This window comes from Neoarius graeffei, chromosome 20 (genome assembly GCF_027579695.1).
Source record: "Neoarius graeffei isolate fNeoGra1 chromosome 20, fNeoGra1.pri, whole genome shotgun sequence".
In the NCBI taxonomy this organism is placed as follows: domain Eukaryota; kingdom Metazoa; phylum Chordata; class Actinopteri; order Siluriformes; family Ariidae; genus Neoarius; species Neoarius graeffei.
This window is the reverse complement of record NC_083588.1, coordinates 8,988,840-9,060,928: the sequence shown is the minus strand read 5'-3', so window position 1 is coordinate 9,060,928 and position 72,089 is coordinate 8,988,840. Positions and strand designations below refer to the sequence as shown.

Here is a 72,089-nt window from a genome sequence, read left to right as displayed (position 1 = left end):
AATGCAGACATGGGCAGGAGGGGAATTTATGTCCTCAAGCACAGATAATAATTATCACCCTAAATATAGTATCTAATCCTTGTTGCAAGTTTCTCTGTACAATTCCCTCTATTATTGATCTGGTATTGAAGTTGGTAAAGAACTTTCTGTTATGGAAAAGATTTGTTCCATTAAAAAGCCACACATTCTCCATTCAATGAATCTCCTCCTCATGATTTAAATAACTTTTAAATCCGTTGTCCTCCCATTATCAGTAGAAAAGCTAATACAAATGTGAGGGCTGGATATCGCTCTATTTATGTGGTCTGATGGTCTCTGCTAAACTTTGGAGAACAGAGAAGACCCCAGTACAAACAGCACACACCTTGTTCTCTCCATCTCCACTGCTCTTGCTGGCAGCTGCTTCCTGTGAGTGCTTGAACAAATTCATTCATTTACTACAATAACAATAAATGTGCAGCGTATATTGCGTGAGATATCACCATGTGTTTTCCTCCACAGATGTGCATGGTGAGGAACTGACTCAGCCTGCTTCCATGACAGTCCAGCCAGGCCAGAGTCTCTCCATCCACTGCAAGGTTTCATAGTCAGTCACGAGCAAAGGTATGTCATGGATGCGACAACCTGCAGGAAAAACTCTGGAGTGGATTGGACACATCTATAGTGGTGGGAGTCTATATTCCAATGAGAAACTAAAAACTAAGTTCAGCACCTCCAGAGACACTGCTACTAACACAATAACAATTCGAGGACAGAATCTGCAGACTGAAGACACAGCTGTGTATTATTGTGCTCGCTCTCCACAGTGAGACAAATAAACAACATCCCTGTACAAAAACACCTCATGCAGTGTCCATTGTAACAGAATGTCTTCATGGGGTTGCCTTGGGCTGAATTCCCCTTGAGCAAGGTGCCTAACCCCTAACTGCTCCCCGTGCACTGTAGTATGGCTGCCCACTGCTCTGGGTGTGTGTGCATGTGTTCACTGCTTCAGATGGGTTAAATGCAGAGGATGAATTTCACTGTGCTTGAGTGTGCATGTGACAAATAAAGGCTTCTTCTTCTTCTTCTTCTTCTGTTGAAAATGTCTTATAGATCCAAGTCAAACTAAAAAATAAATAATCCCACAAATTACAACAAAGTTCCATGTTAATTATTTTTTCAGTAGTTTGGAGCATAGATTTTAAACCCCTGTGTGACATCTCCATTATTGCTTCACATTCTGCACACTATTATAATCACATCACTAACAAGAACTTGTTGTACTATAGTATCATTCAGCAGCAATAATCACCTCAACCAATTAGAGTTTGTGTATCATGTGTGAAAAAGTGTGAGAGCATTTTGTCATGACTTTGAAGAGAAGTAGAATTTTTCCACGATCATGATCCCAATATCCTCAAGCATTGATAATAAGTATCATTCTAAATTCAGTATTTAATCCTTATTGCCTATATCACTGATCCTTGAATATTTGATTGAAATTATAGGATATGATGAAGAGGCTTCTGTTCCATGAAAAGCCACGCATTCTCCATCAGATGAATCTCCTCCCCATGTTTTAAATAAATTTATGTGGAGCATCCATGATACAAGTGTCTGTGTAAATTATTTTGAAATGAAAACATATTCGACCAAGCACTGTTCTGTCAACCTTGTAGCCGAAACTACTGTCAGAGCCGCTGTTCTAAAAATGTGAGAGTCTGCAACATCGTGCCCACCATACAGATCAGGAAGCTCCCTAACCAAAAGCCCTGGATAAACAATCAGGTATGACGCATGCTGCAAATGTTGATGCAAAATTTCCCCCCTTCCAACTACATATGGAAAAATATCAGCCTCGGTCACTGTGGGCTCTGGAGAATTTAGCACTGCTTTTAGTTCAACGATGTTCCTTCCATTTTTGCTGCTGCTGGCAGCTTCATCCTGTGAGTTTCACTTCAATCATGTACTCAGAGCTCAGAGCAAATTATTGGAGTTATAACATACTGTACAGACATTTCTGACTGAAATTGTGACGTCTCTTATTTTTTTCAGATGTGGACTGTGCAGTAGAACTCACTCAGGTCACCTCAGTGATGTTAAAGCCAGGAGATTCTTTAACCCTCAGCTGTAAAGTATCCGGCTACTCTGTTACTGACAACTGCTACGCCACGGCTTGGATCCGACAACCTGTGGGAAACAATCTGGAATGGATAAACGACATCTGGGGTGGTGGAGCAATTGGTTCTAAAGATTCTCTAAAAAACAAGTTCAGTATTTCTAAAGACGGCTCCAGCAGCACGGTAACTCTGAGAGGACAGAATCTGCAGACTGAAGACACAGCTGTGTATTACTACACTCGCAACACACACTGACGCTTCTGTTGAGGTGTCAATACAAAAACACATGCATGCTGTTGTCAAAAGTTTATCTCACATTTTCATCATCAGTGTTGAAGAACAAAGGAAACATTGAGACAAAAACTGAAATGTATGACTTTCCTCAATGCTGAGAAGAACATCTGGAAAAAGGAACATTACATGAAATCTCACTATTTTCTTTCTTATTTTTGAAATCTGTGTGAAACATCCACCATCCAAATCATGTGTCAGTTGTTCCTATGGAATGATAAACGATTACAATTTATAATTAATATTAACCTGTGTGTTGCCTTTCTATAGTAAACAGACCTGCAGTTTAATTAATTAATTGATTAATTAATCAACACCTTAATCAGATTCAAGAATTCAACATAACTGTGGTATCAGTGCATTTCATTCATCTTTCAGGATGTTTCTTTATTTTGCTCTTTAAATGACATCAGAGAAGCTTCATCACAGAGAGTGAAGAGCAAACTCCATCATAAAGACAGGGTGATAAATGACTTAATTTCCCACTGATACTGTATCTGACTGCTTTCGCTCTTTTAAACCATGCCAATACAAATGCTCCAATCTGGAATTCAGACTTCCTTCATTTGTATCGCCTCCCCATGGGAGGCCTTTTTACTGACAGCAAGAACATTTGAACCTTTTTCTTTAAAATTTCTCCTTCCAGTTCTGGATATGGGTGGCATGGTGGTGTAGTGGTTAGCGCTGTCGCCTCACAGTAAGAAGGTCCGGGTTTGAGCCCTGTGGCCGGCGAGGGCCTTTCTGTGCGGAGTTTGCATGTTCTCCCCGTGTCCGCGTGGGTTTCCTCCGGGTGCTCCGGTTTCCCCCACAGTCCAAAGACATGCAGGTTAGGTTAACTGGTGACTCTAAATTGACCGTAGGTGTGAATGTGAGTGTGAATGGTTGTCTGTGTCTATGTGTCAGCCCTGTGATGACCTGGCGACTTGTCCAGGGTGTACCCCGCCTTTCGCCCGTAGTCAGCTGGGATAGGCTCCAGCTTGCCTGCGACCCTGTAGAACAGGATAAAGCGGCTACAGATAATGAGATGAGATGAGACTTTTGTGCCTCTAGAGGGCAGTCTGTGCAAACTCAACCATCTCAACCTGTTGCTCTCTGCACATTCAGGCCATTTTTCTTCTCACATCCTGCTGTGAATCATGACCCTCAGATTAAACAGAATTACATCCAGCATATCAGCGACCTGTGCTTTGTTGATCAGTAGATAAGGCTCTTTGTCCTGGAGAACCTGTTTTCATGGTAAATTCATAAGGATTGAAATGAGGAAGTTGATCAATAGTCTAATTTTATACAAATAAACCCCTGTTTAAACTTTTCCGATGAAATGTGAATCTGTATGATGTTGCAATGTATAAAATCATATCCTTTTTTTTCCATTCAGAGACATTCGAATGGTTTAAAGGTTCTGTGGATGATTAAGGGTTCTCAGCTTCTAAAAATGGTTTTACTCTCAACTCTTTCTAACAGTGAAACATTCTATTGTCAGGTTCCACACAGAACCTTCTAATCATCCACTCATCTCTACACTGAGCAGCCTGTGGTTGTGGGTTTAATCCATCCATCGTGCTCATGGACACTCCCTATTCAAATAGAGTCGGGTATAAACAGCATGTTCTTGGCTCTTCTAGTTTCCAGTGAGCTGTGTGATAGATAACACTCCCATACACTTTAAATCTGGCTGAAGCAGAACTCAGAGAAGGATGATTTTAGGACAGTGTATTTTATTTGGACTCATTTCATGTAAGTTTCAGATTTTTCATGAGATTATTGGAAGGAAAAAGAGCCACTCTGTCTTGATAAACATTATAACATGACCGAGTTTTCTCTTCTCTTCCAGATTCTTATGGACAGTCCCTGACCTCCTCTGCTTCTGTGGTGAAGAGACCTGGAGAGTCAGTCACTCTGTCCTGTACTGTCTCCGGATTCTCAATGGGCAGCTACTACATGAACTGGATCCGTCAGAAACCAGGACAAGGACTGGAGTGGATCGGCTACATTGATACTGGCACTGGCACTGGATTCGCTCAGTCTCTGCAGGGCCAGTTCTCTATCACTAAAGACACCAATAAAAACATGCTGTACCTCCAAGTGAAGAGTCTGAAAGCTGAAGACACGGCTGTTTATTACTGTGCACGAGACTCACACTGACACAAAAGACTCCAGAGCTGTACAAAAACTAACACAAGCACATCCTCATGAGCTGTAAATATTCCCTCCGCAGGAAACTGAACCCCAGAGTCATTTTTTATGAACATCTTCATGAATATTCTGCTTTTCATTTTGCTTCAAGTCCTCTGAGTGGCGCTATTTCTCTACTTTGACAACATCTGCCCCACATGTTGAGGTGAAAATGACTGAGAGAAGACTGATGTCCAACAGTGTGTCTGGAAATATGTTTCATTTAAAAAAAAGAAAGAAAGAATTGTCAGAAAAGTCCAGTCTTGAGGTGTGCATCAGGAGGGGAATCAGCTCTAATAAAGTCTCAGGAGCATGTGGTCAGATATGAAGCTTGTGGGAGCCACAATAGACTAGAAACATGAACGTGGCAGGGTATTGGGAGCTCATGTGATGCTGCTTGACATGTTTTCTGCTTCATCCTTGTTCACATCACTGTGGTTTCAAGGACTAATGTGTTTATATTGTGGGAAAAAGAACGAACAGAATTTGTGAGCAAATATTATAAAATAAAAATAAATGCAGACATGGGCAGGAGGGGAATTTATGTCCTCAAGCACAGATAATAATTATCACCCTAAATATAGTATCTAATCCTTGTTGCAAGTTTCTCTGTACAATTCCCTCTATTATTGATCTGGTATTGAAGTTGGTAAAGAACTTTCTGTTATGGAAAAGATTTGTTCCATTAAAAAGCCACACATTCTCCATTCAATGAATCTCCTCCTCATGATTTAAATAACTTTTAAATCCGTTGTCCTCCCATCATCAGTAGAAAAGCTAATACAAATGTGAGGGCTGGATATCGCTCTATTTATGTGGTCTGATGGTCTCTTTTAAACTTTGGAGAACAGAGAAGACCCCAGGACAAACAACACACACCAAGTTTATTTGTACAGCGCTTTTAACAATAAACATTGTCGCAAAGCAGCTTTACAGAATTTGAACGACTTAAAACATGAGCTAATTTTATCCCTAATCTATCCCCAATGAGCAAGCCTGTGGCGACGGTGGCAAGGAAAAACTCCCTCAGACGACATGAGGAAGAAACCTTGAGAGGAACCAGACTCAAAAGGGAACCCATCCTCATTTGGGCAACAACAGACAGCCTGACTATAATATTAACAGTTTTAACAGATATAACCCTCAACTGTCCTCATGGGGCCGTCCTTCACAGGAGTGGGGCGATAAAACTCCGACCAGACACAGGGCACCAGGATGGATCAAGCAGGTCCGAGGGGCAGAAGAGGCCAGCATCTCAATCCCAGGATCAACATGTAACTCAGAGGGACAGATGGGGGGGGGGGGGGAAGAGAGAGAGAGAGAGAGAGAAAGAAAACACATTGTTAGGTATGCCCTAAAAATGACAAGTATTAAATCTGTGTGGTAGGCTCGCAGAGACGAGAGTCTTTACATCAGGCATAACACACAATGGCATGTTAATATGGTAAAAAATATATCATGACCTGCTCTGGCTGGATGCTTGATTGGGTGATGGGAGCACACTCCTCAGCAATGATGAGATGCAGATGGGATCCTTAGGCCTGGCCAAGACAATTCAGTTACATTTCACCGGGTCTGGGACATGCGACAGAATGTCTGACGGCCGATTCCCTGCAGGCTACGATAGCCAGTCGAGGTCCCCACCGTCTCCACCAAAAGATTTCCTCTTGACTCCATGTAACTCAGAGGGACAGATTTGGGGTGGGGGGGAGAGAAAGAAAACACAGGTGGTTAGGTATGCCCAATGTCACCTGAATAAGTAGGAACAGTATACATATTGCACCGAGTACAAGCAGGGACTCCGGCAACTAACTATGACAGCATAACTAAAAGGAGAGAGCCAGAAGGTAACACAGGCATGAGGGAGCCCCGGGACATAAAGCAGCCAGCCACTACACCGTCAACAAACTCGAGTGAGCAAGCGAGTGGGGACTGACAGCATCCATACATCCCAGTTTACCAAAACACTCTATGTCTGAGGACCCTCCAGATCTACTCCTTTACCTCATAAACACCATTAACAAAAGGCTTGACTAAACAGATATGTTTTCAGCCTAGACTTAAATGCTGAGACTGTGTCTGATTCCCGAACATTACTTGGAAGGCTGTTCCATAACAGTGGGGCTTTGTAAGAAAAGGCTCTGCCCCCTGATGTAGCCTTCACTATACGAGGTACCAGCAGATAGCCTGCACCTTTTGATCTAAGTAGGCGTGGCGGGTCATAGAGGAGCAGAAGTTCACTCAGGTACTGTGGTGCGAGACCATTTAGTGCTTTAAAGGTCAATAGTAGTATTTTATAATCAATACGAAATTTGATTGGGAGCCAATGCAGTGTGGATAAGACAGGCGTGATGTGGTCATATTTTCTAGTTCTAGTAAGGACTCTTGCTGCGGCATTTTGAACTAACTGGAGCTTGTTTATGCACTTATTGGAACATCCAGACAGTAAGGCATTACAATAATCCAACCTGGAGGTAACGAAAGCATGGACTAGTTTTTCTGCATCATGCAATGACATTAAATTTCTTATCTTTGCAATATTTCTGAGATGAAAGAAAGCTATCCGGGTGATGTTATCAATGTGAGTTTCGAATGAAAGACTGGGGTCAATAATCACTCCGAGGTCTTTTACTGCTGCACGTGAAGAAACAGAAAGGCCATCCAGAGTTACTGTGTAATCAGAAAACTTACTTCTAGCTGTATGTGGTCCTAGCACAAGTACTTCAGTCTTGTCAGAGTTAAGCAGAAGGAAATTTATAAGCATCCAGTGTCTAATGTCCTTAACACATTCCTCAATTTTATTAAGCTGGTGTCTCTCATCAGGTTTTGCAGAGACATACAACTGTGTGTCATCAGCATAACAGTGGAAACTAATACAATGTTTACGAATAATATCGCCCAGAGGTAACATATATAGAGAAAAAAGCAGTGGACCCAAGACAGAACCTTGTGGAACACCAAACTTTACCTCGGTACATCTAGAAATATCACCATTTATATCAACATACTGATAACGATCAGTTAGATAAGACCTGAGCCAGGAGAGGGCCATTCCCTTAACTCCCACAACATTTTCTAGTCTATCCAGAAGAATGGAATGATCAATGGTATCAAATGCTGCACTAAGGTCAAGCAACACAAGTAGCGAGACACAGCCCTGATCAGACGCCAACAGTAGGTCGTTTACTACTTTAACCAGTGCTGTCTCTGTGCTATGATGAGGTCTAAATCCTGACTGATACATTTCATGGATGTTATTCCTATGTAAATATGAGCATAACTGCTGTGCCACAGCTTTTTCAAGGATCTTGGAGATAAAGGGGAGGTTTGATATTGGCCGATAATTGGACAGCTGACAGGGATCAAGGTCAGGTTTTTTAATCAGGGGTTTGATAACTGCTAGTTTAAAGGATTTGGGTACATAGCCAATCATAAGAGAAGAATTTATTATTTTTAGAAGCGGTTCAATTACTCCAGGCATTATCTGTTTGAATAGATGTGTCGGTAAGGGATCTAGTACGCAAGTTGAGGCTTTTGATGTAGAGATTAATGAAAGTAATTCAGTTTCTTTTAGGGGAGTAAAACATTTTAACTGATGATCTGATACAGTTATATTGTTAACTACAAGGTCACTTTCATTGTCTAACCTTAAATTAGTAGTTTGAATTTTTTTGTCGGATATTCTCAATTTTGTCATTAAAAAAATTCATGAAGTCGTTGCTACTACATACTGCAGGTGTGCATGTGTTGATAGTGGACTTATTCCTGGTTAATTTTGCTACAGTATTAAATAGGAATCTAGGATTATTTTTGTTATCTTCTATTAGGGAGGAGAAATATGTTGATCTCGCAGCACTAAGAGCTTTTCTATACTTTAGGAAGCTCTCCTTCCAAGCTAATTTGAACACTACCAATTTTGTTTGACGCCATTTACGTTCCAATTTTCGAGTGGTCTGTTTTAATGTGCGAGTGTCATCATTATACCAGGGTGCTAATTTTTTGTCTCTGACCATTTTCCTTTTTAGAGGAGCTACATTATCTAAAGTATGGCGGAATGTTGACTCTCAGCATTCAGTTGCCTGATCAAGTTCTGCAGGGGCTGACAGTGACCCAATCAAAGTTGACAGCTCTGGGAGATCATTTATAAAGCTCTGTGCAGTAGTTGACGTGAAAGTACGTTTAATACAGTAGCGTGGTGAGGTGCATATATTATTACTCAGACATGTTTTGAATGAGATGAGACAATGATCTGAGATAACTTCAGACTGTGGAAGTATGACTATATTGTCTACGTTTAATCTGAATGTTAGTATTAGATCAAGGGTGTGACCACCATTATGGGTCGGTCCTATGACATTCTGCTTAATCCCGACTGAATCTAAGATGGACACAAACGCTGTTTTTAAAGGGTCTTCTGGGTTATCGAAGTGAATATTAAAATCTCCGACAACTAAAGCTTTGTCTAAGGAAATAACCAGATCTGAGATAAAATCTGCAAATTCAGAAAGAAACTCAGAATATGGCCCCGGGGGCCTGTAAATAATAAGCAATGGAATTAACTGGGTAGACTTATTTTTCGAGGCTACATACATTATATGAGTATGAAGAACTTCAAATGTATTACATTTATAACCAGGTTTGTGTGTTACACCTAGATAATCGTTATAAATAACCGCGACGCCTCCTCCTCTGCCAGTTAGACGAGGCTGGTGTATATAACTGTATCCAGGAGGACTCGCTTCATTTAATGCTATATATTCATTTGGCTTAATCCATGTTTCTGTTAAACACAGTACATTAAACTCCTGATCAGTAATGAGTTCATTAACCATTAGCGCTTTAGATGTAAGAGATCTAATATTTAATAGCCCCACCTTTAGATCAAAGGTGCTGGCAGCAGCTGTACAGTCAGTCTGATCTAATTTTATATTGATTAGGTTACTGGAACAAACTCTCTGAAAATTTCTACCTTTTTGTTGAGCTCGGGGAACAGACACAGTCTCGATGTAGTGGGCCCTGAGTGACGACTCTGTGCAGCTAGCAGACAGTTGGTTTAGCCTGTTCGTCTGCTCCCTGGCCTTGGCTCTGGATTGTCAGAAATTAACTAGGCCTGTTCTGAGACTATGACCTATGCTGCAGGAAATGAGAGCAGCACCTTCCCGAGTGGGATGGATACCGTCCCGCCCTAACAGGCCAGCAGTGCCCTCAAAATTAGCCCAATTATCTATAAAGCCCACACCTTGTTCTCTCCATCTCCACTGCTCCTGCTGGCAGCTGCTTCCTGTGAGTGCTTTATCAAATTCATTAATTTACTACAATGACAATTAATGTGCAGCGTATATTGCGTGAGATATCACCATGTGTTTTCCTCCACAGATGTGCATGGTGAGGAACTGACTCAGCCTGCTTCCATGACAGTCCAGCTAGGCCAGAGTCTCTCCATCCACTGCAAGGCTTCATAGTCAGTCACGAGCGAAGGTATGTCATGGATGCGACAACCTGCAGGAAAAACTCTGGAGTGGATTGGACACATCTATCGTGGTGGGAGTCTATATTCCAATGAGAAACTAAAAACTACGTTCAGCACCTCCAGAGACACTACTACTAACACAATAACAATTAGAGGACAGAATCTGCAGACTGAAGACATAGCTGTGTATTATTGCACTCGCTCTCCACAGTGAGACAAATAAACAACATCCCTGTACAAAAACACCTCATGCAGTGTCCATTGTAACAGAATGTCTTCATGGGGTGGCCTTGGGCTGAATTCCCCTTGAGCAAGGTGCCTAACCCCTAACTGCTCCCCGTGCATTGTAGTATGGCTGCCCACTGCTCTGTGTGTGTGTGTGTGTGTGTGTGTGTGTGTGTGTGTGTGTGTGTGTTCACAGCTTCAGATGGGTTAAATGCAGAGGATGAATTTCACTGTGCTTGAATGTGCATGTGACAAATAAAGGCTTATTCTTCTTCTTCTATTGAAAATGTGTTATAGATCCAAGTCAAACTAAAAAATAAATAATCCCACAAATTACAACAAAGTTCCATGTTAATTATTTTTTCAGTAGTTTGGAGCATAGATTTTAAACCCCTGTGTGACATCTTCATTATTGCTTCACATTCTGCACACTATTATAATCACATCACTAACAAGAAGTTGTTGTAGTATAGTATCATTCAGCAGCAATAATCACCTCAACCAATTAGAGTTTGTGTATCATGTGTGAAAAAGTGTGAGAGCATTTTGTCATGACTTTGAAGAGAAGTAGAATTTTTCCATGATCATGATCCCAATATCCTCAAGCATTGATAATAAGTATCATTCTAAATTCAGTATTTAATCCTTATTGCCTATATCACTGATCCTTGAATATTTGATTGAAATTATAGGATATGATAAAGAGGCTTCTGTTCCATGAAAAGCCACACATTCTCCATCAGATGAATCTCCTCCCCATGTTTTAAATACATTTATGTGGAGCATCCATGATACAAGTGTCTGTGTAAATTATTTTGAAATGAAAACATATTCGACCAAGCACTGTTCTGTCAACCTTGTAGCTGAAACTACTGTCAGAGCTGCTGTTCTAAAAATGTGAGAGTCTGCAACATCATGCCCACCATACAGATCAGGAAGTTCCCCAATCAAAAGCCCTGGATAAACAGTCAGGTATGACGCATGCTGCATGCTCACTCTCTTGCATTTCGATCAGGCAATGAAATGGAGTACAAAGCGGCAAAGTATGGACTGAGGAAAGCCATTACAGCGGCCAAGAGGCAGTACAGAGAGAAGCTGGACAGCTTCTATTCTACTGCTGACCCCGGGCGGATGTGGCATGGCCTGCAGCACTTCACAGGCTTCAGGACCACCACCAGCACCATCAGCTCCACACACAGCCTGCCGGATGACCTCAATACTTTCTACACCTGCTTTGAGACCTCCAGCTACAGCACAGAGAGGAGGCACACACACCTGCACCAACCCCCCCCCCCCCCCCCCACCATCAATAGTCTCATCAGGCCAGGTACACAAAGCTCTGGGGAAGATCAACCCCAGGAAGGCAGCAGGACCAGACAACATCCCTGGGCGGTCCCTCAAAGTATGTGCCAATGAGCTGGCTGATGTTTTCACCGCTATCTTCAACCTTTCCCTCAGCCAGAGCACCGTTCCCTCCTGCTTCAAGACCACAACCATCGTCGCTCTTCCCAAGAAGAGCCCACCCACCTGCCTGAATGATTACAGGCCGAAAGCACTCACTCCAATCATCTCAAAATTATTTGATTGAGTGGTACTGGCCCACATTCAAAGCAGTATACCAGACCCCCTGCAGTATGCCTACAGGCTCAACAGGTCCACCTCAGACGCCATCACTGCTGCCCTCCGTTATACCCGTTCCCACCTGGAAAACAAAGACTCCTACATCAGAAGACTCTTTGTTGACTACAGTTCTGCCTTCAACAGGGTCATCCCCACAAACTCACCCATAAACTGTCCACACTTGGTTTGCACCCCACCCTCAGTGACTGGCTCTGAGGTAAATAAGGAAAAAAAAAGGTAAATACATTACCTTTATTTTGTAATATACTGTTTTTTTTTTTCTTTTTATTTTGCACTATATTGGCTTAACTTTGTAAAATTTCTTCCACCTATTTATTGTTGTAATTTGCACTCATGGTGGACGGCAAACTAAGAATTTCATTGTGCAAGAGGACATGTTCCTTACTGTGCATATGACAATAAACACTTTGAAACACTTTGAAACTTGAATCAGTTGGTCACAGAGATACGCAAGTGTTTAGTTTTAAAACCCAAGTCTTCAAGGTCATGAGATGCATTTGATGCAAATTCTTCGCTGATGTCTCTTATATGAGGTTGGTGAGTGTGAGTGTGTGTGTGTGGTGAGGAGGACAGCAGCTGAACAGTTTAATTCACTTCAGTTTTATCCCAAACAATGATGCTCTCATCAGTGCTGCTGCTGCTCACAGCTGCATTCTGTAAGTCTCCATGTTGGCTGAATGAGTTTAGATTTCATACCTGGTTGGGCAAATGATTTGATGATGTTTTATTGTTGTTGTTCTCAGGTGGTGTTGGTGCTGTGGAGCTCACTCAGTCAGCCTCTGTGCTTGTGAAACCTGGAGAGTCGTTCTCCATCTCTTGTAAGACCTCAGAGTCGAGCTATTGTATTACCTGGATACGACAACCTGCTGGGAAAGCTCTTGAATGGCTGGGATATCTGTGTAGTGGTGGTAGCACGAATCTCAAAGATACAGTGAAGAGCAAGATCAGTTTCAGCCAGGACACATCCAGCAGAACAGTTTATTTAAGAGGACAAAACTCTCAGACCAAGGACATGGCTGTGTATTACTGTGCCAGAGACACACAGCACTACAGACTCCGTGCAGCCCTGTACAAAAACATCCCTGTTCATTTTCATCTCCCTGCAGTCCACTTGTCCCCAGGGACGCCTGGTATAAATGAGCTCGCAGGGCTCAGACCCCTCTGTATTTCAAAGACAAAGGGAAATCAACATTATATTTCATCTTTGGCCTCAACATTAAATAATTTCTTGTCCTGAGCTGGATATACAGTTAATCCATCATGAATAATCTGTCAATCCATTCCATTCCAATCCATAGTTAATGTGAAGGAGGTGAAGTGTGACTGCAGCATTCAGACTCTCCAAAGGCCAGGTGATATGAATATCACAGTTTATGATTTGAACATAATGTCTGTCTTTGGACATTGAAAGTTTGGCTTTAACAGCTTTAATGATGATCATATTCCAGTTCTTTAAACTGCTCTGATCAGTTGGAGGTAAATCTCCTCGTCTACAGATGTGATGGAGCTCAGAATTTGTGCCTCTTGTTGCTTGGAAAGTACAGTTAAGTCCATATATATTTGGACACTGACACAAATTTTGTTTTTTTACTTGTTTACTGAAACATATTCAAGTTATAGTTATATAATGGACATGGACATAAAGTCCAGACTTTCAGCTTTCATTTGAGGGTATCCACATTTAAATTGGATGAAGGGTTTAGGAGTTTCAGCTCCTTAAGGTGCCATTCCACCATTGGATGTATTCTTTGGCATAAAATGCAATATATTTTGACAACATATATAAATGGTATCACTAGATAGAGAAATCTTTTAGCTTCAAAATGATATACCGGTATCAAACATAATTTTTTGACAACGACAAGTATATTAATTTTGCGACCAAAGTCACCTACCCTTTTAATTTCCGCACGTGATGTCATCGGCAGGTTCCCCTGCTTGTGTACCACGTGACGTGTAATGTGGCACATATCAGCAATGGCGGATAGAACGCGATAAAAATTATACCAATAAATCTAGCTAACTGAAAGATTAACTCAAAATTTTTCGCAATTTTTTTGGCCCCCATATACGAGGAGAAATGACTCTCTCACTTTGGGGGTTTCCTGGTCTAAAAATAGACCGACACGTGGTACACAAGAAGGGGAACCTGCCGATGACATCACGTTTCACTACCGCGCGGAAATTAAAAGGGTCGGTGACTTTGGTTGCAAAATTAATATACTTGTCGTCAAAAAATTATGTTTGATATATCATTTTGAAGCTAAAAGATTTCTCTGTCTAGTCACGTTTTCATAAAATATATTGTATTTTATGCCAAAGAATACATCCAATGGTGGAATGGCACTTTAACATGTGCCACCTCATTTTTAAAGGGACCAAAAGTAATTGGACAATTGATTCAAAGGCTATTTCATGGGCAGGTGTGGGCAATTCCTTCGTTATGTCATTCTCAATTAAGCAGATAAAAGGCCTGGAATTGATTTGAGGTGTGGTGCTTGCATTTGGAAGATTTTGCTGTGAAGAAAACATACGGTCAAAGGAGCTCTCCATGCACGTGAAACAAGCCATCCTTAAGCTCCGAAAACAGAAAACAAACATCCGAGAAATTGCTACAATATTAGAAGTGGCAAAATCTACAGTTTGGTACATCCTGAGAAAGAAAGAAAGCACTGGTGAACTCATCAATGCAAAAAGACCTGGACGCCCACAGAAGACAACAGTGGTGGATGATTGCAGAATAATTTCCATGGTGAAGAGAAACCCCTTCACAACAGTCAACCAAGTGAACAACACTCACCAGGAGGTCGGCGTATCAATATCCAAATCTACCATAAAGAGAAGACTGCATGAAAGTAAATATAGAGGGTTCACTGCACAGTGCAAGCCACTCATAAGCCTCAAGAATAAAAAGGCTAGATTGGACTTTGCTAAAAAACATCTAAAAAAGCCAGCACAGTTCTGGAAGAACATTCTTTGGACAGATGAAACCAAGATCAACCTTTACCAGAATGATGGCAAGAAAAAAGTATGGCGAAGGCGTGGTACAGCTCATGATCCAAAGCATACCACATCATCTGTAAAACACGGCGGAGGCAGTGTGATGGCTTGGGCATGCATGGCTGCCAGTGGCACTGGGTCACTAGTGTTTATTGATGATGTGACACAGGACAGAAGCAGCCGGATGAATTCTGAGGTATTCAGAGACATACTGCGTGCTCAAATCCAGCCAAATGCAGCCAAACTGATTGGTCGGCGTTTCATAATACAGATGGACAATGACCCAAAACATAAAGCCAAAGCAACCCAGGAGTTTATTAAAGCAAAGAAGTGGAATATTCTTGAATGGCCAAGTCAGTCACTGATCTCAACCCAATTGAGCATGCATTTCACTTGTTAAAGACTAAACTTCAGACTGAAAGGCCCACAAACAAACAACAACTGAAAACCGCTGCAGTAAAGGCCTGGCAGAGCATTAAAAAGGAGGAAACACAGCATCTGGTGATGTCTATGAGTTCAAGACTTCAGGCAGTCATTGCCAACAAAGGGTTTTCAACCAAGTATTAGAAATGAACATTTTAATTACAATTATTTAATTTGTCCAATTACTTTTGAGCCCCTGAAATGAAGGGATTGTGTTTTTAAAAATGGTTTAGTTCCTCACATTTTTATGCAATCATTTTGTTCAACCCACTGAATTAAAGCTGAAAGTCTGAACTTCAACTGCATCTGAATTGTTTTGTTCAAAATTCATTGTGGTAATGTACAGAACCAAAATTAGAAAAATGTTGTCTCTGTCCAAATATTTATAGACCTAACTGTATGTTCACTTCACTCAGTGCACAATGACAAAATAATTTCACAAATTTAGCTGTTTAAATTCATGCTCTGAGTAACATCAGAATGATTTGTGTTCAGGAGTCCACAAGACAACAAATAACGCTGCTCATTAGTTGAGAACCAGCACCATTAGAATGAGGGGTTCAGTGATGTACTGCTCTTCTGGATCAATAAATGAAACTTCAAGATTTGACATTGCCATCATAAACATTAAAAAACAGAAACTAGGATCTTCATACACATGAGATTGATCTCTGTCTTCGTGCAGTTCTCAAGAGTGCATTCTGACCAGGGCTGATAATGATATAAAAGCTTGTTTTTCTCATTATTATTATTATTATTATTATCTCATCTCATCTCATTATCTCTAGCCGCTTTATCTTTCTACAGGGTCGCAGGCAAGCTGGAGCCTATCCCAGCTGACAACGGGCGAAAGGCGGGGTACACCCTGGACAAGTCGCCAGGTCATCACAGGGCTGACACATAGACACAGACAACCATTCACACTCACATTCACACCTACGGTCAATTTAGAGTCACCAGTTAACCTAACCTGCATGTCTTTGGACTGTGGGGGAAACCGGAGCACCCGGAGGAAACCCACGCGGACACGGGGAGAACATGCAAACTCCGCACAGAAAGGCCCTCGCCGGCCACGGGGCTCGAACCCAGGACCTTCTTGCTGTGAGGCGACAGCGCTAACCACTACACCACCGTGCCTATTATTATTATTATTTTGATGTATTATGGCAAAAATTCAGTTTATTTTTCACGACAACCAATATAAGAAGGGACAATTGCATTATTTATTTATTTATGAACCATTATTTTCAACAAAAAATCTTACTAGTAATAATCATAAATTAATTATTTCCCACATTAAATTAATGTTAAATCAAGACATGCGATGTGACTGTGATGAACATCTGCAGAGCTGCACTCAACACAGTTCCTCTGTCATGTTTATGCAAATCTCCGTCTCCTCTTGTAATATTAGCACCGTGCTTATCTCGAGAGGAAGCGGTTCTCATTAGTCCTCGTTCAACACAAACATGTTTGCTTCAGCTCCACTGCTGCTGCTGGCTCTCACCCCCTGTGAGTGTTTGGATCGAAGCTTTATGAGTTCATCTGATCCTTTCAGTTCAACATGTCAACCTTTTCTTTTTCTCTTTTCACAGATGTGTTCTGTGCTACTGAGCTCATCCAGCCAGACTCATTGGTGATAAAGCCAGGAGAGACTTTAACCCTCACCTGTAGAGTGTCTGGAGCTTCGATCACTGATAGCAGCAGCCACTTTGGAACAGCTTGGATTCCACACCCTGCAGGAAAACCTTTGGAATGGATCAACACCATTTTTATGATGGGGATATTTACAAGAAAGATTCACTGAAAGACAAATTTGTCGTCTCTCGCGACATTTCCAGTAACACTGTGACCTTACAGGGACAGAACATGCAGAGTGAAGACACAGCTGTGTATTACTGCGCTCGTCAACCACAGTGAGACAAATCAACAACATCCCTGTACAAAAACACCTCATACAGTGGAGAGGATAACAGAATGTCCACAAGATACAAAACTCATCCGTTCATGTCGAAGTAAAAAATAAATAATCCCACAAAATAACAAGAGAGTTTCATGTTAATTTATTTTTATTCATTTGTGGCGTAGATTTGAAACCACAGTGCTACATCTCTCACCCTGCTGCACATTTATACACACTATTATAATCACATCACGAACAAGAACTTGCTCTACTGTTAGATCATTAAATAACAATAATCACCCCAACAAATCAGAGTTTGTGTATCATGTGTGAGAAAGTGTGAGAGCATTTTGTCATGACTTTGAAGAAAAGTAGAATTTTTCCATCTCTCCAATTAACCTGCTGTGGCAGCAGGGGCGTGGCCAAGCGTCGGTCTGTGAATGGAGGGCGGAGTCAGGGAAGGTCAGTGGTGGAATCATTACACCTGATGGGAATTAACCTGTGTTTGTGTGTCTTCCCCAGTGACCGTGCCCTTTAAAAGGAGAGAGAGAGCAGAGAAAGGGTGCTCTCTCCCCAACCAGAACACTTGCGTGTGGCTGGGAGAGTGTAGAAAGCTGAAAAGCTAAAGAATAAGAGTTTTTGTGAACTCAGTTCTAGCCTGCCGTGCTTCTGCGCTCCACCCACCTGGTCAGATACAATACCTGCGAATTGTGGAATCTTCCAAAACAGTGGGACTTGAATATCGTATCAACATTTTAGTCTTATTTTGCCTCTGTCCCAACTAGTTTGAGTGTGTTGCAGGCGTCAAATTCTAACGTTGTTCATATTCACAAAATATCATGAAGTTGGTCAGTAAAACTATTGAAAATCTTTTCTTTGTGCTTTTGTCAATTAAATAGACGCTCACATTCATTAACGAACCACAGATGTTTGTTTTTATTACATTTTGGAAAATATCCCAAATTTTCCAGAAATGGGGTTCGAGAGATCTGCAGCAACATTAGAAATGCTTGAACATTCTGCTTTTCATTTTGCTTCAAGTCCTCTGAGAGGCGCTCTTTCTCTACTTCAACAACATCTGCCCAACATGTTGAGGTTAAAAGGACAGAGATTAAAATGACTGAGAGAGAACTGATGTCCAACAATGTGACTGGAATTAGTTTGATTTTGAAAAAAAAAAAAGTTATCAGAAAAGTATAATCTTGAGGTGTGCATCAGGATGGGAATCAGCTCTAATAAAGTCACAGGAGCATGTGGTCAGATATGAAGCTTGTGGGAGCCACAAAAGACCAGAAACATGAACATGGCAGTGTATTGGGAGCTCATGTGATGCTGCGTGACATGTTTTCTGCTTCATCCTTGTTCATGTCACTCATCAGCATCGCAGTCTCGGAAGACCATGGATTTCTTGTGCCTGGAGTTAGGTTTTCGTGCAGCATCTGCTTTGGCTGAGAAGACCAATCCGTGAGAGGCAGACTTGGCTGCAGATATCACATGCGTAGATCGGTTCCGTTAATGTTGGTGGTGTGGTGGTGTCCTGTTGTTGGTTCCTCCTTGTCCTCTTTGCTTCCTGGTGACAAGCCAGGGAGGTTTCATATTCTAGCAGCCCCCTGCGGAGTGCCTGCTGCCACTGAAGGCAGTCCTGAGCTGCATTTTCCCAAGTGACGGAGCTGATGTTGAAGCACTTGAGGTCTTGCTTACAGACGTCGTTGTAGCGAATCTGGGGGCAGCCAGTTTGTCTCTTGCCAGATGACAGTTCTGCATAGAGGATGTCCTTCGGGATTCGTCCATCGTCCATCCGCCGGACATGGCCCAGCCAGCGGAGACGTCGCTGCCTCAGAAGAGAGTACATGCTGGGAAGCTGCGCTCTCTCCAGGACTGCTTTGTTGGTGATCCTATCCCTCCAGGTGATACCCAGTATACGCCTCAGGCAGTGAAGGTGGAAGCTGTTTAGCCGCCGCTCTTGGTATGAGTATGGTGTCCAGGTTTCACTACCATACAGGAGTGTGCTGATGACACAGGATGTGTACACCTGCACTTTTGTATGGGCAGTGAGTTTTCCGTTGTCCCATACTCTCTCACTATGGTTAAAAAAACTCGTGTTTATATTGTGGTGAAAAGAACCAACAGAGTTTGTGAGAAAATATTACAAAACAAAAATAAATGCAGAAGTGGGCAGGAGGGGAATTTATATCCTGAAACACAAATAATAATCATCTCCCTAAGTTTAGTATCTAATCCTTGTTGTGAGTTTCTCTATATGTATAATTCCCTCTATTATTGATTGATAAATAATGGAAGTTGGTAAAGAGCTTTCTATCATGGAAAAGATTTGTTCTATTAAAAAGCCAGACATTCTCCATAAGATGAATCTCCTCCTCAATTTAAATAAATTTGAAATCCATTCTCCTCCCATCATCATCAGCAGATAAGCAAATACAAGCGTCAGGGCTGGATATCGCTCTATTTATATGGTGTGATGGTCTCTGTTAAACTTTGGAGAACAGAGAAGACCCCAGTACAAACAACACACACCATGTTCTCTCCATCTCTACTGCTCCTGCTGGCAGCTGCTTCCTGTGAGTGCTTTATCAAATTAATTCATTGACGACAATAACAATAAATGTGCAGCGTATATTGCGTGAGATATCACCATGTGTTTTCCTCCACAGATATGCATGGTGAGGAACTGACTCAGCCTGCTTCCATGACAGTCCAGCCAGGCCAGAGTCTCTCCATCCACTGCAAGGTTTCATACTCAATTACAAGCTATTATACAGATCGGATCCGACAACCTGCAAGAAAAACTCTCGAGTGGATTGGACACATCAGTGGTGGTGGGAGTCTCTATTACAGTGAGAAACTGAAAACTAAGTTCAGCATCTCCAGAGACACTGCTACTAACACAATAACAATTCGAGGACAGAATCTGCAGACTGAAGACACAGCTGTGTATTACTGCGCTTGTAATGCACACAGTGACACAGAATAGTGGATTCCCCTTTCAAAATCTTTGAGACGTGTTGGAGACATCCTCTCAATGCAACTAATAAACCATCTCAGTCACACTTTTACTTTTTATCTTCTTCTGATTCAATTCATTTACCCAAAACATTTCTGACAACAAAAACCTCGTTCACTTCAGCGAAACATTTCCAACTTGTTGAAGATTTCCTCATTCAGTCCTTCTACATCATGAATATCACATGAACACTTTTCAATAAGGTTTGAACTTGTTAAAAAAAAAGTTCAGTTTATTGAACGACATTTAATTATTCGTTTTAATATTAGGTTTGTCCTTCACTCGAACAGAAACAAGGCAACATCTACCAGTCACTTCACAATGAATATATTAAAGCTGAGTAATGAATTATATCACGAGGTCTCACTGATGGCAGAATAAGAATGATGTGTAGAAAACAAATACACACACTTAAAAACAGACAGACAGTTGCAATTATCATTTCTAATTTTCTCAGTGTTTCAAGTCTTTAATCGTCGACTGCATTCATGCCATGTTTCCTCCAAATTCCAAACATGATAAACAAAGTTTCACAAACAAACACTAAATTTATGGCTCTGATGTTTGTCCTTTTGTGTGATTTGTACTTTGGGAGGACAGTGTGTCAGAATAATTCCTCACATCAAGAAATGAATGAATGCTGAGAGAAAATGGAATGCAGTCATTTGCAAATCTCTAAATAAAAAGTGACTCTGACTATGGATTTCTTTGAGGTTTTTTTTTCATTTCCCCCCATCGTTGATTATTTTTCTATAACTGCACACTCTGAAACTGTTGTGTTTTATTCATTCCCTAATGTGGTGATATTCTCATGTGATTGCTTCATATAAATTCACCTGAAAACAGGTAATAGTCCATAAGCTCACCCCTGAACAACTGTTTTCATTGTTTTAATTGTTCAAATATTTGGTCCAAATTATTATTTTTAAAACTCACAGATTAGAGATGTTTGAGAGATGGGAGATTTTCTCATATCAAAGAAACCATCAAATTTCCCTGAAGATAAGGAGTGTCTCCATGCAAATGTCCTTCCCTGTTATATATTTAAGCAGTGAAGACCAAGAGCTTTTACTTCTTCTGCTTCAACACACACCATGATCTCTACATCCCTCCTGCTGCTGCTGCTGGCAGCTGTACACTGTAAGTGTTTTACATTTGATATTTAATACACTTTTTCTTCCTGAGAGCTTTTTGCTTTTGCAACATTAAAATAACTTTTCTTTCCCAGGTGTTCACTGTGTTGAGCTGATCCAGACCGGATCCACAGTATTAACCCCTGGTCAGTCACTGACTCTGACCTGTAAAGTGTCTGGATATTCATTAACGAGTACCTACTGTACAGAGTGGATCCGACAACCTGCAGGAAAAATTCTGGAGTGGATCGGATCGATATGTTATGATGGGAACACTTACTACAGTGAGAAACTGAAAAGCAGGTTTCAGGTTTCCAGAGACACGTCCAGCAGCACAGTAACATTAACAGGGCAGAACATGCAGACTGAAGACACAGCTGTGTATTACTGCGCTCGTCAACCACAGTGAGACAAATCAACAACATCCCTGTACAAAAACACCTCATACAGTGTACAGTATAACCGAATGTCCACAAGATACAAAACTTATCCATCCTGTTTCACTGATGCTTTAGTATTTGATTGAAAATTATAGTATTTAATAAAGAGGTTTCTGTTCCATTAAAAGCCACACATTCTCCATCAGATGAATCTCTTCCCCACGTTTGAAATAAATTTCACTGGAATTAAGTTTTAATAGTTTGCGTCATTTCAAACACACAAAAAGTAAGTTTGATCAGTCAACTGCATAAAAATGATATTCTTTCAAGATTAGTCATTTTGAACGTTTTATTATTTCTTCATTTCACAGAATCCTTCATGAACTGTAAAAATAAATGTGTAAATGTTTTTGCACCTATAGAGGGCAGTATACTTCTCCTGAGGTTAAACTCATGAAACTTTCTTTTTGTTCTGAAATGAGAAAAACCCCCACAATGATTATCTCTCAGAATTAGGGGCAGAGACATCATCTAAATCAGGGGTTCTCAACCTTTTCTGCTTTGAGGCCCACCTTTTCATACTGGTCACGATTCGGGGCCCAGTATAAACGATCCCCAATTATTTTGGCTCATCTATTCTATTAGAATCTAATAATCTGTTGGAAAGTTGGAATGGGATGCAACATCACTCCCTGTTACCAATGGGAGCCCAGGAATTAAATAAGTGGAATAAAAACTAATTGTTTTGAATTGTAGGTATTGTATTTAAAACTGTATGGATGAGCCACAAAAGACCAGAAACATGAACATGGCAGCGTATTGGAGGCTCATGTGATACTGCATGACACGTTTTCTGCTTCATCCTTGTTCACATCACTGTGGTTTCAAGGATTCAAGTGTTGATATTGTGAGGAAAAGAACCAACAGAGTTTGTGAGAAAATATTGCAAAGAAAAATAAATGCAGAACTGGGCAGGAGGGGATTTATGTCCTCAAGCACAGATCATAATTATCACCTGAAATTTAGGATCTAATCCTTGTTGTGAGTTTCTCTACATGTATAATTTCCTCTATTATTGATTTATAAATAATGGAAGTTGGGAAAGAGCGTTCTGTCATGGAAAATATTTGTTCCATTCAAAAGCCCCACATTCTCCATAAGATGAATCTCCTCCTCATGATTTAAATCAATTTGAAATCCGTTCTCCTCCCATAATCAGCAGATAAGCAAATACATGCATCAGGGCTGGATATCGCTCTATTTATGTGGGTGATGGTCTCTGTTAAACTTTGGAGAACAGAGAAGATCCCAGTACAAACAACACACACCATGTTCTCTCCATCTCTCCTGCTCCTGCTGGCAGCTGCTTCCCGCGAGTACTTTATCAGATTCATTCATTTATGACAATGACAATCAATGTGCAGCGTATATTGTGTGAGATATCACCATGTGTTTTCCTCCACAGAAGTAGTTTGTAGTGTAGATTTGAAACCCAGGATGACATCTCTAACATTGCTTCACATTATACACACTATTCTAATCACATCATGAAGAAGAACTTGTGATATTGTAATCTCATTAGGGAACAATAATCACGTCAACAAATCAGAGCTTGTGTGAGAAAGTGTGAGACCATTTTGTCATGATTTTGAAGAGAAGTAGATTTTTTTTTCCCTGTTCATGATCCCAATTTCCTCAAGTACTGATAATAATAATCAGTGGCGGAACAACTGCACACAAGGCCCCGGGGCAAAACACCAATCAGGCCCCCCCACATGGCGAAACTGCAAACAAACAAATTAGAAGGCTTGCGGCATATAGGCCTACTCAGGCTATATCTAACAAAAAGCAGTTTTTAAGAACGTAGCCTTTGGACCTAGCCATGGCAAAATTTCAAATAAACAGAAGGTCTGCAGCATATAATCAGGCTAGATGAGAACTTGCTCAAAGTTTTTTTTATTATTATTTATCTGTGAAGAAACTCAGTCGTCCAGGTACATAGTAATCTGTGGTTGGTTGAAGAGAGCAACTGGACTCGCTTGACGATTCTTGAAAACGTTTCGCTTCTCCTCCGAAAGGCATCCTCAGTTCTGTCTGACTACTAGGGAGTATCCAGTATTTATCCTCTCATGGATCATCATAGAATCCGAATCAGAATGCTGATGGCTGCATTATAGGCGGCTGATAAGATGTCATAGACACCCACCTCTGTTCAATGATGGTCGTTCCAGGTTGACAAAAATGAACGATCCTCTCTGGCTAAGATGTCTGCCAGTTTTCTGGAAGTCCTCTCATACTCCCGCACCAGTTGAAGGGATCTCATCCCAAAGTGCATAGAAACATATCTGTGAAGAAACTCAGTTTTCAAGAATTGCTTGACATTTTCAAGAATCGTCAAGCGAGTCCAGTTGCTCTCTTCAACCAACCACAGATTACTATGTACCTGGACGACTGAGTTTCTTCACAGATATGTTTCTACACACTTTGGGATGAGTTCCCTTCAACTGGTGCGGGAGTATGAGAGGACTTCCAGAAAACTGGCAGACATCTTAGCCAGAGAGGATCGTTCATTTTTGTCAACCTGGAACGACCATCATTGAACAGAGGTGGGTGTCTATGACATCTTATCAGCCTCTCACAATGCAGCCATCAGCATTCTGATTCGGATTCTATGATGATCCATGAGAGGATAAATACTGGATACTCCCTAGTATTCAGACAGAACTGAGGATGCCTTTCGGAGGAGAGGCGAAACGTTTTCAAGAATCGTCAAGCGAGTCCAGTTGCTCTCTTCGACCAACCACAGATTTTATTATTATTATTTTATTTTTAATTTTTTATAGGCCTACATAGCCTGTATTTTCCATTCATTTTTTATTATGTTCCAAATAGACACAAAACAACAACAAAAAAATCCAGCAATCATGAATGATACACCCTCATTGTGTAAGCACATCTTCAACTACAAAGCCGACACTGAAACCTGCGTTCGTCATTAAAAAGGCATTTGACGCGCCTTGCGCTCCTCAAAGTCGTCGACTATTTGAGGGATGTTAAGCGCTCTTGCTCGCTCATTCTCAATTGATAAAATGGCCAATCCACAGAGTCTCTCTTGACCCATTGTGCTCCTGAGATAATTTTTTTATCAATTTTATTTTGGAGAAAGAGCGCTCTGCTGTCGCAACTGAGATGGGGAGAGTGAGAAAAAACAAGAATGCTGTGCACACCTCACTAAATGTAGAAGTTACTGCTGGATGATCTACTACCAGCAACCTGGCCAGGCTAAGCACAGATGTGTGTCTCGCTATCTGCTCCTTGAAACAAGCCCTAAATGACACTAGTTGACCAGGAAAGCTGGAGTCAATATCCCGACTATAGTGATCACACAGTCGACAGGCCACTTCGTATAGCTCCTTGTCCTTGGCATGCTGGAGCGTATTTGGATGCAAATGAGCAGTCCGATTTAAACTGACAAACCTTTGTGACAGCTGCTGAATGATTACATCAAGGCGTGCATAGAACACATTCACCCAAAAATAATGTTCTGCATCGGAAAGCTGACGGTCTTCGCTAAGGTGATCAAAGTGGCGCTTCACTTTTTTCAACCTGGTGGCTACAAATTGCGTTTGACTGCCCCATTTCACAGCCAATACCAGAGTGGAAGCCTTTGCCTCATCAAACTGCTCCCTGTACTCCTGTAGAGTTCGTACAGCATTCTGCAATAATGCAGACGCTTTGAGGACATCAGTGATCTTCTTCTGCAGTAACTTTGAGATGCAGGGCTCGAAATTCGTGGTGGTCCAGTCGCCCAAGGCGACTTAATTTGTCATTTGGCGGGTAATTCCTGTCACTAGTCAGCCCGGCTGGCTAGTTGAAAATAAATATATATATATATATATATATATATATATATGAAGCGAAGATTCAGACACACCCTCAACTAAAGCCGCCACATATTAAGCGTGTGCCGTGTCTGTGTTAATCGATGTGTTTTTCAGCAGGACGGAAATCACCGAAGAATTCCGGATCATATCGTGTACGAGTCAGGCTGTCGGTTTTTTCACTACTGCGCATGCATATAATGCATCTCGTTGAATATCGCGATAGTATTGGACCTGGTGGGTGGAGCACAGAAGCACGGCAGGCCAGAATTGAATTCTCAATGAACTCTTTATTGCTAGCTTTTCAGCCTTTTATCACTTCCCAGCTGCGCGCTCGCAAACACACACACGTGTTCTAGTCGGGGAGAGCTCCCTTTCTCTGCTCTCCTCTCCTTTTAAAGGGTGTGGTCACTGGGGAAGACACACAAACACAGGTTAATCCCCATCAGGTGCAATGATTCCACCACTTACCTTCCCTGGCTCCGCCCTCCATTCACAGACCGACGCTTGGCCACGCCCCCGCTGCCACATCACGTTATCAAATTCAATAGATGTGGCCACATCATCGCCCGTTTAAACACGTGTGTTTTTTTGTTGTTTACATCTACATCTGCCAAAGCTACGTTGCGATGTGGAATTTTCTGAAAGGTGTACAGAAACCGCCAGAGACGGGGACAAAGTGACCTCGGTCTGAAGAGGAGAAAAAGGCCGCCGATAAAGCATACAAGAAGGAGAAAGGACAAAGGACTTATAAGCAAACGTGGGAGCAGGGTAGGCCTTGGCTGCAATACGATTTTTATGGAATAATTAATTGTTTTCAAGTTGATTCCTAGTCAATATGAAGCTCCTAATGCTTTCTCTCTCATAAATGGTTAAATACAGAAAGCATGTTGGACATATTTTGGGTGCTATAGTCATGATAGTAAGTATATTTGTTTTCAATACTCATACACCAACTTGCCAAGTTTTCCAATATATTATTATTTGTTGAGATTATATTATGGTGCTCTGTGTTGTTCTCATTTATGTATTTAACAACAGTATCAAAATACTCGGGTCTTGAAATAAGTGCACATTAGTCATGAACAATGGTAACTACTCTCTTTTGCGTTATTTTTGACAGAAGTAAAATTCATACATGAACAAATTTTGGGTAGTTGATTTTCTGTTTGGCTAGTTACTTTGGAAGGTAACTAGTCCGGCTGGCTGGTGAAAAAATATATGAATTTCTAGGCCTGAGGTGGCATTAGTGCACTCCAAAATCTTTGTCTGAAGGCTGATTAAAAATACAAACTGAAATTTAGTAATGGCCTTTTTAAGTGCATCTGCCTCATCTCGTTCATTTATTTTCTTGCTTGTAAGTGAGAGCTTGTCGAGAGCTTTAATGACGTCTCCATATCTGTACTTTAACGCAACAAGTGCATCGTAGTGGGAGGACCGGCAGGTTGGGCAGAGGCGTTTCAAGGTTATGTCCCTGCTCTCTGGGCTCAATAAGTCGCCAAATAATTCCCATCTCTTAACACTGTTGGCAAAAAAGTTGTACAGTTGTTCAACCACATCATAAAACTGTCTAATCTCTGGGATAGTTTTGACAGAATCATTCAGTACCAAATTCAGACAATGAGCCGCACAGTGCACGTACAAAGCAAGGGGCTCCCAGTCCACTATTCTTGCTTGAACACCAGAATAAATTCTGCTCATGTTCGCTGCGCCATCATAACCCTGTCCACGGCATCTGGAGAGATCTAAGCCATTCCCTTCAATGCAGCTAAAAATTCGGCCCTCCAGTTCAGAAGCGGATGCATTCACAGTTATCTCGAATCCAAGAAAAGCCTCAAATATACTGATATCTGTAGCAACACCCATTTCGTCTTGATCAATTAAAACATACCTGGAGACCTGGCTCAGATGATCGCGCTTTGCTACATCTTGAGTTGTGTCCATAATGATGGAATAAAATGGAGATGCATTTATTTCATGAACTATGTTGATCTTGACTCTCTGTGATAACATATAAATGATCTCATCCTGAATAGCATGGCTCAGATATTTAACTGATCCCTCGGGCCGGCTGATCAGTTCTTTCAGGACAGGGTCATAGCGGGCCAACAGTTCAATGATGGACAAAAAGTTTCCTGCATTCCCCTGCCCAATGGACTCTCAGTGTCCCCTAAATACCATGTTACATGATGCTAAAGTCAGTGTGACATTCACAATGCGCTCTAACACTTGCCTCCAAAAGTTAGCCGCATTATGAACATCCCTCTCCATATCAGCATCTATTGTACCATGGAGTTTCCACTGCTCATAGACTACACATGCACTGAGATGGATCTGGGTAGATTCATGCACTGCAATTTTGGAGGAGATATGTTTCCAAACTCTAACTCAGTTTACCCAGGCATTATTGTAGGAGGGGGCTTGACGATTGGCAAAAAGCCAGCAAGGCTCGCAATATGCACAGTCAAGCTTGGGCAAGTAGCATAACCAGCTTCATGGAAGTTTAAAACCAGCTTTAGTGACAGATGTGTAGTAATGGGTTGAAAAACTGCAATTGCCAGTGACAGGAAAGGGACCATTTAGCTTACATGGGCCAGTTTGAAGGATATACCTCTTCACATTAGCATCTGCAATGTTTTCAGGGAAATTACCATGGTCTGTTGGAAAATTAGCTGGGTTTGATGATTCCATGGGAATCATGCTGCTCACTTCAGCTAACTCAGCTAACTCTCTACGTTCCCTACCCTCCTGATTCTGGTTGCTCATCTCAGCTAACCCCTCTCCACATTCCCCACCCTCCTCTATATGACTTTGGCTGGAGTTACTGTTAAACACCACCATGCTACTGCTGCTAGTGCTAACACAGGGCGATGCATGTTCACTACTAGCAAATTCAGGGACAGAAGAAGGCAAAGTAAAAAATGAATCCAACTTTGGAAGTTTAGAGTTTGCCTCCTCTTTATTTTTCTTTTCCTTCCTCTTTTGTGCCCCACTTTTACTTTTAAACATGCTGAATTCATTTTTAGGAGACAACCAACAACCGCAACCAGGCATGCACCTTCCTAGTCTTGTTGTATGTCATCAGACGGATGAGGATGTGAGGCAGCCTTTAGATCCTACCCATCATGCATTGCATTTTTTTTGCAAATTCCTCAAATGAAAAACAATTAAATACAAAGGGAACAGCTTAGTTTAGCTTGAAAACATTACAATTTATTCTATTTTAAGTTTGTTTCGGGATTTCACAGGTTGTTTATTTTATTTTTTTAACCATGATAAGAATGTGGAGTAAAAATGAGAGATATATAGGTCAACTAGTCTGTAATCATGTGAAAACTTGTAGGTTTCAAGGAATTTCCAATGAAATCGCAGAAGGCACATTTATTGGGAGGGCCTGAATGTCAAAGGGTGGGGCCCTGTACGGCTCCGCCCCGATAATAATCATTCTCAATGCAGTATTTAATCCTTGTTGCCTATTTCACTGATCCTTGTGAAAAGCCAAGAGGTTTTCATTAAAAGCCACACATTTTTTTGTCAAAAAATTTTAACAAAGCTCTCAGACCGAGGACACAGCTGTGTATTACTGTGCCAGAGACATGGCACTACAGACTCCCTGCAGTCCTGTACAAAAACATCCCTGTTCATGTTCATCTCCCTGCAGTCCACTTGTCCCCAGGGACGCCTGGTATAAATGAGCTCGCAGGGCTCAGACCCCTCTGTATTTCAAAGACAAAGGGAAATCAACATCATGTTTCATCTCTGGCCTCAACATGAAATTATTTCTTGTCCTGAGCTGGATATACAGTTAATCCATCATGAATAATCTGTCAATCCATTCCATTCCAATCCATAGTTAATGTGAATGAGGTGAAAGTTTGACTTTAACAGCTTGAATGATGATCATATTCCAGTCCTCTAAAGTGCTCTGATCAGTTGGAGGTAAATCTCCTCGTCTTCAGATGTGATGGAGCTCAGAAGTTGTGCCTCTTGTTGCCTGGAAAGTATGTTCACTTCACTCAGTGCACAATGACAAAATAATCTCACAAATATAGCTGTTTAAATTCATGCTCCGAGCAACACCAGCATAATTTGTGTTCAGGAGTCCACAAGACAACAAATAACTGTGCTCATGAGTTAATTAGAATTTTCTATATTTCTGCATAAATGTGACCTAAAACATCATCAGATTTTCACACAAGACTAAGACTTATTGTCATTCAACCATGTGACATGATAAGAACGAGGCACAATTAACTAAGTTAACTCAGAAGTAAAATAGTTAAATAACAAATTGAATAAAATAGAATAAACTAAGATTGGATTTAAAAATAGAATAAACTAAAATAAAAACTATCTAAGACAACATTAAAATTCAAAGGAAAGTAAAATAAAATAAAATATTGCACAATGTACTGCAGTGGCATGGCTTAAAGATGTTCCGTGCAACAGTGCAAAAGTACAGCAGCAAAACGATGAGCAGCAACAGTGCCCAGTATTAAGGCATGTTGGTAAGGTGCATAGTGTTCATGTTTCAAGTCCTAAAAGTAGATAAAGAGAACCCAGTTCAACAAATGAGACAAAAATATTCTACTTGGTCATTTATGTACTGAGGAAAATGATCCAATATTACATATCTGTGAGTGGCAAAAGTATGTGAACCTTTTGCTTTCAGTATCTGGTGTGGACCCCCCCGTGCAGCAATAACTGCAACTAAATGTTTCCGATAACTGTTGATCAGTCCTGCACACCGGCTTGGAGGAATTTTAGCCCATTCCTCCATACAGAACAGCTTCAACTCTGGGATGTTGGTGGGTTTCCTCACATGAACTGCTCGCTTCAGGTCCTTCCACAACATTTCGATTGGATTAAGGTCAGGACTTTGACTTGGCCATTCCAAAACATTAACTTTATTCTTCTTTAACCATTCTTTGGTAGAATGACTTGTGTGCTTAGGGTCATTGTCTTGCTGCATGACCCACCTTCTCTTGAGATTCAGTTCATGGACAGATGTCCTGACATTTTCTTTTAGAATTCACTGGTATAATTCAGAATTCATTGTTCCAACATAGATGGCAAGCCGTCCTGGCCCAGATGCAGCAAAACAGGCCCAAACCACGATACTACCACCACCATGTTTCACAGATGGGATAAGGTTCTTATGCTGGAATGCAGTGTTTTCCTTTCTCCAAACATAACGCTTCTCATTTAAACCAAAAAGTTCTATTTTCATCTCATCCTTCCACAACATTTTTCCAATAGCCTTCTGGCTTGTCCACGTGATCTTTAGCAAACTGCAGACGAGCAGCAATGTTCTTTTTGGAGAGCAGTGGCTTTCTCTTTGCAACCCTACCATGCACACCATTGTTGTTCAGTGTTCTCCTGATGGTCGACTCAGCCAATGTGAGAGAGGCCTTCAGTTGCTTAGAAGTTACCCTGGGGTCCTTTGTGACCTCGCCGACTATTACACGCCTTGCTCTTGGAGTGATCTTTGTTGGTCGACCACTCCTGGGGAAGGTAACAATGGTCTTGAATTTCCTCCATTTGTACACAATCTGTCTGACTGTAGATTGGTGGAGTCCAAACTCTTTAGAGATGGTTTTGTAACCTTTTCCAGCCTGATGGGCATCAACAATACTTTTTCTGAGGTCCTCAGAAATCTCCTTTGTTTATGCCATAATACCCTTCCACAAACCTGTTGTGATTTTAATAGATCCCTGTTCTTTAAATAAAACAGAGTGCCCACTCACACCTGATTGTCATCCCATTGATTGAAAACACCTGACTCTAATTTCACCTTCAAATTAACTGCTAATCCAAGAGGTTCACATACTTTTGCCACTCACAGATATGTAATCTCATCTCATTATCTCTAGCCTCTTTATCCTGTTCTACAGGGTTGGAAGCAAGCTGGAGCCTATCCCAGCTGACTACGGTTGAAAGGCGGGGTACACCCTGGACAAGTCACCAGATCATCACAGGGCTGACATATACGGTAGACACAGACAACCATTCACACTCACACCGACGGTCAATTTAGAGTCACCAGTTAACCTAACCTGCATGTCTTTGGACTGTGGGGGAAACCGGAGCACCTGGAGGAAACCCACGCAGACATGGGGAGAACATGTAAACTTCGCACAGAAAGGCCCTCACCAGCCACGGGGCTCGAACCTGGACCTTCTTGCTGTGAGGCGACAGCGCTAACCACTACACCACCGTGCCGCCCCAGAGATGTAATATTGGATCATTTTCCTCAATAAATAAATGACCAAGTATAATAATATTGTTTCATTTATTTAACTTGGTTCTCTTTCTCTACTTTTAGGAATTGTGTGAAAATCTGATGATGTTTTAGGTCATATTTATGCAGAACTATTGAAAATTCGAAAGGGTTCACAAACTTTCAAGCACTACTGTATTATGGCAAAAAATTCAGTTTATTTTTCAACCAGAATAAGAAAACAGAATTACATTATTGATTTACTTATTTATTGATGAACCATTATTTCAACAAAAAAAATCTTACTCATAAGAATAATAAATAATTTCCCACATTAAACTGATGTTAAATCGCGAAATATGATGTGACTGTGATGAACATCTGCAGAGCTGCACTCAACACAGCTCCTCTGTCATGTTTATGCAAATCTCCGTCTCCTCTTGTAATATTAGCACCGTGCTTATCTCGAGAGGAAGCGGTTCTCATTAGTCCTCCTTCAACACAAACATGTTTGCTTCAGCTCCACTGCTGCTGCTGGCTCTCGCTCCCTGTGAGTGTTTGGATCGAAGCTTTATGAATTCATCTGATCCTTTCAGTTCAACATGTCAACCTTTTCTTTTTCTCTTTTCACAGATGTGTTCTGTGCTACTGAGCTCATCCAGCCAGACTCAGTGGTGATAAAGCCAGGAGAGACTTTAACCATCACCTGTAGAGTGTCTGGAGCTTCGATCACTGATAGCAGCAGCCACTTTGGAACAGCTTGGATTCGACAACCTGCAGGAAAACCTTTGGAATGGATCAACGCCATTGATTATGAGGGGGATATTTATCAGAAAAATTCACTGAAAGACAAGTTTGTCATCTCTCAAGACACTTCCAGTAACACTGTGACCTTACGGGGACAGAACATGCAGAGTGAAGACACAGCTGTGTATTACTGCGCTCGTCAACCACAGTGAGACAAATCAACAACATCCCTGTACAAAAACACCTCATACAGTGTACAGTATAACAGAATGTCCACAAGATACAAAACTTATCAGTCCAAGTCTCATGAAAAAAAAAAATCCCACAAATTACAGCAGTGGCTCTCAAGAGAAAAATAAATGAACTTCTCCAAACAAAGTGAGCTCATTTGCCCACAAACACACACGGTTCCAATTTAATTTTTATCCAGTAATGTTACTCCAACTCCAAACTGATGATGGTGTCAAGTAAATCAAGTACTATCAAAAATTAATGTGCAAATACCGTAGTTTATTTTGGTAAAATTGTGCAAACCAGCAGAGGAAGGTGTGTCTGTCGTCTTCTCTCCCAGTGCACTTTTAAAGTTACACACATGGGGAACTTTGAAAATTAATGAGCTGAGTTACCCGACTGAAGACAAAAGCTGAAGAAATTGTGGAATCTTTGAAGTAAGCTCTTGCAACAATATTATGCAGTAAAAAGCAAGTGAAAATAGAATCCTTTTGTCAAAAGAAATATAGCTCAAAACTACTGTGTTGTATTTGACATGAAAAATATGTTTACTGCATGATTCACCCGCCAAAGAATTCTGACCGTGATGCTTTGCAGATCGACAGCAACATGCTGTATACAGGTTCTACAGTCAGCATTTGTTCATTACAGAATAATGATGCTGTGAGAATGACAAACATTTGGAACAGTGTGGACAGGAGAGGAATAAAAAAACAAACAAAGCTTAAACCTAATTTTGGCATTTATAAAACATGTTTGATGACCCCAACATCCCCAAGAACAGATAATAATTATCGCCGTAAATTTAATTTATAATCCTTGTTGTGAGTTTCTCTAGATGTATAATTCCCTCTGTTATTGATTTATAAATAATGGAAGTTGGTAAAGAGCTTTCTGTCATGGAAAAGATTTGTTCCATTCAAAAGCCACACATTCTCCATTAGATGAATCTCCTCCTCATGATTTAAATAAATTTGAAATCCGTTCTCCTCCCATCATCAGATAAGCAAATACAAGCGTCAGGGCTGGATATCGCTCTATTTATGTGGTGTGATGGTCTCTGTTATACTTTGGAGAACAGAGAAGACCCCAGTACAAACAACACACACCATGTTCTCTCCATCTCTACTGCTCCTGCTGGCAGCTGCTTCCTGTGAGTGCTTTATCAAATTCATTCATTTACTACAATGACAATAAATGTGCAGCGTATATTGCGTGAGATATCACCATGTGTTTTCCTCCACAGATGTGCATGGTGAGGAACTGACTCAGCCTGCTTCCATGACAGTCCAGCCAGGCCAGAGTCTCTCCATCCACTGCAAGGTTTCATACTCAGTTACGAGCTATGAGACAGCTTGGATCCGACAACCTGCAGGAAAAAGTTTGGAGTGGATTGGATTAATCTATACTGGTGGGAGTACAGCTTACAGTGAGAAATTGAAAAATAAGTTCAGCATCTCCAGAGACACTGCTACTAACACAATAACAATTAGAGGACAGAATCTGCAGACTGAAGACACAGCTGTGTATTACTGCGCGAGATACACACAGTGATACAGAATAGTGGCTTCCCCTGACAAAAACTTTGAGATGCATTTGAGACAAACGCTCAATGCAATTAATAAACATCTCGGTCACAATTTTATTTCTTTGACTGGAATGAAGTTTTAATAGTTTGTGTTGATTAATAGCCGATTAATATTCGACGGACTCAAATCTTATATCTATCAAATGCTTGCCAGTTAAACTGTTCATGTTGAGTAATGCATTGTATTATGAGATCTCATCCATGGCATCATCAGAATAATGTGGAGTAAATTATTACAACAAAACACTAAAAGTGCAGTTCTGTTGTCTGTTCTTTTGTGTAATTTGTATTTGATCAGAAAATGTGTCATTAGTCCACCAACTTGGTTTTTCCTCCAAAAGCATTCTGGGGAAAAAAGGAAGGTCGAGTAAATCTTCCATAAATCTATTTTCGGACATCAGTAAGTTATTGAACAGCCAGAGAAAAATAATGCAGCCATTTCTCAACAAATTATTTTCTGGTTTTTTAAATTAATTAATTATAAAACAAACAGTCAAATTTAGCAAGTTTCCTCCACCTTTGGTCTTGTAGTGTCTCCTGAAAATTTATCCTGCAGCCACATTAGAAATGTCTGAACATGATGTTTTTCTTTCAGCTTTATGGCCTGTGAGGGGCGCTCTTTCTCTATTCACACAACATCTACCCAACATGCTGAGCTTCAAATGACTGAGAGAGTGGAATAAATATGAGAACATGCTCTCCTGGAATTTACATTAAAGTCATAAGCTCTAACTACAACATTGTTCTGAAGCTAAGTGTAGCCCAGGAAAGTCCGCACTATAATGACAGGCGTACTAACACCTTCTGCGCGCTTCGGCAGCGCATTGATATCTGAGCTCCGTATCAATGCGCTGCCGAAGCGCGCAGAAGGTGTTAGTACGCCTGTCATTATAGTGCGGACTTTCCATAGCATAGAAAATCGCCACGTTTCAATTTGTGTAACTGAACTTGTTTCATATCACTGGTCATATAAACCTATGTAAACAGGAAAAACGCGGAAGAGTTTGGTCACATCTAACTACAGCCCCCAAAAATACCGTTGGCCATACTGAGCCTAGCTACATTGCTAACAGGAGTGACAGCACGTCTGACTGACTGGGAGGTCGCGCAAAGCTCGGATAGGTACGGAGCAGCTCGTCTCAATTCAGATAAGAGCATATTTCATTATGGAAGTACGGTGGACTGTTCCTTTAAGGAAAATTCAGTTTTTCTCCAAGTTGAAATGAACCATGCGTTTAGTTTTATCATAGTTTTTGACAACAGTGACATGAACAATAATGCCACCTAAAGTTTGCCTAAAGTTAATACTTAATTTTTTTTAACAAAAACAAACATTGTGCCAAGGGGGCCTTTTACCCCCCCAGTGGGGTAAAAGGCCCCCTGAGGTGGGGCAATAGGCCCCCGCACTCAAAAAAAGCTGTTTGGATAGCAAAAGTGTTTACTTAAGCCTATAATGTGAAAGAAACAAGAAAATATCCCTGAATTAATGAATAGATGCATTATTTTATTATATTTCGCATTTTAATTTCAATATAATTTTGTGTGGATTGAACATGAATTAACAAAGAACAAGTGCATCAATAAATAATGCTAATATTAATCTCATCTCATCTCATTATCTCTAGCCGCTTTATCCTTCTACAGGGTCGCAGGCAAGCTGGAGCCTATCCCAGCTGACTACGGGCGAAAGGCGGGGTACACCCTGGACAAGTCGCCAGGTCATCACAGGGCTGACACACAGACACAGACAACCATTCACACTCACATTCACACCTACGGTCAATTTAGAGTCACCAGTTAACCTAACCTGCATGTCTTTGGACTGTGGGGGAAACCGGAGCACCCGGAGGAAACCCACGCGGACACGGGGAGAACATGCAAACTCCACACAGAAAGGCCCTCGCCGGCCCCGGGGCTCGAACCCAGGACCTTCTTGCTGTGAGGCGACAGCGCTAACCACTACACCACCGTGCCGCCGCTAATATTAATATATTTTTTAATATTAAGTTCAAATTACTTGCTTTACTCAACCAGGTAAGCGAGATGTTATTAAAAACTATGTATCTGCTATTCAGAAATGTATGAAATACAGTAATTATGATAAAAGGAAACGATGCCCCCTGGGGGCCATTTACCCCGCCATTAAGGGGGCGTTTTACCCCACAGACTACACTTTTACAAAAAAGGGTCTTACTTTCAAAATGTGATTCAACTTTTTATACCTAATGTATTTTTTTAATGTACTGACTTATCTACTCATACCACATACACAGCTGTGATATCTGACGAAATAGCAGCTATCTAAATACAGTTTTACTGATATCTGAAAATTATATCACTTACCATGAAATTTGATTTCTCTCCGCTGCGTTGCTGATATGCGATCCACAGTGGATATTTGTATATCCCCGTTGTCAAGCCAGTCCATATCAACAATAGAAATGTAACTTTGCGCCATCTGGTGGTTATTTTGGGTAAAACAGGCCGGGAGCGTATTACCCCACGGGGGCTTTTTCCCCCACTCTACTCTATGCACTGATCTGAATAAATACATTGATCTCATCTCATTATCTCAAGCCGCTTTATCCTTCTACAGGGTCGCAGGCAAGCTGGAGCCTATCCCAGCTGACTACGGGCGAAAGGCGGGGTACACCCTGGACAAGTCTCCAGGTCATCACAGGGCTGACACATAGACACAGACAACCATTCACACTCACATTCACACCTACGGTCAATTTAGAGTCACCAGTTAACCTAACCTGCATGTCTTTGGACTGTGGGGGAAACCGGAGCACCCGGAGGAAACCCACGCGGACACGGGGAGAACATGCAAACTCCACACAGAAAGGCCCTCGCCGGCCCCGGGGCTCGAACCCAGGACCTTCTTGCTGTGAGGCGACAGCGCTAACCACTACACCACCGTGCCGCCCACATTGATCTGAATAAATAAATAATTTCATAATTAATTTATTTCTTTAAATAAATAGAACTCATCTTATGTGATCGAATTCGTTTATTAAAAAGTATCTAAGAGTTGTTAACCAGTCAGGGAATTCGTAGGTTATTAGTTGTGACCTACTGCTTCCGGGTTTTTTTCTCTTTCCCTGTCTCTACTGATGGTGGTTACAGCACATTTCCCACTCTCATACAGAAGTCACAAGGTCTATTGCCATCCGATTGATAAGATTGTTAAAATATGTTCTAAATTAGCTGGTGAACACTCGGAAATATTACTAAGCAAGTATTCATTGATATTTTGTGACTTATGAGTTATATTAGCCAAGAGAGAGACATTGATGAACACCCAGACCAGCGGATGCTAATTGCGGCTAGCGATGCTAGTTCCTAGCCCACTCGATGGTGAGTGATGTCAATGAAGCCAGTCAGGCTTGTCATTATGATCAGCACTCGTGTTTGATGGCACAGATAAGCCGGGAGGGAATGCTGGTATTCTAGAGTTAAAGTGTGATTAGTTGAAGCTTATATTAGTGGCTAGAATGCCAACGTTATGCTAAGCGGGAGCTAGCTGTACGAAAGCTAGCTGTAGCAGGGCTGGCGCGATTTCTGTGAGCATTAACGTCATGTTAGTAGAGTCTAGCTCTTGCATAGCCACTGCTATCTTCTATTTATGTTCTATTTTTATCTTCTATGTCTAGTATTTCATTCACGGTTAGTAATTTAGTAGGTAAACAATGCTGGGCCTATTTGATTTTGTCATTTATGTCCATGGTAATTTTAGAGGTCTAATTTTTAGTGCATTCTCATACTGTTACTAGTGCAGAGAGATAATTAAGCACGTGAAACCTGAATACCTCTGAGTTACTCTGAATACAGTGTTAATTGCATTATGTGCAAATTGTTTACTATTTACCATTACCAAGTTACTGATGTTGGTTAAAACCACAGTTCTGTATATTTAATTGTGTAAAGAGTTAATTCTTTATTTTTTTGTAATGAGATACCTGATATATTTTGATACTTGATCTACGTTGTACAACTAAACATGATTAGAACTAATTAATACAGACTGAGGTATTATTCATTAGTGATAATTCATAAGAAACATGATTAGAGATTTGATTAGATTAATAAATATGGTTTATACAGATGGTGTAAACATGATTTAATTAATAAATAGATAAACATAATTCATGCAGACTGTGTATGAATATAATGAATATTGGGTTTTGTCTGGCCTGTCTACTGTATAGGTCAGGTTTTTTGGTAAGGTTTGAGTTGACTGCAACCATCCAAGAGATCCTCAGAGTTACAAGGTTTCCCAGTTATCAGGCTGGGTGGCGAGCCAGACTTCGGACACTGTTGCACTGCTACGTCCAGGGCTCGAAATTAACTTTTTGTCTTTGTGTCCCCCAGTGGTCCCGAATTCTGTGTTGTATTGTCCCGAATGGAAGCAATAGTGTCCCCATTTTTTCATCTCTGAAATAACCAGTGGTTAATATTATCATATGAAGTTACTATTATATTTGTAACTATGCGATTTTGAACCCTTTATATCATTTTTACAATAAGTCACAAGACACAAGCGACACATGTCCTATACATCATCTACTTCAAAATTACAGTTATTGCATTTTCAGTTTATTAAACTTTGGCGATCTCACTGTATGAATAGATACCCGTTTATTTAAAGGGGCCAACTAGCTCATTCAGAAAATGTTTCAACTCCCTACATCTGCAGTACACTTTAGTTGAAAATAAGACCCCTTTTATGTTCATTTCATCTACTTATACCTTGAATATCTGTTGGCACTTATAAGGCCAACTTATAATTTTCACCATTACCGTTATCCATTTTTATGAACTTTCCGTTATCCATTACCGTTATCCATTTTTATGAACTTTCCGTTATCCATTTTTATGAACTTTCCGTTATCCATTTTATGAACTTTCGCTGCCGAAACGTGGGTGCAAATGTTAGCAACATCAACATAGTGCCAGGTCCGAGCCTAGTTGTGCTGCTGACTGACTAAACTTTCTGAACTAGAAAGACACCAAGAAAACTCACTTATTCTGTTGAACGGTATCTTCCGTCAATATCATCCACATCATTCCTGTTGTATTTTATAACGTGTCTAACAGTGTTCATTAAGTTCATTCAGTTGCTCGCGTTGCCTGCAGACCAGGCGAGGACACTTTGGATCCTGAAGGTCCCGGAGACGTTATGTCTGGGCTTTCAGTTTCTTCCCCGCGGTCGGTCCGCTTCAACCACTTCAGCATTTTTGTTCTGGCAAGAGTCGGCGCAGCGTGTGCGGCAGCAATTCCATTCCAAGTCCATATAATGCGGACTCCGGCCGAAGATTCTCGAACAGAATGCGCTGCTCTGTAGCCTACGGATGCAGGTGCATCGAAAGTGTAGCTACTATGTGTTTTTCGCTGTTAACGTTTTAAAATTAAAATTGACAATTAGGTGAATGTCTACGTATGTGTTACGGCTTTGTAAATAATATTAATGTAGAACTTTTTTTCTAGATCTATTTTTTTCCATTGTCCCGGGATAGTCCCAGATATGATGATTTTGTGTCCCGATGACATTTTTTATGGTCTCCGGGACGTCGGGACACCGTTAGTTTCGAGCGCTGGCTACGTCCATGAGAAGGTTCCTTCCATCACCGTGGTAGGATAAAAACTCAAACAAACAGTGGACACAGATACGGGCCCCAACGAACCAGAACAGACTTTGGGATTTAAAGGGTTTTTTTTTTATTTTTATTTGTGCGCACTTTATTATTTTCCATGTATTGATATCATATTTCTCATTGTAGTAATACAACACACTTCATATATATATACGGTACAAATTATTCTCCATCTCTTTATTGATGCTAAATCACTGGCTCTTAACAACCAAGCATCTTCTGGTATTGGTCCTTTATAGTTTTATTAATATTATTGATTATTTAACTGGGGCGGCACGGTGGTGTAGTGGTTAGCACTGTCGTCTCACAGCAAGAAGGTCCGGGTTCGAGCCCCGTAGCCGGCAAGGGCCTTTCTGTGCGGAGTTTGCATGTTCTCCCCATGTCCGCATGGGTTTCCTCCAGGTGCTCCGGTTTCCCCCACAGTCCAAAGACATGCAGGTTAGGTTAACTGGTGACTCTAAATTGACCGTAGGTGTGTATGTGAGTGTGAATGGTTGTCTGTGTCTGTGTCAGCCCTGTGATGACCTGGCGACTTGTCCAGGGTGTACCCCGCCTTTCGCCCATAGTCAGCTGGGATAGGCTCCAGCTTGCCTGCGACCCTGTAGAAGGATAAAGCGGCTAGAGATAATGAGATGAGATGATTATTTAACTGTATCCCATTTCTACGAGTGAGAGGTTGGTTACATAAGACCTTACAGATCGGTGATATCAGTGTCTCATTAAACCAGGCTGCAGAATCCACACTGTTTGGTGAATTAGTCAGTAAATAGTCAGTAACTCTTATATTTTGTGAATGTGTACGTGTTTTTCCATTTGCAGGAAATGCCTCATGTCTTTAAGCCTGCTGTGCCTTGATGAAAGCCTCAACACTGTCATGCAAATCAAACCCCCTATAAAATATTTGAGGTGCACTCAAGAGAAGTGAGGTTCTGGTTCAGGCTCCATTCAAACCATGGTCTCTACATTTCTACTCATTTTGTTTACAGCTGTATGCGGTAAGTATGTGGAGAATTTTGGAGATAAACAGATAATTGTGGACATACATGCAAAAGTTTGGGCACCCTTACTGAAAAATGTCCGTTACTGTGAATAGTTAAAAGTGAGCAGAAGATGAACTGATCACCAAAAGGCATAAAGGTAAAGACGACACATTTCTTTTCAGCATTTTCTGCAAGATATGTGTATTATTTTTGTTTTGTACAATTGGAGAGTGAAAAAAGAAAAGGAACACCATGCAAAAGTTTGGGCACCCCAATACATTTGAGTTCTCAGGTAACTTTTACCAAGGTTCCAGACCTTAATTAGCTTATTGAGCTGTTGCTTGCTCAAATTCTTCATAAGGAAAGGTCAGATGATGCAGATTTCAAAGCTGTATAAATTCTTTGATTTCTCAAACTTGTCCCTAAAATCAACAGCCATGGGCTCCTCTAAGCAACTCCCTTGCATTCTGAATAATAAAATAATTGATGCTCACAAAGCAGGAGAAGGCTACAAGAACGTAGCAAAGTGTTTTCAGGTAGCCGTTTCCTCAGAATGTAATGTTATTAAAGGGCATATTCTTTACCAGGGCGGCACAGTGGTGTAGTGGTTAGCGCTGTCGCCTCACAGCAAGAAGGTCCTGGGTTTGAGCCCCGGGGCCGGCGAGGGCCTTTCTGTGTGGAGTTTGCATGTTCTCCCCGTGTCCGCGTGGGTTTCCTCCGGGTGCTCCGGTTTCCCCCACAGTCCAAAGACATGCAGGTTAGGTTAACTGGTGACTCTAAATTGACCGTAGGTGTGAATGTGAGTGTGAATGGTTGTCTGTGTCTATGTGTCAGCCCTGTGATGACCTGGCGACTTGTCCAGGGTGTACCCCGCCTTTCGCCCGTAGTCAGCTGGGATAGGCTCCAGCTTGCCTGCGACCCTGTAGAAGGATAAAGTGGCTAGAGATAATGAGATGAGATGAGATTCTTTACCAGTTTCGTTTTTTTTTTTTTATATAAAAGTATGTCCCTTTACACACTCATCCAGAAGGGTAATTTTGCACAAGGCCATCTGTCTACAGCAGAAAAACATTTAAATAAAAAAATGCGTCTAGAAAAATCCCAAGCTAGTCTGGAGCCAGAATCGTGACGTTACCTGCGGAAGCGCCAGCAGGCTGTGTGAGCTTGCGCAGTTTCAGTGCACAGCCTGTGTCGACCAAGCGCTCCCATTTCTCTCTCATTGTCTGGTCTTTTGGAAAACAATGAGGACTAATCCCATCATGATTGGTGTTGCTACACCCACCTACGATACATCTGTTAACCATTTTAATAATTATGTGATAAAGTTGAAGAAATTTGCAGAAAACCACCAGGTCGTTTTCTCATAAACAAACCAGCGCTGACGTAGGATTCAGAGGGAGGCGTCCCGCAGATGATGTCATGAAAATCGATGTTTCCTGGGAAATTCAAATGCCAAGTTTTTTCAGAGGCGGACCAATTCGCCTCAAATGGCTTGATTTCAACTGAATTTTGCTTGCGCAAGGTAAAAAATTACAGAGAATGCAGAATGTTACAGATATTTGACCAAATTTTAATATAAAATAGGAGAATTACATTGATCTTGCTCCTGAATTTACCCGTGATATGCACTTTAAGAAATGGCAGTTAACAGAAACAGTGGAGATCAAGGTGAGGTCTGGAAGATGAAGAAAACTTTCTGAAAGAACTGCTCGTTGGATTGCTAGAAAGGCAAATAAAAACCCCTATTTGACTGCAAAAGACTTTCAGAAAGATTTAGCAGACCCTGGAGTGGTGGTGCATTGTTCTACTATGCAGCGACACCTGAACAAATATGACCTACATGGAATAGTCATCAGATGAAAACCTTTCCTGCATCCTAGCCACAAAATTCAGCATCTGAAGTTTGCAAATGAACATCGAAATAAGTCTGATGCATTTTGGAAACAAGTCCTGTGGACTGATGAAATCAAAATAGAACTTTTTGGCCACAATGTGCAAAGGTATGTTTGGAGAAAAAAGGGTGGCAAATTCCAGGAAAAGAACACCTCTCCAACTCTGAAGCATGGGTGTGGATCGATCATGCTTTGGGGTTGTGTTGCAGCCAGTGGCACAGGGCACATTTCATTGGTCGAGGGAAGCATGGATTTGAATAAATACCAGCAAATTCTGGAAGCGAACATCACACCATCTGTAAAAAAGTTGACGTTAAAAAGAGGATGGGTCCTACAATAAGACGATGATCCAAAACACACCTCAAAATCTACAATGGAATACCTCAAGAGTCACAAGCTGAAGGTTTTGCCATGGCCCTCACAGTCCCCTGAGCTAAACATCATTGAAAATCTGTGGATAGATCTCAAAAGAGCAGTGTATGCAAGACAGCCCAAGAAACTTGTAGAACTGGAAGCCTTTTGCAAGGATGAATGTGTGAAAATCCCCCAGGTAAGAACTGAAAGATTATTTAGCTGGCAACAAAAAGTGTTTACAAGCTGCGATACTTGCCAAAGGGGGTGTTACTAGGTACTAACCATGCAGGGTGCCCAAACTTTTGCTTCGGGCCCTTTTCCTTTTTTGTTATTTTGAAAATGGAAAAGATGAAAAAAAAAATATTTTTGCTGAAAATATAAAGGGAATGAGACATATTTAACTTTATGCCTTTTGGAGATCATATCATCTTCAACTTGCTGAACTGTTCACAGTAACAGCAATTTTGCCCAGGGGTGCCCAAACTTTTGCATACCACTGTATTTCCTTTAGAAAGAAGGCACCTGAATAATTGTTTGCTGTTCACAGGAATTAAATGTATTGAACTGGTTCAGCCTGCAGTCATGGTGGTTAAGCCTGGAGAATCATTTTCAATCCCCTGTAAGATCACTGGATACTCAGCCACAAATTCCTGTACTAACGGGATATGACAGGCATCAGGACACGCGCTGGAATGAATCAGCTGGTACTGCAGCTCCAGTAATACCGGTAGCAAAGATTCAGTCAAGAGCAAGATCCATTTCTCAGCCGAGGCCTCCAGCGATTTTACACGGACAAAACTTTCAGACTGAAGACCCAGCCATGTATTACTGCGCTCGTAATCCACAGTGAGACAAATCAACAACATCCCTGTACAGAAACACCTCATACAGTGTACAGTATAACAGAATGTCCACAAGATACAAAACTTATCAATCCTATTTCACTGATACTTTAATATTTGATTGAAAATTATAGTATTTGATAAAGAGGCTTCTGTTCCATTAAAAGCCACACATTCTCCATCAGATGAATCTCCTCCCCATGTTTGAAATAAATTTCACTGGAATGAAGTTTTAATCAAAGAACTGTATTAAAATTATATTTTCAAGATTCGTCATATTGAACCTTTCATTCATTTCAGAGAATATTTCATGAACAGTGAAAATAAATGTGTAAATGTTTCTGCACCTATAGAGGGCAGTATCTTTCTTCTCCTGAGGTGAAACTCATGAAACTTGCTTTTTTTTCTGAAATAAGAAAAGACACAAGTATTATCTCTCAGAATTAGGAGCAGAGACATCATCTAAATAACAGCAACACTCAACATATTAATTCAGACACCTTCAACATGTATATTATAAACATTGATATAGACAGTGACTAAAATATAGACAGTGACTAAAGTCAAGGAAATTACTGAATTACAAGAACTTTGAAGGTCACTTGCATGTTCACCAATTATTAAAATCAACCACTCAGCTGAACTGACAAACTGTAAAATGTGTCATCGCTCTCATCCTCGGCACATGCAAAATCAGCCCATGGATCTTCGTATTATAGACCAGACAAAGCTTTAACAACAGACAAGGATTGGTGTGAGCTCCTGACTGAATTAGTCAGTGATGATTTGTGAGCTGAATTATTTCTGGAACTCCATTCAATTTCTTTCGGATGATCTGGATGAGAGACAGAGCTGAAAAATGAAATCTGTAAAGTTCGTGTTGTTCAGTGATGATCAGTGATCAGAAAACTTCATGTTCTTCTGGGTGTTACAGTGATGCAATAAAAGGACATGAGATCTAATGAGTAAAGAGCAGTTATGGACTTGACAGCAGGAAACACAGCTGGAGTTTTACAGTCAACTTTTTATCTTCATGGCTGTTCCTCTGTGAATCTTTTTACGTCTCCAGTGGGCGTGACATGCAAATGAATCCTGCGTTTGAACCATTTATGGCGAGACATTCAGCTCAACAACACACCAGCAGTTTGTCTTCATTTACAGCAACAGGAATCATTTGAATTCTTTGAGATGGGACGAGGCAGAGTTTTGAGTTACTTTGCTCTCGCGATGTTCATTCAATGTTAGTCTTATCGATTTCACAATTAAAATTTAACATCTTTTCCCTTCATTTCTTTCGTTTTAACTGTAACACCTGTCTTTGTGTGTTCTTGTATTTCAGATTCCTGCAGTCAGACACTGATCGAGTCTGAATCAGTGATCATCAAACCTGATCAGTCTCATAAACTGACCTGCACAGCTTCTGGATTTAACTTTGGGAGCTACTGGATGGCTTGGATCAGACAGGCTCCTGGAAAAGGGCTGGAATTTGTTGCAACTATGTATGATAGTGCTAACAAGTATTTCTCCAGTGCAGTTAATGGCCGCTTCACCATCTCCAGAGACAACAGTCAGAAGCAGGTGTATCTGCACATGAACAGCGTGAGGACAGAAGACACAGCTGTGTATTACTGCGCACGACACACAGTGAGACAAATCAATGACAGCCCTCTACAAAAACACCTCAGACAGTGTACAGTATAACAGAATGTCCACAAAATACGAAATTTATCTGACAAGTCAACCTAAAAAAAAAAAATAATAATCCTACAAAAAATTAATCAACACATTAATCAGATTCAAGAATTCAGCAGCACTGTGGTATCAGTGCATTTCATCCATTGTATTAATCTTTCAGGAAGTTTCTTTATTTTGCTCTTTAAATTACATAAGAGAAGCTTCATCACAGAGCGTGAAGAACAAACTCCATCATAAAGACACGGTTATAAATGACTTAATTTCCCACTGATACTGTCTCTGAGCACTTTCTCTCTTTTAAACCGTGCTGATACAAATGCTCCAATCTGGAATTCACACTTCCTTCATTTGGATCGCTGCTCCATGGGAGACCTTTTTACTGACAGCAAGAACATTTGAACCTTTTTTTTTATCTCTCCTTCCAGTTCTGGATATTTTGAAAACAGGACTTTTGTGCTGGGCGGCACGGTGGTGTAGTGGTTAGCGCTTTCGCCTCACAGCAAGGAGGTCCGGGTTCGAGCCCCGTGGCCAGCGAGGGCCTTTCTGTGTGGAGTTTGCATGTTCTCCCCGTGTCCGCGTGGGTTTCCTCCGGGTGCTCCGGTTTCCCCCACAGTCCAAAGACATGCAGGTTAGGTTAACTGGTGACTCTAAATTGACCGTAGGTGTGAATGTGAGTGTGAATGGTTGTCTGTGTCTATGTGTCAGCCCTGTGATGACCTGGCGACTTGTCCAGGGTGTACCCCGCCTCTCGCCCGTAGTCAGCTGGGATAGGCTCCAGCTTGCCTGCGACCCTGTAGAACAGGATAAAAGCGGCTAGAGATAATGAGATTAGATGAAAAGTTCATCTGCCAGGCTCATGTCCAAATCTGTAGGATATGCTGCAGCAAGTGATTTTGGCCCTGGAAGTGAGCTCACTGTTGGACACATTGTCAGGCATGAAAAGAACATGAAAAAGATTGGTCAAGTGTGTGTATGCAGTTAACCGATGGTTAAGACAGGACACAAGTTTGTCAATTAGAACATTGAATGTTTCAATCCGAAACTTTTCTTTTCCACTAAATTCAACACCTCCAGCCGAGGCCTCCAGCGATTTTACACGGGCAAAACTTTCAGACTGAAGACACAGCTATGTATTACTGTGCTCGTAATCCACAGTGAGACAAATCAACAACATCCCTGTACAAAAACGCCTCAGACAGTTTACAGTATAACAGAATGTCCACAAGATACAAAACTTATCAATCCTGTTTCACTGATACTTTCATATTTGATTGAAAATTATAGTATTTGGTAAAGAGACTTCTGCTCCATGAAAAGACACACGGTCTCCATCAGATGAATCTCCTCCCCATCTTTTAAATAAATTTCACTGCAATGAAGTTTTAATCGATTGTGTCATATCAAACATATAAAAAATAGTTTTGATCAAAGAATTGCATTAAAATGACATTCTTCCAAGATTAGTCACATTGAACCATTTTTCATTTCTTAATTTCAAATAAAAATAAATGTGTAAATGTTTCTGCACCTATAGAGGGCAGTATCTCACTTCTCCTGAGGTTAAACTCATGAAACTTTTTTTTCTGAAATGAGAAGAGACACAAGTATTATCTCTCAGAATTAGGAGCAGAGACATCATCTCAATAACAACGGTAACACACTCAACACATCAATTCAGACACCTTCAACATGTATATTATAAACACTGATATCGACAGTGACGAAAAACATTGATTCATTCTGTAAAATATGTTCCAACCATCTCTAAAGTGAAGGAAATTACTAAATTACAAGAACTTTGAACGTCACTTGCACCGATGATTAAAATCAACCACTCAGCTTAACTGACAAACTGTAAAATGTGTCCTCGCTCTCATCCTCGGCACATGCAAAATCAGCCCGTGGATCTTCATATTATAGACATGACAAAGCTTTAACAACAGACAAGGATTGGCATGAGCTCCTGACTGAATAAGTCAGTGATGATTTGTGAACTGAATTATTTCTGGAACTCCATTCAGTTTCTCTCGGATAATCTGGATGAGAGACACAGCTGAAAAATGAAATCTGGAAAGTTTATGTTGTTCAGTGATGATCACTGATCAGAAAACTTCATGTTCTTCTGGGTGTTACAGTGATACACAGTGATGCACTAAAAGGACATGAGATCTAATGAGTAAAGAACAGTTATGGACTTGACAGCAGGAAGCACAGCTGGAGTTTTACAGTCAACTTTTCATCTTCATGGCTGTTCCTCTGTGAATCTTTTCATGTCTCCAGTGGGCGTGACATGCAAATGAAATCCTGCGTTTGAACCATTTATGGCGAGACATTCAGCTCAACAACACACCAGCAGTTTGTGTTCATTTACAGCAACAGGAATCATTTGAATTCTTTGAGATGGGACGAGGCAGAGTTTTGAGTTACTTTGCTCTTGCAATGTTCATTCAATGTTAGTCTTATCGATTTCACAATTAAAATATAACATCTTTTCCCTTCTTTTTTTCTTTCATTTTAACTGTACCACCTGTCTTTGTGTGTTCTTGTATTTCAGATTCCTGCAGTCAGACACTTATCGAGTCTGCATCAGTGATTATCAAACCTGATCAGTCTCATAAACTGACCTGCACAGCTTCTGGATTTGACTTTGGGAGCTCCTGGATGGCTTGGATCAGACAGGCTCCTGGAAAAGGGCTGGAATTTGTTGCAACTATGTATGATAGTGCTAACAAGTATTTCTCCAGTGCAGTTAATGGCCGCTTCACCATCTCCAGAGACAACAGTCAGAAGCAGGTGTATCTGCACATGAACAGCGTGAGGACAGAAGACACAGCTGTGTATTACTGCGCACGACACACAGTGAGACAAATCAATGACAGCCCTCTACAAAAACACCTCAGACAGTGTACAGTATAACAGAATGTCCACAAAATACGAAATTTATCTGACAAGTCAACCTAAAAAAAATAATAATAATCCTACAAGAAATTAATCAACACATTAATCAGATTCAAGAATTCAGCAGCACTGTGGTATCAGTGCATTTCATCCATTTTATTAATCTTTCAGGAAGTTTCTTTATTTTGCTCTTTAAATTACATAAGAGAAGCTTCATCACAGAGCATGAAGAACAAACTCCATCATAAAGACACGGTTATAAATGACTTAATTTCCCACTGATACTGTCTCTGAGCGCTTTCTCTCTTTTAAACCGTGCTGATACAAATGCTCCAATCTGGAATTCACACTTCCTTCATTTGGATCGCAGCTCCATGGGAGACCTTTTTACTGACAGCAAGAACATTTGAACCTTTTTTTTTTATCTCTCCTTCCAGTTCTGGATATTTTGAAAACAGGACTTTTGTGCTGGGCGGCACGGTGGTGTAGTGGTTAGCGCTGTCGCCTCACAGCAAGGAGGTCCGGGTTCGAGCCCCATGGCCGGCGAGGGCCTTTCTGTGTGGAGTTTGCATGTTCTCCCCGTGTCCGCGTGGGTTTCCTCCGGGTGCTCCGGTTTCCCCCACAGTCCAAAGACATGCAGGTTAGGTTAACTGGTGACTCTAAATTGACCGTAGGTGTGAATGTGAGTGTGAATGGTTGTGTGTCTATGTGTCAGCCCTGTGATGACCTGGCGACTTGTCCAGGGTGTACCCCGCCTTTCGCCCGTAGTCAGCTGGGATAGGCTCCAGCTTGCCTGCGACCCTGTAGAACAGGATAAAGCGGCTAGAGATAACGAGAATGAGATGGGATCCTGCTGTGAATCATGACCCTCAGATTAAACAGAATTACATACAGCATTTCAGCAACCTGTGCTGTGTTGATCAGTAGATAAGGCTCTTTTGTTCTGGAGAACCTGATTTCATGGTAAATTCATAAGGATTGAACTAAGGAAGTTGATTGATTGTCTAATTTTATACAAATAAACCCCTGTTTAAACTTTTCATCTGAAATGTGAGTCTGTATGATGTTACACTGTATAAAATCATATCCTTTTTTTCATTCAGAGACATTCGAATGGTTTAAAGGTTCTGTGGATAATTAAGGGTTCTCAGCTTCTAAAAATGGTTTTACTCTCAACTCTTTCTAACCGTGAAACATTCTGTGATTGGGTTCCACATAGAACCTTCTAATCATCCACTCATCTCTACACTGAACAGCCTGTGGTTGTGGGTTTAATCCATCCATAGTGCTCATGGACACTCCCCATTCAAATAGAGTTGGTTATAAACAGCATGTTCTTGGCTCTTCTAGTTTCCAGTGAGCTGTGTGATAGATAACACTCCCATACACTTTAAATCTGGTTGAAGCAGAACTCAGAGAAGGATGATTTTAGGACATTGTATTTTATTTGGACTCATTTCATGTAAGTTTCAGAGTTTTCATGAGAGTTCATGAAAAGAGCCATTCCGTCCTGATAAACATTATAACATTACCGAGTTATACTCTTCTCTTCCAGATTCTTATGGACAGTCCCTGACCTCCTCTGCTTCTGTGGTGAAGAGACCTGGAGAGTCAGTCACTCTGTCCTGTACTGTCTCCAGATTCTCAATGGACAGCTACTACGGTACATGCACTGGATCCGTCAGAAACCAGGACAAGGACTGGAGTGGATCTGGCGCATTGATTATGGCACTGGCACGATATTTCCTCCGTCTCTGCAGGGCCAGTTCTCCATCACTAAAGACACCAATAAAAACATGCCTCTCTATCCACTGCAAGGTTTCATATTCAGTTACGAGCGAAGGTACATCTTGGATCTGACCAGTGGCGGCTGCTGGTTTTTAAAACAGGGGAAGCCCATTTTACGCATTCATCGTAAAACCTGTAGGCCGGATATCAAAGCATAGAAAGGTGTGCCCCATTAGCATAGTGAACTAGACAACCCTACCTAGTGGCAGAAAGTATTTTTGCTTGTACATTTCATGTTATAGTCTGGCTTGCCAGGCTAGTGCCTCATATCCTTAATAAAAAATATCAAACATCCAAAAATCACTGGCTATTCAACGAAGAGCCTTGAACATCATACCCTGATTTGCAACACAGAGTCTTTAACACAACACCCAGCTGTGCAACACATCCTTGAACATCTTCTGCAACACAGTCTGGAAATTCATAACCAGGTAGGCTATGCAACACACAGAACCTTGAATATTATACCCAGGTATAACCTATAACACAGAGCCCACCATTCTCTTAACATTACTGAACAATATACACACTTCAGATTCATGAACATTATATGATGCACACTATTTATACACAAATTCTGCCCTCCGCTCCTTTTCCAGAAAATTGTCTGTGACCCTGTCATACTAGCTGGTTGTGCTTTCCAGAGACTTCACCAATTTCTGTTAGCAGCTAGCACTGCACAGATCCCAATAAGGCTCAAGCTAGCCTACAACCAGATTGAACTACAAATGAAATAAACGAGTGAATTCGCGAATGATCAAACTGATCGAATGGATGAAAGTTAACGGAGCACAACGAGTAATATTTACATTTATTTACAGAGTAATGTACAGAGACATCAATGAGAAGAAACGTTTATATGAAAAGAAAGTCGGACAGCACTTTGTCACACGACTACACTTTCTCGACATCCGCTGGGGACTGACTGATCATACTTCCGTGTTCCTCGCCGACGCCGAAGTACAGAGCCCGCCCTCCTCATGTCTTTCAAACACTACCTCCAATAATCCTTCATCAGCCCGGCTTCTTGTCCCTCCCACTGTCTCGTTTAGTCCCAGAGAAGCCCGGCTTCCCTGGAAGTGACAATTTTGTCGATTTTAACCAATAACAACTAGCCGAAATTGGCTGTTCAGAGCCCTCTCATAGACTGCAACGGATACCCGGCTGCCAGCCACAGAGCCCATTGAAATAAGAAAGGTTACAGCCAGTGTTGCCAGATTGGGCGGTTTTAAGTGCATTTTGGCGGGTTTTGAACATATTTTGGCTGGAAAATGTCAGCAGTATCTGGCAACGCTGGTTACAGCCTGGCAGCAAAGGTGATTCTCGTAGCGAACTGCAAGTTCATCAGACATCACTCAAATAAGTTACAGGATAGTTATGAACGTAAATACAATCTTGGGCATATATTATGTTATGCAAGTTATTGTTTTAATGAGAATTCAACGTCGTAGATGCCGCAGTTTGGGGAGAGAATTTTAGGGGAAGCTCAGCTTCCCTTCTTGTCTCTGAGAAATCGCCCCTGGATCTGACAACCTGCAGGAAAAAGTCTGGAGTGGATTGGACACATCTATAGTGGTGGGCGTCTATATTCCAATGAGATACCAAAAACTTAGTTCAGCATCTCCAGAGACACTGCTACTAACACAATAACAATTCGAGGACAGAATCTGCAGACTGAAGACACAGCTGTGTATTCTTGTACTTGCTCTCCACAGTGAGACAAATTAACAACATCCCTGTACAAAAACACCTCATACAGTGTCCAGTGTAACAGAATGCCATCATGGGGTGGCCTTGGGCTGAATTCCCCTTGAGCAAGGTACCGGACCCCTAACTGCTCCCTGCGTGCTGTACTATGGCTGCCCACTGCTCTGAGTGTGTGTGTGTTACGAGTTTCAAAAAGCTAAGTAACTGGAGTAACAAATGAATTTTTAACTTGGGTTCACTGCTCTTCACTGTCTTGGATGGGATCCTGGAAAACAGAATTATGGAGTGTGTTAGTGAAGGAGCGAACCGCCATTTCTTCTCCAAATCTCTTTCTGTTTATTACACAAATCACAGTATAAAACAATAAACATTCCCCTGTGTAGTTATGTTTCAGTTTGAATACACCAATACCGATGTCTCTACTCTTTACCTCATAGGCAACATCTCACTCACACACACACAAACATTCACAGAAATATGTCTTTACAAAAAAAAAAATCACTTTCAAGTGCAATATTATCAGAACATTAAATCATGTTTTAATCTATTTGGATGTATATCTGTCTTCAACTCAAGAAATCCATCTTCTTATTAATGTAATAATGTAAATCATAAACCATTGTTGGCCTTAAATTAATATTCAAATGACTTTCGAGTCAAAACATGAAACAACACACACACACACACACACACACACACACACACACACACACACACACACACACACACAGGGATAATCATTTAGCTTATAGGGTGTCTCTAACCACAGACCAGACACCTAACGGCTCCTATATAATTTCAGAGAACTCTCCATTTAAGTTATAAAGAGTAAACTTTCCTTCATTTCACATTAACTGTATTTTTCTAACATGTCAGAATGCCTCAGAAACTGAAATAAAACATGGCAGGGAGTGAGAACACCAGCACACAGAATCACACATGCACAGTCACAGTGCTAATATGCTAAATGGCCACTAGCGCCATTGTTAAAAAAAACCTCGTACCTCGCGATTATAAACGCGGCTCGTTAGCTCGGATACACACATGAAAAACTCCACAATGGACTCATTACACCTACAATACATCACGGTACACTTCAGGAGGAAGCAGTTTGTGTAAGTTTCACCGTGTACCAACCTGGAAAACAGAATTATGGAGTGTGTTAGTCATCATGAACATTCTGCTTTTCATTTTGCTTCAAGTCCTCTGAGAGGCCCTCTTTCTCTACTTTGACAACATCTGCCCAACATATTGAGGTTAAATTGACTGAGAGAATAATAGGACTGAGAGAGGACTGATGTCCAACAATGTGGCTGGAATTATGTTTCATTCTGAAAAAAAAAATAGTTGTGAGAAAAGTCCAAACTTGAGGTGTGCTTCAGGAGGGGAATCAGGTCTAATAAAGTCACAGGAGCATGTGGTCAGATATGAAACTTGTGGGAGCAACAAAAGACCAGAAACATGAACATGGCAGTGTATTGGGAGCTCATGTGATGTTGCGTGACACGTTTTCTGCTTCATCCTTCTTCAGGTCACTGTGGTTTAAATAACTAATGTGTTTATATTGTGGGGAAAAGAACCAACAGAGTTTGTGAGAAAATATTGCAAAGAAAAATAAATGCAGAAGTGGGCAGGAGGGGATTTATGTCCTCAAAGACAGATAATAATTATTGCCTGAAATTTAGTCTCTAATTCTTGTTATGAGTTTCTTTAAATGTTTAATTCCCTCTATTATTGATTTATAAATAATGGAAGTTTCGAAAGAGCTTTCTGTCATGGCAAAGATTTGTTCCATTAAAAACGTTCACACATTCTCCATAAGATGAATCTCCTCCTCATGATTTAAATCAATTTGAAATCCGTTCTCCTCCCATCATCAGCAGAGAAGCAAATACAAGCATCAGGGCTGGATATCACTCAATTTATGTGCTGTGATGGTCTCTGTTCAACTTTGGAGAGCAGAGAAGACCCCAGTACAAACAACACACACCATGTTCTCTCCATCTCTACTACTCCTGCTGGCAGCTGCTTCCTGTGAGTGCTTTATCAGATTCATTCATATACAACAATATCAATAAATGTGCAGCGTATATTGTGTGAGAAATCACCATGTGTTTTCCTCCACAGATGCACATGGTGAGGAACTGACTCAGCCTGCTTCCATGACAGTCCAGCCAGGCCAGAGTCTCTTTATCCACTGCAAGGTTTCATATTCAGTTACGAGCGAAGGTACATCTTGGATCTGACAACCTGCAGGAAAAAGTCTGGAGTGGATTGGACACATCTATAGTGGTGGGAGTCTGTATTCCAATGAGAAACTAAAAACTAAGTTCAGCATCTCCAGAGACACTGCTACTAACACAATCACAATTCGAGGACAGAATCTGCAGACTGAAGACACAGCTGTGTATTATTGCGCTCGCTCTCCTCAGTGAAACAAATCAGCAACATCCCTGTACAAAAACATCTCATCCAGTGTCCAGTATAACAGATTGTCTTCATGGGGTTGCCTTTGGCTGAAGTGCCCTTGAGCAAGGTACCTAACCCCTAACTGCTCCCTGGGCATTGTACTATGGCTGCCCACTACTGTGAGTGTGTCCGCGTGTGTTCACTGCTTCAGATGGGTTAAATGCAGAGGATGAATTTCACTGTGCTTGAGTGTGCATGTGACAAATAAAGGCTTATTCTTCTTCTCATCTCATCTCTAGCCGCTTTATCCTGTTCTACAGGGTCGCAGGCAAGCTGGAGCCTATCCCAGCTGACTACGGGCGAAAGGCGGGGTACACCCTGGACAAGTCGCCAGGTCATCACAGGGCTGACACATAGACACAGACAACCATTCACACTCACACCTACAGTCAATTTAGAGTCACCAGTTAACCTAACCTGCATGTCTTTGGACTGTGGGGGAAACCGGAGCACCCGGAGGAAACCCACGCGGACACGGGGAGAACATGCAAACTCCACACAGAAAGGCCCTCGCCGGCCCTGGGGCTCGAACCCAGGACCTTCTTGCTGTGAGGCGACAGCGCTAACCACTACACCACCGTGCCGCCCCTTATTCTTCTTCTTCTGTTGAAAATGTCTTGTAGATCCAAGTCAAACTAAAAAATAAACAATCCCACAAATTACAACAAAGTTCCATGTGAATTATTTTTTAAATAGCTTGTAGCATAGATTTTAAACCCCTGTGTGACATCTCCATTATTGCTTCACATACTGCACACTATTATAATCACATCACTAACAAGAACTTGTTATACTGTCGTATCATTCAGGAACACTAATCACCTCGACCAATTAGAGTTTGTGTAGCATGTGTGAGAAAGTGTGAGAGCATTTTGTCATGACTTTGAAGAGAAGTAGAATTTTTCCACAATCATAATCCCTATATCCTCAAGCATTGATAATAATTATCATTCTAAATTCAGTATTTAATCCTTATTGCCTATATCACTGATCCTTGAATATTTGATTGAAAATTATAGTATTTGATTAAGAGGCTTCTGTTCCATGAAAAGCCACACATTCTCCATCAGATGAATCTCCTCCCCATGTTTTAAAGAAATTTATGTGGAGCATCCATGATATAAGTGTCTGTGTAAATTATTTAGAAATGAAAACATCTTAGAACAAGCGTTGTTCTGTCAACCTTGTCGCCTAATCTATTGTCAGAGCCGCTGTTCTGAAAATGTGAGGGTCTGCAACATCGTGCCCACCATACAGATCAGGAAGTTCCCCAACCAAAAGCCCTGGATAAACAGTCAGGTATGACGCATGCTGCATGCTCGATCTCTTGCATTTAGATCAGGCAATGAAATGGAGTACAAAGTGGCAAAGTATGGACTGAGGAAAGCCATTACAGCGGCAAAGATGGAGTACAGAGAGAAGCTGGACAGCTTCTATTCTACTGCTGACCCCGGGCGGATGTGGCAAGGCCTGCAGCACTTCACAGACTTCAGGACCACCACCAGCACCATCAACTCCACAGACATCCTGCCGGATGACCTCAATACTTTCTACACCCACTTTGAGACCTTCAGCTACAGCACAGAGAGGAGGCACACACACCTGCACCACCCAACCCCCCCCCCCCCCCCCCCCCCCCCCCACACACACACACACAACCCACCACTGACAACAACCACAGTCTCATCAGGCCAGGTACACAAAACTCTGAGGAAGATCAACCCCAGGAAAGCAGCAGGACCAGACAACATCCCTGGGCGGTCCCTCAGAGTATGTGCCAATGAGCTGGCTGATGTTTTCACTGCTATCTTCAACCTTTCCCTCAGCCAGAGCACCGTTCCCTCCTGCTTCAAGACCACAACCATCGTCCCTCTTCCCAAGAAGACCCCACCCACCTGCCTGAATGATTACAGGCCGATAGCACTCACTCCAATCATCTCAAAGTGCTTTCAGAGAGTGGCCCACATTCAAAGCAGTATACTGGACCCCCTGCACTATGCCTACAGGCCCAACAGGTCCACCTCAGATGCCATCACTGCTGCCCTCCATTATACCCTCTCCCACCTGGAAAAAAAATACTCCTACATCAGAAGACACTTTGTTGACTACAGCTCTGCCTTCAACAGGGTCATCCCCCACAAACTCAACCATAAACTGTCCACACATGGTTTGCACCCCACCCTCAGTGACTGGCTCCTTGACTTCCTGACTGGCAGGCCTCAGACTGTCAGAATTGGTAATAGGATGTCCCCATCTTATACACCCCTTTCACCCATGACTGTGTTGCCTCCCACAAGGACAACATCATCCTGAAGTTTGCAGACGACACCGCAGTGATAGGACGCATCACTGGCGGAGACAAAACAACCTACATGAGGGAGGTGGCTAGTCTGGTGTCATGGTGTGAGGACAACAACCTCACCCTCAACATAGACAAGATGAAGGAGATGATAGTGGACATGAGGAAGGAGAGGATACCTCATCTGCCACTGTTCATCCGGGAGCTTGAGGTAGAGAGGGTGAGCAACTTCAAATACCTGGATGTTCACATCAGTGAGGACCTCACATGGACACCTAACGCCACACAGCTGGTTAGGAAGGCTCAACAGTGGCTGTACTTTCTGAGGAGGCTGAGGAAGTTTGTTATGTCTCCCAAGATCCTGAGCAACTTCTACAGCTGCGCAATTGAGAACATTCTGACCAACTGCTTCACTGTGTGGTCTGGCAGCACTACGGCTATGGACTGCAAACTCCTGCAGAGAGTGGCAAAGACTGCTGAGAGAGTCACCAGAACTCCACTGCCCTCTCTGCAGAACATTTACCACCACAGAGTCCACAGGAGATCTGCCTCCATCCTCAAAGACCCCACCCACCCCCAGCATGGACTGTTCACACTTCTACCCTCAGCCCGGAGGTACAGAAGTGTGAAATGCAGGACTGTCAGGTTAAAGAACTCTTTCTTTCCCACCACCATCAGACTCCTGAACAGCTGACAGGAGTCGATAACCAGGGACTACCTCCCTGTAAACTGTCGACTGTTTACATCTGTTTGCCCATGTTTGCACACTACTGCCCTTTTTTGCTGCTACAGTACGTTCTATCATTGCCTTATTTTTGTATTATACTGCCTATTGTGCACTACATTACCTTTATTTTGTAAAATACTGTTTTGTTTTTTGCTTTTTATTTTGCACTATATTGGCATTACGTTGTATTATTTCTTCCACCTATTTATTGTTGTAATTTGGCACTCATGGTGGATGGCAAACTAAGAATTTCATTGTGCAAGAGGACATGTCATACTGTGCATATGACAATAAACACTTTGAGACACTTTGAAACTTGAATCAGTTGGTCACAGAGATACACAAGTGTTTAGTTTTAAAAGCCGAGTCTTCAAGGTCATGTGATGCATTTGATGTAAATCCTTCACTGATGTCTCTTATATGAGGTTGGTGAGTGTGAGTGTGTGTGTGTGTGTGTGGTGAGGAGGAGAGCAGCTGAACAGTTTAATTCACTTCAGTTTTATCCCAAACAACGATGCTCTCATCAGTGCTGCTGCTGCTCACAGCTGCATTCTGTAAGTCTCCATGTTGGCTGAATGAGTTTAGATTTCATACCTGGTTGGGAAAATGATTTGATGATGTTTTATTGTTGTTGTTCTCATTTCGTGTTGGTGCTGTGGAGCTCACTCAGTCAGCCTCTGTGCTCGTGAAACCTGGAGAGTCGTTCTCCATCTCTTGTAAGACCTCAGAGTCGAGCTATTGTTTCACTGGATACGACAACCTGCTGGGAAAGCTCTGGAATGGCTCAGATATCTGTGTAATGGTGGTAGCACTAATCTCAAAGATACAGTGAAGAGCAAGATCAGTTTCAGCCAGGACACATCCAGCAGAACAGTTTATTTAAGAGGACAAAACTCTCAGACCGAGGACATGGCTGTGTATTACTGCGCCAGAGACACACAGCACTACAGACTCCCTGCAGCCCTGTACAAAAACATCCCTGTTCATTTTCATCTCCCTGCAGTCCACTTGTCCCCAGGGACGCCTGGTATAAATGAGCTCGCAGGGCTCAGACCCCTCTGTATTTCAAAGAGAAAGGGAAATCAACATCGTGTTTCATCTTTGGCCTCAACATGAAATTATTTCTTGTCCTGAGCTGGATATACAGTTAATCCATCATGAATAATCTGTCAATCCATTCCATTCCAATCCATAGTTAATGTGAATGAGGTGAAGTGTTACTGCAGCATTCAGACTCTCCAAAGGCCAGGTGATATGAACATTACAGTTTATAATTTTAAGATAATGTCTGTCTTTGGACATTGAAAGTTTGGCTTTAACAGCTTTAATGATGATCATATTCCAGTTCTCTAAACTTTTTATTTTAAAGATTTTTTGGGGGGGGCCTTTTCCACCTTCAGTGAATAGGACAGTGCAGAGACAGGAAAACAAGCAGGAGAGAGACGGGGAGGGACTGGGAAACGACCCCGGGTCGGAACCGAACCCGGGCCCCCGGCACGGCACCCCATCCACCCGAGCCATGACGCCCCCCCAGTTCTCTAAACTGCTCTGATCAGTTGGAGGTAAATCTCCTCATCTACAGATGTGACGGAGCTGAGAAGTTGTGCCTCTTGTTTCCTGGAAAGTATGTTCACTTCACTCAGTGCACAATGACAAAATAATCTCACAAATTTAGCTGTTTAAATTCATGCTCCGAGCAACACCAGAATGATTTGTGTTCAGGAGTCCACAAGACAACAAATAACGCTGCTCATTAGTTGAGAACCAGCACCATTAGAATGAGAGGTTCAGTGATGTACTGCTCTTCTGGATCAGTAAATGAAACTTCAAGATTTAACATTGCCATCATAAACATTAAAAAACATAAAATAGGATCTTCATACACATGAGATTGATTTCTGTCTTCATGCAGTTCTCAAGAGTGCAGTCTGACCAGGGCTGATAATGATATAAAAGCTTGTTTTTCTCATTATTATTATTATTATTATTATTATTATTATTGGGTGGCTCAGTGGTGTAGTGGTTAGCGCTGTTGCCTCAAAGCAAGAAGGTCAGGGTTCGAGCCCCGTGGCCGACAAGGGCCTTTCTGTGTGGAGTTTGCATGCTCTCCCCGTGTCCACGTGGGTTTCCTCTGGGTGCTCCGGTTTCCCCCACAGTCCAAAGACATGCAGGTTAGGTTAACTGGTGACTCTAAATTGACCGTAGGTGTGAATGTGAGTGTGAATGGTTGCCTGTGTCTATGGGTCAGCCCTGTGATGACCTGGCGACTTGTCCAGGGTGTACCCCGCCTTTCGCCCGTAGTCAGCTGGGAGAGGCTCCAGCTTGCCCGTGACCCTGTAGAACAAGATAAAGCGGCTAGAGATAATGAGACGAGATATCATTTATTAGGATGGGGATATTGCAAAGAAAGATTCACTGAAAGACAAATTTTTCATTTCTCGAGACACTTCCAGTAACACTGTGACCTTACGGGGACAGAACATGCAGACTGAAGACACAGCTGTGTATTACTGCGCTCGTCAACCCCAAAGTGAGACAAATCAACAACATCCCTGTACAAAAACACCTCAGACAGTGTACAGTATAACAGAATGACCACAAGAGACAAAAATTATCCATCCACATCGAACTAAAAAATAAATAATCCCACAAATTACAACAGAGTTTCATGTTATTTTTTTTTTATTCTTTTGTGGCATTGAAACCACAGTGCTACAGCTCTAAGACTGCTGCACATTTATACACGCTATTATAATCACATCTCTGTCAAGAACTTGTTCTACTGTTATATCATTAAATAAGAATAATCACCCCCAACAAATCAGAGTTTGTGTATCATCTGTGAGAAAGTGTGAGAGCATTTTATCATGACTGAAGAAAAGTAGAATTTTTCCATTCTCATGATCCCAATATCCTCAAGCATTGAGAATAATTATCATTCTTACATTGTCTTTCATAAAAAAACAAACCAAATTCAGCACCAAAGAACATTTTTCATTCTGATGATTAAAACCTGTCAAGGACAGAAACTAGCAGGCTGTTTTGAATGGATCAGCATCACAATATGCAAATGTTGATGCAAAATTCCCCCTTCCAACTACAGATAGAGAAATATCAGCCTCAGTCACTGTGGGCTCTGGAGAATTTTGCACTGCTTTGAGTTCAACGATGTTCCTTCCATTTTTGCTGCTGCTGGCAGCTTCATCCTGTGAGTTTCACTTCAATCATGAACTCGGTGCTTATAGCTCTGTAAACCATCTGTAACACTTTTTTGGGGTGGTGGTGAAACATTGAAGCACTGGGACAGGCGGATTCACTGCAGGGCAATTTTTATTTCAGCTTTTCAGCTTTTATGCTGATTTCACATCCAAACACAGCACACAGGGAGGCGCTTTCTCCCTCCACATCAGCCCTCAGCTGGCACTGAAAGACAAAAACACACACACACACACACACACACACACACACACACACACACACACACACACACACACATATATACATCTGTGAAGAAACTCAGTCGTCCAGGTACATAGCAATCTGTGGTTGGTCGAAGAGAGCAACTGGACCTGCTTGACGATTCTTGAAAACGTTTCGCCTCTCCTCCGAAAGGCATCCTCAGTTCTGTCTGACTACTAGGGAGTATCCAGTATTTATCCTCTCATGGATCATCATAGAATCCGAATCAGAATGCTGATGGCTGCATTGTGGGCGGCTGATAAGATGTCATAGACACCGACCTCTGTTCAATGATGGTCGTTCCAGGTTGACAAAAATGAACGATCCACTCTGGCTAAGATGTCTGCCAGTTTTCTGGAAGTCCTCTCATACTCCCTCACCAGTCGAAGGGATTATCAGCCGCCCACAATGCAGCCATCAGCATTCTGATTCGGATTCTATGATGATCCATGAGAGGATAAATACTGGATACTCCCTAGTAGTCAGACAGAACTGAGGATGCCTTTCGGAGGAGAGGCGAAACGTTTTCAAGAATCGTCAAGCAGGTCCAGTTGCTCTCTTCGACCAACCACAGATTGCTATGTACCTGGACGACTGAGTTTCTTCACAGATGTGTTTCTGTGCACTTTGGGATGGGATCCCTTCGACTGGTGCGGGAGTATGAGAGGACTTCCAGAAAACTGGCAGACATCTTAGCCAGAGTGGATCGTTCATTTTTGTCAACCTGGAACGACCATCATTGAACAGAGGTGGGTGTCTATGACATCAGCCACCCACAATGCAGCCATCAGCATTCTGATTCGGATTCTATGATGATCCATGAGAGGATAAATACTGGATACTCCCTAGTAGTCAGACAGAACTGAGAATGCCTTTTGGAGGTGAGGCGAAACGTTTTCAAGAATCGTCAAGCAGGTCCAGTTGCTCTCTTCGACCAACCACAGAACACACATATATACGGACCAGTAATTTGACACAGGTGTGATCATTTTGCCAATGACCTTCCCCGGCCTTGTCCTCCAATCACAAACTGGGGCTTGACCACGCCCCCCCCCCCCCCGCCACGCCCTCTCAGTCATAATTTTCTTTCCATTGCAAGAAAGTAAGTTTGAATAGTTTGTGCTATTTTTAGATCCCTGGCATCATCCGACCCTTACAGAAAAAACATGAATTTCCCATGTATTTCACGTGATCACATGTTACCACATGTGGAATACATGGTGTCAGATTTTGTAATGTGTTACCATGTAGAGCACATGTGGAAAACATGTTACCACATGTGTAAAACATTCCCACATGTGATTCACATAAAATTGGGCCAAAACCACGTTTCCCTAGTGCAAATAACATGTTTCCCATGTGCAAAACACATTTTCCACATATTTCACATGTGAGAAATCACATGTGAAGTTCATGTGTTTTTTTCTGTAAGGGGAATAATGTGGAGTAAATTATTACAACAAAACACTAAAAGTGCAGTTTTGTTGTCTGTCCTTTTGTGTAATTTGTATTTGATCAGAAAATGTGTAATTAGTCCACTGACTTTTAGTTTCTCCTCCAAAGGCATTCTGGAGAAAAAGGAAGGTTGAGTAACTCATCCATAAATCTATTCTCTGCCATCTAGAAGCTATTGAACAGCAAGAGAAAAATAATGCAACTGTTTCTCACCAGTAGAAGTGAAAATTATTTTCCTTTTTTGACAAACAGTCAAATTTAGAAAGTTTCCTCCACCTTTGGTCTTGTAGTGTCTCCTGTATATTTATCCTGCAGCCACATGAGAAATGTCTGAACATGATGTTTTTCTTTCAGCTTTAAGGCCTGTGAGGGGCGCTCTTTCTCTATTCACACAACATCTACCCAACATGCTGAGCTTCAAAGGACTGAGAGAGTGGAATAAATATGAGAACATGTTCTCCTGGGATTTACATTAGAGTCATAAACTCTAACTATAACATTGTTATGAAGCTAAGACCTTACAGATCGATTATATCAGTGTTTCATTGAACCAGGCTGCAGAATCCACACTGTTTGGTGAATTAGTCAGTAAATCGTCAGGAACTCATATTTTGTGAATGTGTACGTGTTTTTCCATTTGCAGGAAATGCCTCATGTCTTTAAGCCTGCTGTGCCTTTATGAAAGCCTCAACACTGTCATGCAAATCAAACCACCTATAAAATATTTGAGGTGCACTCAAGAGAAGTGAGGTTCCAGGTTCAGGTTCCACTCAAACCATGGTCTCAACATTTCTACTCCTGCTGTTAACAGCTGCATCTGGTAAGTATGTGTAGAATTTTGGAGAGAAACAAATAATTGTGGACATATTTGCTTTCGAAAGAAGGCACCTGAATAATTGTTTGTTGTTTACAGGAATTAATTGTATTGAACTGGTTCAGCCTGCAGTCATGGTGGTTAAACCTGGAGAATCATTTTCAGTCCCCTGTAAGATCACTGGATACTCAGCCACAAGTTCCTGTACTAACTGGATATGACAGGCATCAGGACACGCGCTGGAATGGATCGGCTGGTACTGCAGCTCCAGTAGTACCGGCAGCAAAGATTCACTCAAGAGCAAGATCCGTTTCTCAGCCGAGGCCTCCAGCAACACTGTGATTTTACACGGGCAAAACTTTCAGACTGAAGACACAGCTGTGTATTACTGCGCTCGTAATCCACAGTGAGACAAATCAACAACATCCCTGTACAAAAACACCTCACACAGTTTACAGTATAACAGAATGTCCACAAGATACAAAACTTATCAATCCTATTTCTCTGACACTTTCATATTTGATTGAAAATTATAGTATTTGATAAAGAGGCTTCTGTTCCATGAAAAGACATGCATTCTCCATCAGATGAATCTACTCCCCATCTTTTAAATAAATTTCACTGCAATGAAGTTTTAATTGATTGTCATTTCAAACATATAAAAATAGTTTTGATCAAAGAATTGCATTAAAATGACATTCTTCCAAGATTAGTCACATTGAACCATTTTTCATTTCTTAATTTCAAATAAAAATAAATGTCTAAATGTTTCTGCACCTATAGAGGGCAGTATCTCACTTCTCCTGAGGTTAAACTCATGAAACTTACTTTTTTTCTGAAATGAGAAGAGACACAAGTATTATCTCTCAGAATTAGGAGCAGAGACATCGTCTAAATAACAACAGTAACACACTCAACACATCAATTCAGACACCTTCAACATGTATATTATAAACACTGATATCGACAGTGACTAAAAACATTGATTCATTCTATAAAATATGTTCATGAACAATTAACAACCATCTCTAACGTGAAGGAAATTACTAAATTACAAGAACTTTGAAGGTCACTTGCACCGATGCTTAAAAACAACCACTAAACTGAACTGACAAACTGTAAAATGTGTCCTCGCTCTCATCCTCGGCACATGCAAAATCAGCCCGTGGATCTTCATATTATAGACCTGACAAAGCTTTAACAACAGACAAGTTGGCATGAGCTCCTGACTGAATGAGTCAGTGATGATTTGTGAGCTGAATTATTTCTGGAACTCCATTCAGTTTCTCTCGGATAATCTGGATGAGAGACACAGCTGAAAAATGAAATCTGGAAAGTTTGTGATGTTCAGTGATGATCAATGATCAGAAAACTTCATGCTCTTCTGCAGGGCCGGCTCTAGGTCTTTGGCTGCCCTAGGTGAGATTGAGTTTTGGCGCCCCCCCAAGAAAAAAAAACCCTCTAATAGACCCCTTCGCAGTAAACGTCATTCATACGAAAGCGGAAATTGCGCGCGCAGCCTGGACCCAAAAAAGACTCAGAAATGCCTAATTGTTGTGTTGTCGGGTGTCAGAATCATAGCAGTGATGGGGTTAAAATGTACAGAATTCCAGCAGGATCTCACCCATTCCAAAAAAATCGCTGACGTCTATGACTACAAGCCATCAAACGTGTAGACTGGGATGAAAGCACTATCAAAAATGCGCGGGTTTGCAGCACCCACTTCATCACAGGTAAGATCAGGCTATTTATTAAATCTTTCTTTTTTATTCTTTCTAGTCTTCGTTTATTGATGTAGCAAAATACTTTGGTCACGTTTGTCTGATTAGCTGGGTCATAGTTACACAATGTAATGAATATTGTTAGCATGTTAACTTAGCTTTGCATGCAATTTTGTTTGTAGGAGAGGTCTCGCTTGACTCAAGCAGTCCAGATTTTGTGCCATCATTATTTGTGTATGCCGAAAATCACAATTTTAAAGCAAGGATGGAAAGGTAAAATTGTGTGCCCTCACTCTAAATGCCAACTTACGCTGACTGCTCTAACCTAGCTCCCGCCCCGTTCAGTTTCATTTCTGGTCTCTGCCTCTCGCTTTTTACGCAGCTCTGATTTCTCTTAGCTGCACTCTTTACACTATCATTCCTTTCATGCCATTACCTCCTGCAAATTGCTGTTTAGTGTTGGTATTTGCTGTTGTAGCTAAAGCCACATTGCCATCACATCACTGGCATAATTTGATTAAGACAAAACGAATATGAAATGTCCCATTGTTAATCAGGTTGTACATGCCCGCACATAACATAATCATATGCGTCTAAAGACTTGTAGGCACGAAGTTTTTCGTGGGTGTACACTGAAGTCTTGTCAATAAGGTATGAGTATATATCTGGACATTGTATACCAGGGAACCTACTAACATCATCCGTCCACTCTTTAATTAAATGCGGATCCGGTAGGCGATGTCCACTTGTTAGAGTTAACTTATTTATGTAGCATTCTCGATCTTGTAACGACAATTGTTTGGCATAATCTGACAGCTCATAATGCCGGTCTATGGGCAGCGCCATTGTTTCTGGGTCCAGGCTGCGCGCGCATCCTGGCAACAGTCAGTTTGTTTACAAACATGCGAAGGGGTCTATAACATCTAAATAACACTTTAATCTAATCACTCTATTCTATTACTATTAAACAATGTACGGTGCATGGACAATAAACAAGAAGTCATTTTTATCTTTTTCATTATTGTTATTATTGTTATCATTATTCACATAAAGTGTCACAAAGTAAAATGACCACACAAATTCAATACATATCTCCATATATTGGGCAAAAACTCTTCCGCACCCTGTTCAAAGTGTAGTGCATGGACAATAAACAAGAAATTATTTTTAGTTTCTTTTTTGCTATTAAAAGTTAAGTCATCTCTGAAGAATTAACAAATTAAATGAATTAAAAATTCTACAATTCTAAATTGTGCAAACTTAAGCACTCTGTTAGGACATCAATGGGCTGTATTTTCAAACAAAAGTGCCATTATGAGTACTTTGTTATTGAAGTAACATTACAATGGGACTCGTCTGGTCTTCCTAATGGCAAATTCCTTGATAATATCATCAAATGGTATTTCTCTTGAGATCTCTTGGTTGATGCTCATTAGAGCAAGCCCATTCAGACATTCTTGACTCATTGTTGACCTTAAGTATGTCTTCAGTAGTTTTCTTGCTGTCGCCTCACAGCAAGAAGGTCCGGGTTCGAGCCCCGTGGCCGGTGAGGGCCTTTCTGTGTGGAGTTTGCATGTTCTCCCCGTGTCTGCGTGGGTTTCCTCCGGGTGCTCCGGTTTCCCCCACAGTCCAAAGACATGCAGGTTAGGTTAACTGGTGACTCTAAATTGACCGTAGGTGTGAATGTGAGTGTGAATGGTTGTCTGTGTCTATGTGTCAGTCGTGTGATGACCTGGCGACTTGTCCAGGGTGTACCCCGCCTTTCGCCCGTAGTCAGCTGGGATAGGCTCCAGCTTGCCTGCGACCCTGTAGAACAGGATAAAGCGTCTAGAGATAACAAGATGAGATGAGAGATAATGTTATCCATTGCTTTGCTGCATAGCCTAGAAAACAAGTGGTTAATGACGTTATCAATCATGGTTTTGCAACAGAAAAATAATATCAACATCATCTTTACTGAGTGTGACAGTACCTCTGTCTTTGTCGCGTTTTTCCTCCTCTTCTTTCCTTTTCTTTCTCCCCTGGGCTCCTGACAATTTTGGATGTTTTGACATTTTTTCAGCTTGCATTAAAGCACGACCATCCTCCCCAAGTAGTAGTCTAGCATATGTAAAGCCTGGTCGGACGAGAGGGGGCGCCTTGGGAAAGTAACAGGTCTATTAATGATAATAATAATTATTATTATTCTTTACTGAATTCCTCACCACCCGCTCAGTGAATTGCTTTTGTGTCTTCTTCCTTTACAGGAGAGAAAGTGTGCCATTTATGCTATTTGTAAAGAGAACACATCTGAGTGCTTGTTTCGTTTCCCTGCAGTCTTGACGCACTGAGATTGTTTCTTGTTTTCAACGCGTTTATTATATTTTCCTCCAGGAAGCTCTTCGCAACATGGTTGCTTGAATGAGCTGCTAAACTGTCATTTTAATGAGAACACAGATCAACAAAGCAACTTTGTTTTATTAAAAAAAAAAATGTGCCAGGCACCATTGGGATATCTCGCTGCGAAACGTGTTCGGTGCATAAAAGACCTTTACTTCAGCCCAGACTGCTCAACGACACCGACAGACTGCTCCAAGTGCAGCCATATTCAAAACAAGCAACAGATCTATGTCAGTTATCTACGTTATGCAAAAACACTCTTTAGCCAACAACACTTAGGCTATTACATGGCCAAAACAGAGAATAGCCGCGGATGCGCACTTGCGCGCCCGAAGACACACTATAGACAGGGCGAACCACTGTTGAGCGCTTATTGTTTCATGATTAACAACCACCACCCCACCCCACCCCGCTTTTTTTGACAAATCGCACCCTGACTACATGCTTTGCTGTACAATTAAATTAGGCTAAGGCATTATAATGCTGACTCGTTTTCAGAATAGTGGAAGTCCTAATTTTTCTCCCCCCGTTTCTGCGCCCCTGGATGGACGCAGCGCCCTTAGCATTTTCCTATATTGCCTATGCCACGGGCCGGCTCTGCATGAACATTATATGATGCACACTATTTATACACAAATTCTGCCCTCCGCTCCTTTTCCAGAAAATGGTCTGTGACCCCAGACAGCTAAGTCTTGCACATGAAGTGAGATGCTCATTGCTCGTTTCATGCCTTTTGCAAGCCCTTTTGAAATTCACCAGGTCCCCAAACCCATCTTTTGACCAAACTAAATTTCCCTGAGAGGGCTTCATCAAAAGACATGGCCAACAGTACATTTTATTAGTCACAGGAGACCCAGTCAACCAGTTCACATTTTCATACCAAGACACCTGAAAAGACCTGTTATGACCTGCTGATTTTTGAATGAGATTAAGCTTGGGCTTTGGTCTGCCTTGCTCTTTAATTCTCACTTTCTCCTCATATGGCAGAGTGTCAAAACGTTTTGACAAAAGCATGTCCACGATGTTTGCCATTATAGCAGATAGATACCAGCTGTTAGCAGCTAGCACTGCAGATCCCAATAAGGCTCAAGATAGCCTACAACCACATTAATTGAACTACAAATGAAATAAATGAGTGAATTCACGAATGATCAAACTGATAGAATGGATGAAAGTTAACGGAGCACAACGAGTAATATTTACATTTATTTACAGAGTAATGTACAGAGACATCAATGAGAAGAAACGTTTATATGAAAAGAAATTCAGACAGCACTTTGGCACACGACTACACTTTCTTGACATCCGCTAGGGACTGACTGATCATGCTTACCGTGTTCCTTGCCGACGCCGAAGTACAGCGACCGCCCTCCTTATGTCTTTCAAACACCACCTCCAATAATCCTTTATCAGCCCGGCTTCTGGCCGGCTTCTGGCCCTCCCAATGTCTTGTTTACCCCCAGAGATACCCGGCTTCCCCGGAAGTGACGATTTTGTCGATTTTAACCAATAACAGCTAGCCGAAATTGGCTGTTCAGAGCCGTCTCGTAGACTGCAATGGATACCAGGCTGCCAGTCCATAGAGCCCATTGAAATAAGAAAGGTGATTCTCGTAGCGAACTGCAAGTTCGTCAGACATCACTCAAATATGTTACAGGATGACATAGGGATAGTTATGAACATAAATACAATCTTGGGCATATATTATGTTATGCAAGTTATTGTTTTAATGAGAATTCAACGTCGTAGACGCCGCAGTTTGGGGAGAGAATTTTAGGGGAAGTTCGGCTTCCCTTGTTGTCTCTGAGAAATCGCCCCTGCAGTATAGATAGTTTTCACTGACATCACAGCATTCCGGGGAATGCCCCCCAGCCGCCATCTTGGGGGGCAAACAAAACGGACCATCGCCACTACCGGCTACGTTATCTCGGATGAATTTATGAAGTTATATAGTCAGCTTTCTAAAATAAAGATCAATGTCGGCAAAATCAAGCAAACAGAAGCATATAGATACATTAGACAACATCTCACGACAATGATATGCAGCCAAACTGGCCTTGATTGGGGGAATTGACCCCTATGAAGTGGACAAAGATGCATTTTCAAGTGACTATGCAGGGCTGCCAAAGCCTGAAACTGCCAAAGCCTGCTCCAAAGCCTGAAACTGACTTCATCAAACTTTAAAGGCTGTCTGATATATACAACTTTATATATTCACAGCATGCCTTTTGGCGGATGCCGCCTGAATCGCGCAGATCCGATTTTTTTTTTTTTAGGGGGGGCATTGGAGTGTCTGATTATAATTTCAAAGTAAATTCTGTATTAAAATTACTAAATAAGCAAATCCGTTACAGTCCATGAAACAGGAAGTATAAGGATGAGGAAAAAAACAGTTTAAATCGGAAAGCTGCGCACATATGCGCAGTCCTGCACACCGCTCGGGCTGCGCAAATGTGCGCAGCTTTCCGATTTAAACTGCTTTTTTCTCATCCTTATACTTCCTGTTTCATGGACTGTAACAGATTTGCTTATTTAGTAATTTTAATACAGAATTTACTTTGAAATTATAATCAGACACTCCAACGCCCCCCCTAAAAAAAAATCGGATCTGCGCGATTCAGGCGGCATCCGCCAAAAGGCACGTTGTTTGTATCCCAAACACAAATCAAATCATACAGAATAGACCTAAAATGTTTTTCAAAAATGACCCTTGCGTGAGTGAAGTGACAAGTTTCAAATAGAAACGTGACAAACGAGCGATATTAAGTGTACATTACAATGTAAACGTACACTCAGCGGTTCCAGTTAGTCATTCTCCAGAGATTGTTCACATGATGTTTTGGTTTCCAAAAACATACTTAAACACAATTGATTGTTTATTTAAACAACTTACCACTTATAAAATGATCGGAGCAGACTTTGCTGTGTTTGGAAGGCTGATAATCCTTGCGGTTGATTCTTGCAAGCCATAGATTTCTCCTTTGTATGCTGAGTTTGTTTGCTCACCTTCGTGCTCCCGTACAGTGGGAATTCCATAAAAGCTCTGCTTGATGTCGTCATTTGACCTATTACGACAGCCGTGAATACAACAGGTGTGCCCCATTGCTAGCTTTAAATAGCCTGCTCTGGTTCTTTTGAAGACTTTGTACTCGCGTGTTACAATGTGTGCTCAGTGACCCGTACGGTAAGCTTGACCCGCAAGATGGCCGCCACTAGGGAATCCCCGACTCTGTGACGTCATGTGAAAACTATCTATATCTGCTCCTTACTGATCCGACTGAAAACTCTAGAGCTCCTGTAACCAGAAATGTGATGCACTAAGTTCATTGTTGAGATTGTTGTTTTTGCTGTAATTGTTTGCTATTATGTGAATGAAAATGTATAGGAAAACCAAATTGAGCAGAATTTAATGTACTTTCACATGGTTATTGCAAAAAAAAAGAAAGAGAAGGAAAAATGGTAAATAACTGGCTGTCTCATGTATAAAGATACAAATAAATTCTGCTACAAGGAGTCAACGCAGCAACAGCATAAAATTGTCCTGTCTGCTCATTCAACCTTCTCTCAACAGCATATCTGTTTGCATGGTCACATGCCTGGGACCTGCAACACTATTGAGCTCATGCAGCCAGACTCAGTGGTGATAAAGCCAGGAGAGACTTGAACCATTACCTGTAGAGTGTCTGGAGCTTCGATCACTGATGGCATCAGCCACTTTGGAACAGCTTGGATTTCACACCCTGCAGGAAAACCTTTGGAATGGATCAATATAATTTATTATGATGGGGATATTGCAGAAGAAAGATTCACTGAAAGACAAATTTGTCATTTCTCGAGACACTTTCAGGAACACTGTGACCTTACAGGGACAGAACATGCAGACTGAAGACACTGTGTATTACTGCGCTCGAAGACCAGACAGTGAGACAAATCAACAACATCCCTGTACAAAAACACCTCGCACAGTGTACAGTATAACAGAATGTCCACAAGATACAAAACTTGTCCATCCATAGCAAACTAAAAAATAAATAATCCCACAAAATACAATGGAGTTTCATGTTAATATTTTTATTCGTTTGTGGCGTAGATTTGAAACGACAGTGCTACCTCTCTCACACTGCTGCACATTTATACACTATTATAATCACATCACTGACAAGAATTTGTTCTACTGTGATATCATCAAATAACATTAATCACCCCAACAAATCAGAGTTTGTGTATCATGTGTGAGAGTGTGAGAACATTTTGTCATGACTTTGAAGAAAAGTAGAATTTTTCCATGATCATGATCCCAATATCCTCAAGCACTGAGAATAATTATCATTCTTACATTCAGTCTTTCATAAAAACAAACCAAATTCAGCACCAAAGAACATTTTTCATTCTGATGATTAAAACCTGTCGAGGACAGAAACCAGCAGGCTGTTTTGAATGGACCAGCATCACAATATGCAAATGTTGATGCAAAATTTTCCCCCTTCCAACTACATATAGAGAAATATCAGCCTCAGTCAC

The 72,089-nt window shown here is 41.4% G+C and overlaps 1 pseudogene and 5 gene segments (V, D, J or C); all 6 read left to right on the top strand.

Moving 5' to 3' along the window:
* The first annotated feature begins 16,796 nt into the window (after positions 1-16,796).
* On the top strand, positions 16,797-17,421 carry LOC132869472 (immunoglobulin heavy variable 4-39-like; annotated as a pseudogene).
* A 2,345-nt stretch (positions 17,422-19,766) lies between these two features.
* Positions 19,767-20,222, top strand: LOC132869471 (Ig heavy chain V region 914-like). The segment is given in 2 exon segments: positions 19,767-19,809; positions 19,903-20,222. Coding segments are annotated over 2 exon segments (363 nt in total).
* A 1,124-nt stretch (positions 20,223-21,346) lies between these two features.
* LOC132868351 (Ig heavy chain V region 914-like) lies at positions 21,347-21,782 on the top strand (the record flags this gene model as incomplete). The annotated part of the segment is given in 2 exon segments: positions 21,347-21,392; positions 21,481-21,782. Coding segments are annotated over 2 exon segments (348 nt in total), but the record flags the coding sequence as incomplete, so codon positions are not given.
* A 10,591-nt stretch (positions 21,783-32,373) lies between these two features.
* Positions 32,374-40,944, top strand: LOC132869470 (immunoglobulin heavy variable 2-70-like). The segment is given in 3 exon segments: positions 32,374-32,416; positions 32,500-32,807; positions 40,909-40,944. Coding segments are annotated over 3 exon segments (387 nt in total).
* Positions 40,945-45,306: 4,362 nt separating this feature from the next.
* On the top strand, positions 45,307-48,141 carry LOC132869469 (Ig heavy chain V region 914-like). The segment is given in 3 exon segments: positions 45,307-45,397; positions 45,497-45,789; positions 48,133-48,141. Coding segments are annotated over 3 exon segments (354 nt in total).
* Positions 48,142-48,247: 106 nt separating this feature from the next.
* LOC132869468 (immunoglobulin heavy variable 3-30-like) lies at positions 48,248-53,795 on the top strand. The segment is given in 4 exon segments: positions 48,248-48,304; positions 48,407-48,699; positions 50,391-50,593; positions 53,777-53,795. Coding segments are annotated over 4 exon segments (567 nt in total).
* Positions 53,796-72,089: the final 18,294 nt, after the last annotated feature.